At 40.8% G+C, this 72,089-nt stretch overlaps 1 protein-coding gene and 1 long non-coding RNA gene across 3 annotated transcripts; one reads left to right on the plus strand and one right to left on the minus strand.

The window, feature by feature from the left end:
- Positions 1–4,202: 4,202 nt before the first annotated feature.
- Positions 4,203–17,808, minus strand: LOC119907461. The gene is made up of 3 exons (XR_005445109.1): positions 16,651–17,808; positions 14,813–14,883; positions 4,203–4,541 (listed from the first exon to the last, which is right to left on the minus strand). It is a non-coding gene; the product is annotated as an uncharacterized LOC119907461 (long non-coding RNA).
- Positions 17,809–18,075: 267 nt separating this feature from the next.
- tshz1 (teashirt zinc finger homeobox 1) lies at positions 18,076–47,597 on the plus strand. 2 transcript variants are annotated; one of them, XM_038725228.1, is made up of 3 exons: positions 18,076–18,237; positions 18,394–19,052; positions 43,053–47,597. In XM_038725228.1, the coding sequence occupies exons 2-3, from the start codon at positions 19,013–19,015 to the stop codon at positions 46,382–46,384; spliced, it is 3,372 nt and encodes a 1,123-aa protein (XP_038581156.1). In that variant the 5' UTR covers positions 18,076–18,237; positions 18,394–19,012; the 3' UTR covers positions 46,385–47,597. The 2 variants fall into 2 exon arrangements, with proteins under 2 accessions (XP_038581156.1, XP_038581157.1); XM_038725229.1 differs by having other exon boundaries at positions 18,076–18,233.
- Positions 47,598–72,089: the final 24,492 nt, after the last annotated feature.

The following is a 72,089-nucleotide window of genomic DNA, read 5'->3' on the forward strand; positions in this document are numbered from 1 at the left end:
TCTAGTATTACACACTGTGACTCAAATGAAAATCACAACAGGGTGTCACTGCTTAGAGAACAAAAGCCTTTGGTCTGTTGGTATGCTGTACACTTTCAGCCATACTATTCTGGATGGTTTTGGCAGATGGAAAAATGCTCCTGTGTGTGTATATAGAGCATGGTGCTTGATTTGATTTGATTGGGTCTGCCCAAGTTTAAAATGTGTAATGTGTAAATGTGCACATACACATGTGTGTGTGTGAGTGTGTTTATATATGTATGTGTGTATGTATATATATATATATATATATATATATATATATATATAAAAATATTAGGGATGCACCAAAATGAAAATTCTTGGCCAAAGCAGAAACCGAATATAATGAATTAAGTACATTCACATTTTTTCCATTTATTTTGCCAATTTGTTTTTTTTTAACCATTGCATAAATTAATTAGTCAAAATGTGCTTTTTTACTCAGTGTTTTCCATAAGATTTGGAGAAACTAGAGAGGATCTGATGAAGTAAACTACTTCTGTGAACATAATCCAATTAATCTTATTTCCTGTATAGACACCTTACTTTGAAAACCAGACATTGTCACATGTGTATCCTCGCGCTAATTTTATCAAGTCCAACCCAATTTTAAAAATAATGTTGTTGCTATGTGGTTCTAGTGTCGCGCAACATGAAGACTTCACAGCCTCTCTTCAATTTGGACTCTCATACTGCAACACTTGTCTTTGTAAAGAGAGAAAATGACAGGATAAAGTCACTAACCTGCCTGTCAGCTCACACTGGTCCTTTCTGTGAATTTACCATAAAGGCCTGAATACATGTGCACTCCAAATGTAGGTGCGGCTAGCTTAATCCCCTTCTCATAAACGAGTGATAGAAACACTCAAAGCGGGTCAGACCATTTGTTGCCTTTTCTAAGAAGTCAGCCACAGATCGAGTGGATGTACTGGGAAACAATTCAGCAGAACAGTGTCTGCAAACTGTGACTTTTGCATCTTTCTCGGACAGACTCTACACTGCCGACGTGTCAGCGTAATTGTTTGGTAAAATTTATTCGGTCTGACTTATTAGGCCGAACACCGAAAGTGCTTTTTTGAGCAGATTAATTTTGGTGGCCAAACATTCATTGCATCCCTAATATATATAAACTGATAAAGATGCCCAAATCAGATTTCAGTAATCATAATCACTTTGTGGGATGTTAACTCAAACGAGTCTTGAGCCTGAAATCATGTCCTTCCTCACATAAAATTGTTGTAAGAAAAATGATGAGACAAAGCAAAGTGAGGTTAAGATATGACAAAGTGCCCCAGAAACCAATTATCACAAGAAATGGACCAAAATGATTGCACATTCTTATGCATGCAGAGGATGCCATGCAGGTTTAAATTAACTCCATCAGTAAACCAGATGATTACATTCAGTAAACCACCACAATGTGAAGAGGGCTTTGAGCAAATAGGCAGCTTCTCTGTGCACTCACATTTTGTATTCTACATTTGAATGCAAATAAATTAAATCTGCAGGTACAGATTTGTAAGACTGGCGAGTGAGGTATGTCTGCTTCATGCACTGAATAGATTTTTCACAATGACCTTCTTTTAAACAGTTTTTGTATTATTTAAATGTTCTCATATTGGTCCCACTGGGAAAATAATAAACGCTTGACCTGAAAACTTCAACCCTGATGACAAAAACAAGGGAAAGAATCAACTGCTAATACTGTTGTTCACTAATACTGTTACCCCTGGTAAACTTTTAGATGCCATTCATAACAGATGAATAGCTGTTGATAAGATATGACAACATTTGCATCATTTGCTTCTCGTAATTTTCTGAAATATTTCCTTAGAATGTGGTTTACCTCCTCCTGTATCTGTCATTTAATCTGTTTTGGAGTCAAAGTTGAACTTTGAACCTTATTGCACGATGATATTGGTGATTCCCTCAGTTTTACATTCTCCAAGACCAAAGGACTATCACCATTTAAGAATGAGGAAAATGTTGAGGATATATGGCTCAGGGATCTCTGCAGAAATTAATTATATAACCTATCGTAGCATACCTCAAAAGTTCACGGTGCATGAAAAACTTAATATGCATGGCCTTCACCTTTACAGGCTCATAAAATTGTAGCGTTGTGCTTCATTTTTTTTACAATATGACAGAGATAATTTATTAAGACCGGCATATGTTAATAGCACTCTACATGGGTGAGACTTTTAAAAAGTTGGGTTTGATGTCCACTCACACAACCACGGAAAGGTCAACAATATTTTTAATATGGCTCTAATGATATTCATGCCACTTTTAAATTGGACTTTGTGGAGAGCAGTGGAATAAGTACTACTGTATTTAGAAAAATCCAGGGGTGAAGATGTAGCTAGTAACCCATTCACTAATCTATTTCTTGGCATTCTAATAAAGCTACAAGTCTGTTAGTACAGTAGCGGACTTTGCCAATGTAAGTGTCATATTGATTTGGGCAAGATACTTGTTTTGTTGTAATTTATAAATGTTAGCCAAAATGCCAACACAATATCAAAGTATTACTCCGTGTTTTGTGTGACCTAGAAGCAAGTTAAACATTTCATTAGACATACTGTATATTTAAATGTATGATTTTATTTTCAATTAGTATATTTGTTCAGAGTAAACAAGATCTCTCCTACCTCCCTTTTCTATTCGACCTGTCTGTGTGAAAAACAACCTAAACTGAATATGGAAGAAAGGTGAGATGGTCGCTTTTAACAACCCTCTTTATACACACGTATCAGCTGGACTGATGAAGTCAGGGCTGTGCATGTTCTCAGACCAGGGCAGGTCTGGCAGCCCCGCCTATGACTTGATTACGGCACTCTGACAACCCAGCAGCCTGGTAAGGTCAGGCCCTACAGAGTGTCAAAGAGGTGGTATGATGATGTATCTCTCTGATGCCTCTGTTCTTCACCTCTTGACTTTGTTGTTTTTCTCCTTTGCGTCAGTGTCAACTTTTTGCCCATCTGCTGGGGACCTGTCTCCCATTAGAGCTGGACAGTCAAACTGTTAACCGTTTGTGTACTTGGAACATGACAGTAAAAACATTTTACTATTTGTCCAAACATTTGTTAGGGATTGTTGAATTCTTCTTTCATTAGATGTCATGTTAGCATGAAATCACTCACATTAATTTTAGCGGCAGTCATTTGTTAGGACAAACATTTATCTGTATTATGGAGAAGAAAAAATTTCTTAACTTTTTGAAATATTTCCACAAACTGCCCTCATCACTCCATGTTCTTTCCTCGCTAAGTGTTGTCTGGGGTCCATAACACTCCATGCCATCTGCTGACCTATAAGCATCATTTAGAAACATGAGACATTGTCCTTTGTGCATAGTTTTCATGAGGTAATCCATAGAATGAATCGTGGTACTTACAGTGATCTTCCAAAGTAGTTAAATGGGATGTTACTTGTCTGACAATCGCACTGAATTGCCATTTCATTTCATTTTAGTTATTATAACCTATTCATTATTTATGAAATGATTCAAAGGAAACAAAGATTTGGACTCTGCTGAAATATAAACAATCACAGTATACCTTTTCTAACCTGGTATACCCATCCCTTTCTGATCTTTTTTTGTCATGCTTGAGGTTCTCTTTACTCAAATCCCAGGAGAATTGGAGAGTAGAGTTGGATAATTTTGGGACTTCGGAGATGCACAAAATTAAGATTTTCTCTTCAGAGAAATTGATCATAACTTTGTTTCCTGTTAATGACAGAATTCCATTGGATGTGCACTATGGAGGCGAAGCGTATTGGGGGTCAAAGTTCAATTTACTTGAACTTTGGCTGCAAAACCGGGTGAAAAATAAGGAAAGTGCAGGCCACTATGGCTAAGGCAGCTGCTCTCTCCTTTGGAAATAATGGGCTTGCTCTGCGCAATGTCACACTTGTTCGTTTATTGTGAAAGCCCTGTTATTGTGATGTATCACAGATGCTCATGTGTACGCTATCTTAACCATGTAAAATTAACAGTTCTGTCCAAAAGGAAAAACTGCATCTTTTGTTTCACAGTATTTACCATACATCGTCAAGAAACTGTTTGTACTGCACTTCTATTCATTTGTTCATCGTGGCATATACATATAACGGCATCATGTTCATCTCAAGATGGTTATATCATTTTAGAATGGAACAACACACAAACACAAAGCTTTATATTCAGCTGATTTTATGGCTGCACATTGTTAACATTTTACATACACAGTGTATTTATTAACTCACACGCGCTGCATTTTTTATCACAAAAACAAAGCAACGTTTTCTTCTCCAGGATGATTGTAAGTGGCTTGTATGTGACAACAGCCGCTGCGATCCAGATGCCTTTCCCTGAGCCAGTTGTCCTGTGTGCCGTTGCCTCTGTAGACTCGTCTCTTGTCGTTAGCATGTAATAGTGGATATTTCACCTTATAATGTTGCAGACATCGCTGGAGAAGCTGAGGTCAGGGAATCGGCTATTCTTAGTGTGACCTCAGCTGTATTTTCCATCATGTCTGAAAACAAATGGGTATAAATGAACTCAGATCACACAATCAGAGTCTAAACTGGATGGTAAAACTCACATTGGTCAATATCTGTATTTGTTAGATAATTTGATGACACAATAGCATGCAGCTCTGCCGGATTTCTCTCTTTTCCCCCTTGGTGTTGGTGTGTGTCTGCGTCAGCTCCTCTGTATGAACAACAGGGAGAGAGGGAAAGAGGCTTGCGTTGTGTGTGTATGTCATGTTGGGTGTGTGTGTGGGGAGCAGTGCATGTGTCTGTGCTCAGGTGGCAGATACCCTAGGTAAATCATTTCAGATCCATTTATTCAGAAGCCTGTGTGCGGACGACACCTGCACAATGCTGCCAAAGAAGTGCCACAATGTCAGCGACTTCGCTTGCAGCTCTGACCCCAACCCCCCACCCACCCCAGCTGGCGTGTGTGTGAACGTACATGTGTTTGTGTGTAAGCACAAACACACACATATATATGCAGTGTTTTTATGTTTTATAGCTCAGTCAAGTGTCTTATTCAGGGGGAGAAAGAACAGCAGAAGAAGCCTTTCTGTCATGTGAACGGCTATGTTATTGCTGTGTTGCTTTCAATAACTCCTGCTTTAAATCTAGCTTCGTTCCGAGGATGAGAGGCTCATTTAATTACTCTAATGAACAAACTGATGCTAAAAAGGAGGATTCTTTGGTTCTTAGATAGCAAATTAAATTTTAAAACGCCTGGGATAGAATTAATGGTATTTTTAGTCTAGATGAATTTCAATTTTTTGATATGACAGCTGTCTTAATCTGTGTTCAAAATGAGCTTGTTTGCGTGTGTCCTTTGCGCGCTGACAGTCAGTTGTGACAGTTGTAAAGTGTTCTTGAAAAAGCGCCCGGCGTGGACACTCAAGGCAGCCAGACGAAAGATTTGCAGGCTGTGATGTCTGTGTGTCAAATTACTTATCTCACTAAGCATATGCTGGCACTTCAGAATCATATACTTCAAACCCGCAGCCTTCAAAAGCGTCAAAACGGACTTTTCTTATTCAACACATCAGTCATGTAGCCACCAGCAAAATGAGCGAGATGTCATTTGCACTCAACAAAAAGCTTCCGGAGACATTTAAAGACACTCTTGATGACTGTTTCAATTTGGAGAGGCCGTTAATGATATCGTCTCAGCTGCCTTTTGCAGGGTTTTTTTCGAAAGATACAAGTGAACGACAAAGAGTACTTAGATGTGCACTTCAGCTAAAGCTTTGCCAATTATTAATTTGAATCCTGAAGACAATTAGTAAATCACTACAGCACCCATTATCGAGCTGTTGCCCTGGATTTTGGAAGAGCAAGCCAATCTTAGGGTCAATTTAGTCTGCCACTAATGACAAAACATAACTGATGATTCTCTCTATTACACTTTCACTCATGTTCTGTGCCAACAGCAAAGCCTTCTTTTCTGTGATGAGCCTGAAATAAAATTATACAAATAATTGTGACCTAATAATAGAGAAAAACAAGAAACATGTCTTTAACAAACACCCTACAACATATGTGAATATTTCCTCATTCACAGTTTTCTTTTGTTTCAACCCCTCTTTATCTCACATACACAGACACACACATACACTGGCATGTGGATGCCAGTACTTTTGCTTCGAGCACATATCCCACTTGGTTTGTACTGTTCCAAGTGTTAGAGAGGGTTAAAATATTTCATTGCACTAATTGGCCAGTGTCATTCCTGACTTTTGGATAAACAGCAGAAACGAGGGAAAGCTGAGACAAATGATGGCTAATTAAACGTGCGTGTGTGTGTGTTGCAAAGACAGAAACCAGCTGACAAAAAAAATGGAGTGACGAAACACCCAGCTTGACAAAAGCAACAACTACTTCTTGCAATGGAAAACTTACCACAAAGAGGGGAAAATTTCTACTTTATGCTTTCTTTGAAATCCTGAACTTCTCTAATTGGGTTTCATTCAGCGCTGACTGAGAGGGGAAGGGAAACAATGATTGGACACGTATTACTTAGACTATTTTGGCAGAAGCAAGCAGTTTTAAGCTTGAACTAGAGGTGTTTTATCTAGGTTAGGAGTTTTCTTTTTTGTAATTTCCTATATTGACTGAGAATTTTCATTAAAAAGGAGGCAAAGGTTTATAAATAAATCTTTCTCCCCAGTTATCCCTGGCCCTCACTACTGCAAGTGATCTGATAAAACAAAACTCAGATAAGGAAAAACTCATCTTAAAGGAACAAGAAAAAGGAAGATAGAGAGAAAGTAAGGGAAGCAAACTCTTAAAATGAGCTGAGGCATGTCTGAACTCCGACCCACAGGGGACATTTGTTTTCAGAGGTAGCGTGTTGGCCCACCGCATCATCCCCAGGGAGATATCTTCCTCACCATTTCTCTGCAACTCTGCAGCATCGTTTCACCTCGTGTTACAGCCTCTCTCGCAGTCTGACTGACTCATACATGTGGACATGCACACACACAAACCCGCACACACACACACACATGCTCACATACAATCCTTCAGACCCTCGCCCAACCCCCACCTCGCCTTTCCCACATTTGACCACTTGTCAAGGGATGTTTATGGGCCATTGTTTGCAGTGCTGATGATCATTGTCACCGGTTGATTCCATTACCCATAGCCCTCTGATGGATGGGGCCTACCCTGACGTCCACTGATATGGGTGTCCTTGACCACTGGGGCAGACGCAATGAACAAAGGGGACAGTGGGGTGGAAAGTTGGATCTTCTATTTTTTATTGTTTATCATTCAGTAGAAACAATGAATCGTACTCTTCAAATCATTTTAAGGTGCTCGATTTGTAGGAGGGAAATGTGGGCAAAATAAAATGTGAATTGGTGTGTATGTTTTTCCAACAATTAGGTGACTAATTTATATATTTGATTGATTTATTACTAGTTAAAAAGGAACATTGGTTTACAGTGTGGGCATGAAATCAACAACATACACAGGAAAAACAATCAAAGACATCATCCACACAAGTCCTCCAAATGAAATGACAAAACGCGCCTTTAGAAGCTTTGACTGATCTGATGCACCTATGAGCAGGACGACATAATTTGTTTGTGCCTTCCATTGCCATTATAAGTCACCGTGGAAAAGTAAATCAGTTTTATGATGTGACAACACTATGTTTACGGTTTGGTTAGGTTAAGGAACAATAACAACTTGGTTAGGGATCTTGTTAGGGAACCCACATTAGGTTTCAGTAATAACCACGTGGGTAAGGCAATGATCATAGTCATGCTTAAAAGAAACCAACGTTGACTGGCAGTAGGAAAAGGTATTAAAGTCTGACTTAATCTTGCTTAATAATAACGTCACCTGACATCCTTCTTTGCTTCCAATGTGATCATCAACATGTTGTTTTGGGGAACTTGCTAAAACAACAACGATTTTGTGTTTTTTCTTGCAAGGACAGTTTCCACTGGCAGACACCCAACACCAGTGACAGTTTATATATTATCATACCATACAGGCAGAAGGAAAACAGTACAGTCAACAGTACAAGATACTGCCCAGCATTCATCTGCAGTGTTTCGTCAAGTAACAGAGTTCAACATAAGATAACTAATGTTAGCATAAGTGCTAAAGGTGCAATACAGCAAGAACAATACACATTATAATGGAGCACCAAAACTTCTGATATATCATGGTGCTTAATTCATTCCCATTTCCTAAATTAAATGGCATTTTTGTTGGGGTGTATTTGTATACCTGTGGTGGGGTTTTTTTTTTATCATCCCCTATGATCTAAGAAGTGGGGTGGCCTACAAAAGGGCTCCTAATCTCAACTGAAGCTAAAGAAGTTGCAATTACGTACCCTCCCGACACTAACGATGCTCTTTTTAGTCTTTTGCTTATGTAATCTTGAAGCAACATCAAAGTGTATTTGAGAAGTTGTTTCCATCAGCTTTTATTGTAGAAAGTAAAAATGTGCATAAAATACAATACATTTGTACATACATACACGTAACCCAATTAACACGAATACCCAGACTGATGTTTAAGACAACACTAGCTTATATTAGTTGTTTGATAGTTAATGTACAGGATGTGAGGTAGCCTACAAGATTAACAAGAAAATCTAATCGGAAAAGCAGTGAGTTTAAAGAACTCTCTAATGCAATGTATTAATTGATGCTTTTCCTTCAAACACATCACTTCAGACACACCACTTTGCATTCACTCTATTGATAAGAGAGACGAGTAATTTCAGAGTGGGATGTGTAATCATGCTCTGTTAATTGATTTTTACATATTTTGATTATGACCTTGATTCATAAGATGTAACTTAAAGAGTTAACATGATAGCTGCAACAGTTTGTGTTCCTCTGGTCCTTAATCACATTATTACAGTGCATGTAAACACACCTAGGGGATGTCTATAGTCCGGCCTCCTGCAGTGCTCATGTGTCACAACATTATAGAACATTTCTCCACCACCTTATTGAATTAGTGCTCCCACCTAACTAATACAGATGAGCTTGAAGTGAAGGAACCATTTGGAAGTCACACATCACAAGCAGACATCTGCAATTACTGATGGGAGAAGATGGGCTTGGATTTAACCAGGCCGAGGCCATGATGTAGAGTCATTGAAGGATTGGCCGTGGTGTTGGGTGACGGGGGAGGAAGCAGTGTTGATAGCTAAAACATTTACAGCGGCTCTAGCCATCATCATTTTTCACAGAGCCGGGTTGTCATTGATCAGGATGGTATCTGACTGAAGGGAACGTGTAGTTAAAGGCACATGTTTAACAAGCTTCTCCAGCATTTCCCAAAAATGGTCACATAAAGACTTTCCATTATTATTCTGAACAAAGATGGAGTTGTTTTCTATCCCTCAGATCTGTCTTTTGTCAACCCATCCTCACCGGGCCGATTACTTTTCTTATAGATATTTCCCTGGATCAGACAAAATATTCTTTTCAGATCGAAATGAGGCAAGATGCTGCTCTTTGTGCTAGAAATTAGCCCCATTTTGCTAAAGTGTCTAAATTAAAGTTGAGCTAAATCATTTCTATAACTATCAAATGGACAGTTTTGCCTTCGTTCCTTTTAAAGACAACGCCAACATGCAAAAAAAGCAGGAAAACCTCGCCTCCAATAAAACTAACATTAATGGAATTGCAATATGCAAAGCTATGCTAATTTTATGCATACTGTCAACCTACATAGTGGCCGTTCTTCGTTCATTTCAAAAGATATGACTGCAATTAGACGACAATTGATTGAAATCATTTGCGTTTTATGATTCTCTTACTTTTGAGAGCTGACAGGGTGTTGTACATTTCAGTGACAGTATATTTTCACTGCACGGGGAGATTAACTGATTTTATTGACCCTGATGCAAACCAACGGGTGTTACATTTCAAACAAACTACTCACTACCTAGGTGATTTGCATGTGGTGTGTCATTTACCATATTCCCTGATTACCTAATGATTTATACTTTAATAGAATGCACAGGGGCCTATCAAAGCAATATGCGTACCATACCTTTACAGTGACTTAACATGCCGGAGACAGAGAAAAATTGAAATGATAGTTTAAGGACGACGGGGAAAAGAGAAGTCTTATCAGTTAAGACTTGCTTTGTATGTAGGATTTTTTTCTCCCTGCTCTCCTTGGAAGGCAGGGGTGCAGTTGATGAATTCTTAAGTAGATCTCGCTGATAATTGTATTTCATAACTGTCATACGGAGAGGGACTGTCCGCTGAGAAGCTATTTGTGTCACTGCATCTCTCTCCCTCTCTGCCTCTCCCTCTCTCTCTGCAGCCTCTTCAATAAAACTCAAATCACGACAGAGATTGTTAAGTCTACCTCCAAGATTATTAAATCCAAATGGAGAATTTATGGGTGACACTTCATAACAATTAATCTGAGATGCTTGATTAATAAAGTTCGCTCACCCCCCTTCCCCCTCTCTCTCGTTCATTCTCTTCACCCTCCCCATCACTAAAGTTGTCCTGTTTGAGTGGGATGAAGGAGGAAGGGAACAGACATACGAGTGGCAGGATGGTTGTCAGGGACGACATGAGTGTCATTCTTTTTGATTAATGGAGCATTGTGACCCCGCCCCTAACCCTCCTTCTTTCCCAGCATGCCCACTCTCACCTCTGCATTCCCCCACCCCCCTATAACAGGTAAAAATAGAAGTGGGCCAAGTTATGCTCTCCAGTTAACTAGACATCATCTGAGTATAGATGTGAGGAAAGAATGGAATGATGAAAAGGAAGAAAGAAATGTGGAACAAATGAAGCAGACAAATTGGAAGAAAGGAATAGAAAGAAAGATGGAAAGAAGATAAGCAAAAGGTGAAGAAAGAGCAAGCGAAAGAAAAGAGAGGATATATTATTGAAAGGGAAAAGTAAAAAGACGAAGCAGAAAGACAGATTTTTCGAGAATGTCACCTACCTAACCTTGTCACCATGTTAAGTCAGCTGTGATTAATTAGTTGAGTGAGACTGAGCAATTAGGTCAGGAGTTTGGGTGTGTATGGGTACAAATGTATGTTTGCGTGTGTCTGTGTGTGTTCATGCAAAATAATTTTTTTTTTATCAAGATCCATTTCATTAACAAAAAACAGCATATACAACATATGAAACAAATATGTTTAAATGTTTTGCTTCCCATCCTTACAAGAACAATATCAATTCTGCCAGACAAGAATATTTTCAGAATTTGAAATTAAAAAATAGGTGAGGCACTGGGTAAAACATGAAAAAGGGACACTAAATGAAGACAGAATATCAACAAAAATTAAACAGATAAATAAAGATGAATGGTACGTTACGAGTCCAGTTTTTCTATTTACAAAAAGGTACAAAATGGCAGAATAGCATTTCAGGAACAAGCCCTTAATGGAATACTGAATCTTTTCTAATTAAATGTAACTCATGACCCCCTTGACCCAATGTCTGTATGCTGGTGGCAGTGGCTCCTTCCACTTAAAACAGAATCATCATTCTCCTAGTAGTGAACATCATATTGGCCTGAGACTCACACATGTGAAACAACCCACGGGGCAACTGCAAACGAGGTAAAATGATTGGTGATTGTTCCAATCATTTTGTTAAAAGTGTTAAAGATGGATTTCCAAACATTGTGTAGCTGGTGTCTGTCTGCATTGGTCACATGTAGGTCCCATATGAGTCTGCTCTAATCTTACACAAGGAAGCCGATGTACATGTCAAATCTAAATTTACAACATAATGCAAATTTATAAAACTGGCATATATTCACAGTTTGTGCTTGGTTTGCAATATAGAAAACCAAGAGGGGTGAAGAGAAGTGTTTTTTTAAAAAGGGCCCTGTGGTGTATTATCGCAGAAATGTGGCTCTAGATTCCTTTTGAAAGAGTTTGAGGATAAGAAACCCTTAGACAAATCCTTGAACCAGTAAAGGCTTACAAAAGATCATATTTAACAATGATGGCTATATATTTTCCTCTTTGCAATTAAAGAGTCCCTCTGTGTAATTTAATGCTTCTTTTCAAGTGTCGGGTCCCCTGAGACTTGGCCTGTAGCTATGCCATCGCTCTTGGTGATTATCATTAATGAATGTCGGCGAGGACCATCCCTCAATGTGACTAGGGAGGAAACACAAGCCCTAATTAAAGGTTCCTATTCATAAATATATGCCTCGAACTGCACGGATCAACATGCGCTGTGCACACAAGTCATTTTAATGTCAGAAAAGCACCTTTTTAAGAGCGTTTTCTCCCTTAATGTACAGCACACCAGCAGCAATGACAGATTTTTCCTGCCAAAGCCCGCAGCAAGGGATCTGTGCAATTTGAGATTCGCAGATTTAAATTTAGGAATAAAGCTGAAGATTAGAAACCACTAATTTGACAAGAGGGCTGATAAGAAAACAGCTCGACTGCTAACTGTAGTCTTACTGTGTAACTAAACATTGTGATACAGTTTTTGCATGTAATCCTCAAGAGACTGTTGTGTGTTTTATCGTGAAAAGGTTATAGGAAGCTCCTTGAGTTGAGAAGCCATATGGTGCATGGAAACGTAGTCCTCCATCTGAGAGATGGAAATATTTACAAAATGAAAATGTTACAGGATGTCACAAAGGCAGAAAATAATCCTCATTGCTTGTGTTCTCTCATAAAAAGTAATTTTAATAATTTTAATTGCTCCAAATGTAGACTGACAACGGCTCTCATACACGCTAGTGGTTGCACTGTCACATCAGTTTCCCAGACAAAGCTATTGGTAATTGTTATGTGAAGAAGATCATGTTAACATTGAGGATAATATTGAGTCTGTCTGAATGTTTTTTTTTTTGTTGTTAGTTTTTTGTTTTTTTACTAAGGCTCAAAGAGTCTTGACGGAAAAAAGAAGCTCGGTGAGACAAACATTTGGCTCCTTCTCTCTCCTCCTTAATGGCTGGAAAATGCTAATTGGAGTGCACGTGTCAAAGAAAACAAAAGGCAAGGGTGGAGGAGAGGGAAGGAGTGTGCATGTCAGAGAGGCTGGTATTTTGAAACGTGAAATATGCCACTTTATTTAGCCGAGTTGGATTTTTTAGCAAGGTTGTTCCAAGATGCAGGAAATCTCAGATAAAGCTTTGCCTGTGGTGGCATGTAATGTAGCTCATGTTTAAAAGGAAAAAAAATCCTGAAGAAATGCTTTCGGATACTGCTGGTGTATATTCTGCTGAACAATTATTTCACAGTTCATGTAAACAAGCTGAAGTTGCTTCCTCTCCTCTTTCGTGTTGGTATGAAATACCACCTTGAATCCCCTGCGAGACTTGAATCCTTTAATAAACTTGCATCTGTCACCACTGCGCAGCGTTTCATCACATTCTTCGTCCAAACTGACAGAATCAAAAAAGCTCAGGTGGGGATTACAAACCTTTAATTGCATTGTCAAAACTACAGCAACACATTAATTTTTTTAAGTCTACACATTAAACAAGTCGCGGAAAAGTAAATCTCTATAAAATATCAACCCCCACCACCTCCTCCATACTCATACTTGGCATTTTAATTATGCAGACTTATCTGATAGATGTGGAGATATAGCTCATGTCAAAGTTAGAGCCTCTTCTTTATTAATTTTTATTATATATTCTTATATTCAGCCTGTCAATGAGTGTCTGGAATCTGATAGGACCCATCATTGATTGAAGATTACTCAAGATTATGAAGAGAGGCATTATCATAAGCTGTAAGCCTTCATCATTCCAAATGTTAACTTGTTTGAATGACACAAAGGGAAAAGATTACGCTCTATTTCAGTCCACAAGGGATAAGTTTTGAAGTCCGGCGCTGTGGCAGATCTCGACAAAATAGCTGTAAAATAGCTCAGGTGGTTAGCCACTGGCCAAAATCTCCAACACAGCATTCATTATTTATGAATAATAAGAGGTCGGAACTAAGATCTTGGTTATGCCGCTGTGATTTTGGTCAGTATACTTTGCCATAAAAGCATGGTAATACAGAATATATCCTTAAAAGAAACAGAAATGCCTCAATTGTACCAAATTAATGCATTATAATTATATAGTAATCAGAATCAGAAGGAGCTATATTGCCAAGTAGTGTTTTACACATACGAGGAATTTGCTGTGGTGATAAGGTGCTACACGTAGACAATCATACAGTCGACATAAATAAATAATCTGTATACTTTGTCATACTTCTCTTTACTGTTTTCTTTTAGCTTGTCTACTGATGTCAAAAGAAAATGGCAAATGAATTATATCATGCTACAGTGTGTGGCTGCGACACGCGTTTTATATAATTAGCAGTGTAGAATCAGTTCTGTATCAGAAAGGGGATCATGTGATGCTCTCTGAGGCAGTGATGATAATGATAAAGAGAGAAGAAGGAGAAAGAAACGAGACTAAGGTAACACTAATAGTCGTTCTGGACATTTTCAAAGCTGCATATTTTTTGTGTTGCATGTTTGACTGGTAACACACCCTGACCTATGTAAGGACTTCAACACACAAACCTCAAGGCATGACTTTGGTTTTATTTATTTATTTATTTATTTATTTGTTAACTGCTCATTAGATTTTAAGAATTGTTAGATGGCATAAAAGGTCAGAATGAAAATACAGCCTATTAAGAATTGTAATGCGGTTCATGTGAAAATGTGTTTTACAACTGATAAACATACATGTTAAGTTTATCAGCTGTTATATGCTATTACTAAATGTAAATTTGTCTGTTTTTGTTATGATTTGGTCATGTGAGATTGAGAGTATGAACAAGAGCCCTCACCTGATTTGACACCCTGCAGTACGATCCAGTGGATAGTTTAAACAGCTTCACTTTAGATGGTCATGTCAGACCTAGAAAGAAAAAAAAAAGAAAGAGACAAAGGAAAGAAGAGAGTAATGTATGTAAATAAACGTGACGACTACATGGATGTTCTCACCCGCGCTGAGGGAGTGTCATCATGCAGAAGAGAAGGAAACAGGACGACATGTCATCACACTGTCACTGTGCCACAGTTTGTGGAAGAGCAGCTTCATATATACAAGTTGGGGGTGGTGGGGAAACAACTGTTTGTGTGTTCGGCTTTTGTCATACATGCACATGGACACAGGCGGCTGCGTCGTGGGTAGTGTAACTACTGTAGCTAGCAATTTATATCATAATGTCCTGATCAAATGTGGCTGGCAGTTGGAAAAATACATACATATTTGAAGTCACTGTACATTAAACACACCGTATATATATTTACAAAATAAGAGCCCACTTGTTAGGGTTAGGGTCATGCCATCTTAAGAGATGAGGGACAAAGAAGAAAAGAGGAAAGAAAGGCAGTGAATGAACATAAGCAAGATGCTGCAGAAGAAAGAGAAAGACGTTAAAGAAATGTACTATAAAGACAGAAAATAGTTTCAAACGTTGTTATTTTAAAATGAAAATGTGAGCGTGCTCTCATTCTTAATAATCCTGTGCAGATATTTCAAAGCAGAGTTGGTTACTACCCCTGCCTTTTGAACCACATGTCCCCCCCTGCTGGCCCAGGATCAGATCCTGTACAAGCTTCCCTGCCCCCTAAAAACCTACAACCTTTAGACCAATAGAGGATGCTTTCCTCACTAAATGCCCAAAAAATAAAGGTGACTTCATATAGTCTAGTTTATGTTTTCATGGATTCATTTTATTCTTGATTTTTAGTCACTGACCTTACATTTTCATGAGCACTAAAAGTTGAAAAAAGTTTAAAAGCTAAAAAGTATGATGTAATTTGGATGAATGATCAGATAAGTATCCCTTGATTTTTTCTTATTTTTACATGGTTAATATTGTTCAGTGACACAAAAAAATACCACAAATAAATTGTGTTATAAAAAATGTTAACTTCACTCAGAAGCTGTGAAGCAGTTTACATCTTCATCCATGGTATAATTACAGCCATTTTATGTTTTGGTTTTGTGAATAAGGGTGCTGCAGTAATGATTACCTTTCTAAACACAGTTCTGCACTGTACACAGTCACACTGGATTTACCTCACAGAAAAGCAAATCCAAGCAGTTTACTTAACATTCAACAACAGTATTAACAATTATTGTAAGGGAGCCAGCATTGGCAGGCGTTAAAGCTTAAACCGTGGTTTGCATGAGACAAGTAGTCTGCTGTTTATTAAATAACATATAAAACGCAAACATGATCAGACTGGATAATAAATATACATACGTTTTAAATTTGTACAAAGTATCTCAAAGATAAGGAACATTTTTTGAGAGCTGCAGCAGCTCACCTGTCTGTCCGTCCGTCCGTCCGCAGACTTTGGGATGGAAACATTAATGACGTAAGTCTGCTCCATCAATCAGCGCGCAGGCCGCTTTGACAGACAGGGATAGACAGATGTTTTAGGGCGGTACTTGGTATTTATTTTACTACATAATAGGCGACCTCGGGCACCTTCTCTACGCACATTATCGGTTGTTGCAGACAGGCAGTGGCTCAAAAATACCGAGCGAAAAAACTAGATGGCAGACATCTTCTGAGGAGCTGAGCGTGACGAGGAGGAGACAGCGGGGTTTTTTTTTTTATTACCTGTTCACTGTGGAAACGTGAGGTGAGGGGTAAATTCAGAAACTCACCAGAATCCGTTAAACCAGGACTGACTGGACGGTTTGCAGAAAGTTTGTAATCCAGTTCCTTGTAAATGATCCGGTCGTAGCCAGAGCTGGAGCCGGTGTAGAGCTGGGTGGATATTGTCCTAAAGTCCTGGCTGGCCGCAGAAGGAAGAAGAGCGCAGTCTGAAGTGAGCCAGTTCTCATGTCATCCAAGTTCTGTTGTGATTATCACCGCACACTCTATCACCAAGTAGTAAAAACAAACTTCAGACCTTTTCCCCCCACTCTCTCCTTCACTATCCTCTCCTGAAGATGCTGCAGTAAACGGGTGTATTATGCGGTCTCACTTCAGAAAACATTAGCCTAGTTGTGTGCCCTTTATAAACACTTTATGTTGGATAATAGTTAGGACGGAGTGTATGCTATTAATGGAGCCTCTTGTGGATTCAGAGCCCCTCCCCTTCACCAGAAGCCTCACTAAAAAGGTGTAACGAATCGATCCGCAGCCTCCTTTGTCCCAGTAAAGAGGTCACAGAAAATACCCACATTTTTAGCAAACTTTGAAACAGAGCAAAGAGCTGATCTGCCCTGCACACTTAAGACTGTTTGAACAAGTGAAACTCCTTATTTTTCTTAAATGTTGCGCAGGAGTGAGAACACAATCAGCAGGGAGTTTAAAAAAAAGCCAGATTTATTCAAGAAAAAAAACTTATTAACTTTATGTAATTTTAAGCCCCACTGTTTATATGAATCATTAGTGATTGATGTTTCAGGGTATAATCCCAATAATCAGTCAAGCCTGATTTTGCTGTGCTTGTACTAAGATTATCCTCCTGGCATAAGGATCAACAAAGTCTATTTTTACAATTTTATATGGAGATCTCTCTTTTTTATGCATTTCTTTCTATATTTTGTTTGCAAATTAAATGGAAGGATTAGATCGTTTTATTGCCGATGAAAAATATGATTGCAATCCTCACCTAATAGGCTACGACACTTTTACTGACTTGACTGTGAAATTGTGCTGCAGCAACTATTAAACCCAATCTCATTTAGATTTTTAAAAATCTCCCTCACATACGCGTAGGCGGCGCGTGAACTTTTTGAGGCACCTCTCATTCTGCTGTTATAGTGCAAGTTTACAAATCGGCCACTCGTACACGCGAATCTCCTGTGTGTGTGTGTGTGTGTGTGTGTGTGTGTGTGTGTGTGTGTGTGTGTGTGTGTGTGTGCGGGGACGGAAAGGCGTTGAAATGAAAGCCATCCCAGTGAACAATTAGAGCAGCAGATTGACAGGTGGGCTTTGACTGTCAGGGTGACGCTTGTGGAGGGGTGGAGTAAAGGAGAGGCCGGAAAGGCAGCTGGATGTGTCTGTCTATCAGTGGGAGCTGTCTGAACGCACCGCGCATCACCAATGTGCGCACATTTCACTGCGGAGAATATCCGGGGACGCTCGTTGCGCTCTTTAGAATAAATGATAATAAACAAAAAGCAGGGAGCACTAACCCACGATCTGTGGCTCAGAGGGCGGACCGGCTCGTTGTGTTTTGTGATGAGTTTCTGACAAATTCGTCAAGTGCCCATGTTGCCAATCGGACGGACAGCGTGTATGTGAGTATTTCATTATCCAGTGGGTGTTTTCAGAGAGACGGGGTGTGAGCGAGTTGCTGCGGGGTTTTCTCCGTGCGCATACTTGACTGATTGACACACACCCAGCCCGGCTAACGTGTCACTCTTTCCTCTCTTTCTCCCGATTTCCTCCCAAAGACCGTAGCGGAGGTTGGAGACGCGGAGCTTGCACCTGGACGGACGGACGGACGGACGGAGGGAGAGAGACACTACAGCGCAGTTTGGACTCATCTCCAGCGCCGAGCGAGTTAAAACATAAGACGAGGAGCTCCATTTTCTTTACTTTTCCTGTGAATAGAGGTATGAAATAGTCCAGAGAGGGGGTGTAAACCTATTTTGATGGAAACGCGGAGAGGGGTTCCGGCAGCTGTCCATATCCCTACTCGATAGACTGATATCCGCACGGAGCTTTCCGCCAGTTTTTCACCCACCCAGACTGCGATGAGTTTCTCTGATCGGCAGAAGTTCACGGACGAGCCCCCTTTTGCGTTAAATTATTTGTAATCTACATTTTTCTCGCCGGACATACCGATTATAAAATGATCAGAGACGCATAGAGATTAAAACCCCACTTGCATCGATTTAAAAAAAGACTTCCTGACCCTGCGAGGGATCTACAGTGTAATTCTGTCACCCAGCTGAAGAACTGAGGAAACGCTGCTGGCTTTGATTTCCTCCCGTTGCACCGGTTTCCTCTCCAGCTTGTCCGCTATTTTGATCTCTGCATGAAAAGTCAAGCGGAAAGTCTTGCAGCAGCATGCCGAGGAGAAAGCAGCAAGCACCGCGGCGGTCAGCAGGTAAGCCCCGGCTCTTTAAACAAACAACCCCCCCCCACCCCCCCATCAGAAACGCACACACTCTTTAGACTATTCTCCGCACAGTCACGACAAACAGCCAGGATTCAGACTCGGTGCACAGACAAGTTTACAGAGCAGCACACAGGCCTGGCGCAGGACACAATACAAGGACAACAGGACCTCTTACAGACAGCAGACTTCTCTCACTCCCCTCGAGTCACTATGTGCATTCAGTGTGGAGCAAAGCTAATGTCAGGTTAATTCTGCCTTTATGCACGCTTTTACATCTCAACAGCCCATAATAAGTTTATTTCTGCTAATCTAAGGCATGTTGGGCTGGCAACAGTAGGCTGTGTTTCGTTTACGCAGCCATGCTTCGGTGCCAAATCTGTCTCAGCTGCACTTCAGTTTCAACGCTTTAAAAGCAGATCCTCCACTAGGTTGCCAGCACCCAAGTTCTCCAAACAAAGCTCATCTTATCTCATTTTTACAGGCTAGCGTGTTTGATGTGTTGCTGCCAGTAACAAAAAAAGAAAGCAGAGAGAGAGAAAGAAAAGTGTCATATTTTCGGCTTTTTTCCAGTTCTGGGATTGCCATCCTTGATTTGATGCTTGATTGATCGCCTGTCGTGCGACTGCCTTTGATCTATTCATTCCTGATAAACATCAGTAAATCATTTACCATAGAGACACGCATGCGCCGGCAGCTGGACTCGCTCAAAGGATAACTTTTGCCCCCGCCGAGGAGCAAAGAAAAGACAAATTGAAAGAAAAGTTCTCAAGCGGGATAAATACTTTGCGATTAATACCCACAGGGGGAGGGAGCGGGGGAGGAGGGGTGCTGGGGCGTAGCGAGATTACAGAGAAGCATCTCATACAGGGAAGAGGGAAGTGTTGTACGTCCTAAAGGCTGCCCCAAATCCAACACCAAATGTATAGAGGAGTCATATATGAGGAGAGAAAGTTTGTAGAATCACTTTTAGGAGCACAAAATTGCTCTGTAAATCACCATAGAAATAATGACACCACATGATAATAAAAATCCAGAACTTGCTAATAACTAACTTCCTGTTAACCTATTAATTAGTAACCTTTTAAATGAAAAATGTAAAGGATGTAAATTAAAGTACTTATGTGTGTTTCAGTTGAGTGGCATACATGTTAAAAGTTGATGTTTTTGATTAGTTTTTGTCATAGAAAGGACCTCAGCAAAAGTAAAAAATTACATATTTTCATAGAAATTCAATGCCTCAATTTCCACTTCAGCACTGGACATATTGCCTTTTGACAGTCGTGCCTACATGTTGTCATTAAGTTGACCAGACATGAACTGTTCTGAGAGAGAATCGCATGTTTGCCTGAATCCATTTGATGTCCCTGGTAGATGTGTGTGTGTGTGTGTGTGTGTGTGATTGACATGCATTTTCAAATGATGGGGTGGGGTGGGGGGGGCAGAGGAGTCTTTGAAGTTGGTGCAGTAATGACCAAAGCCGAATAAAACAGCTGTAGAATGTTAAGCAGGCGGTGGAAATGTGAGGTTAAGCAGACTTAATCAAGGTTGTGACAGAAAGACTTTGAACTCGGTGGGGCTGTAATTTCTAATTGACGCAAGGCTTTAGTGATGGATAGAGAGAAATGTGTTTGAAGAGTGAGCCTGCTCAGTGAAAATGAATAGTGTCGGTTTATGCCGCTGCCACAAATAGTGGTGAAATCCACAAAAGAGGGCACAAAGAAGGTGTTGGTTTTCCTGTTTTCCAGCCTCTTCTGTTCAGTCAGCTAGCTCTGAAGTGGCCCCATTCCGGCTCAGCTTTTGAATATTGATTTAATTGTCTGTTTTTGTGACAGACACATACATCACAGGCAGTAATGGTCAATCCCAACTTGGCAGGCTTTGTCTCTGCATTATTTCCAGTGTGTGACATATGGTCAATCAAAAAACTTCTCTACTAATGTGTGTGTGTGTGTGTGTGGGACTGCTTCTTCTATGAAATGGTGTACACACCTATAAACGGAGGCTATTTTTACAATGCATTAGCAAATATTTCCACAACCTCGAGTTGTCACTTTGGAGTTGCACTAAAACAAAATGTTGCATACGCTCCTCAGAGAGAGAGAGAGAGAGACAGGCTTCAATGCCTCTTTGTATGCCATTTCAAATGGGCTCTGTTTCATCAGTCACAGTGATGATTTTAGACCCTGTAATGGCGCTGTACCCTATCTAGTTTATGGCCAGTGACAATACATCAGTGTTCTTTCATTTGGAACCGCATTACTGCATCTGTTAGTTTTGGCAGTTGAGTTCAGTGCAGTGCAATTTGAGCAGCACAGACTTGCTGCAGTCATTTGTCGTCATTTTTAGGGAGTTTTTTTTGTCTTTTCTCACTGAAGTGCAGTTGTGTAGAGGCATTTCTCAAAGGACCTCAAGTAATTAATGAAAGGCAAACAATGCAGTAATATAAATTAATTATTATGAGAATGGAAATGTAGGAGGGGACTGGTACTCTGAACTTGTTTTGTTTCTCTCTTTTGGTTTTTGAATTTTATGTTTAACTAGACAACAGCAAAGTGCAACGCTAATGTTATTGTGCTAGTGTTGCTTTTGATTATGTGCAGTCAAGGTCGGTGCTGAAACAATTAGTCAATTGACACAACATTAATCACCAACCATTTTGATTATCAATTCATCATTTGCATCATTTATTATGTAGAAAATGCACAACATTTTAGTTTTAGTTTATAACTATCTGTTGTAATATCATTATAAATGTTGTATTTTTTGTTTGTTAACAAGGAGTCACCTTGGGATGTGGGAAAGTTTTATACAGTAGTCGATTAATCAAAGGGAATCGTTGGTTGCATTTGAAGTGCTGGTATAAGTGGACTTTATATCTAGAGAAAAGGACACAATAAAGAGTTTGATAGTAACTGCGCTAATCAACATCTTATAAAACTGCATGATATCAGTACCATGATATTTTTTATATATGGCACATATTATACACATTACAGCTAGATAACTAGTGATTAGTTTAATTAGTAGATGTGAGATATTGTATATAAGATATACAAAGCAGCCATTATTCTGTATTTGCCTTATTACGGGGTCATAGTTTTGATTGCTGTTGGAAAATTAATGGTATTGCTCAACGTCTAGTCTTGCTTTTAGTTTGCCAGCAACAATATCTTAAATCAAACACTGTCACTCTAAATAATGAATCTGTCAGCTAATCATTCAACATGTTAGTGTGACACTGTGTTAAATTTATTCCGCAGGAGTTAAAAAGGTCAAGCTGCAAAAATAATATTTTTTCTTTTTACCTGTCCTGACAAAAAACATTTAGTTTTACTGACTGAGACAGAGGAAGAGGCGGAGCAAAGTGTGGATGACCAATCCACAGTGGGATGGACCAGGATACAAGTGTATGGGACTAACATCTTTATACTGTTCTTAGGTTGAATTAGGAAGGGAATCTGAAATCCATGCAGTTTCCCTTTCACTCTTAGATGTTAAAGTTTTAGAAATATTTGATCCTGTGCTGGATTCTCATCTCCACTGACAGCAGGGAGAGCAGTTTCTGGACTGACAGAATTAGTGCAGGATCATGAAGGGAGAAAAAGTGACATGCTGTGATACTGTCAAACATGACCATGTGGAAATGTGTTCCTTCATAGCCGAAGACGGTAATTAGTTTGCCTTTGTCTGCTCTCTTTATAGAAATGTTAGGCAACTGGCTGGGTTTGGCCACTCTCACACTGACGCCACTAATTAAAAAGTTTAGCGCTCTAAACATAAAGTATTCAGATTACAGTGAGAGGCTGTGGATGCTGTTAATTTCTTTAATATGTGTGATTCAGTGTCTCCAATAAACGAACTTCAGTGCTACGTTTTAATGATCTCTCTGTATAGCTGAGCTCAGCACATGTTTAATTAAAGCACTCTGCAACACATCCAGATTGAAGCCACAATGAGGTACACACTGATTGAACAGGATGCACAGAGAGCGGCTCGCCTTGTGAGCTTCTCCACTGACATCAGTTTCTCTTAAACACATGCCCCTTTACTGCCGCCATCGCCACCTCAATGCAAAAGGAGTCTCTTAATTATGACTTGAGGGTGGGCGGGTGGGGAGAAGTTGAGTTTCCCTTCTTCCCGACGGCATCGTTAGCCGTGGTTCCTAATTATCCAGGTAGCTGACGGATCAGTGACAGGGCCCCACCGATTAATGCTTACAAATTCAGCAAGGTGTCAAGTCTGCAAGCTGCCTTGATATAATCAACTCAGTGTTAGCCACTTCCCATATACCCATCCCTAGTTGTTCCAGTGTAAACTCATCAGCAGAGGTTGCAAACAGTGTGAGGTGTGAAAATGTGATGGCAGCACCATGCTGGACACAACTGAAACCTAAGAACAAGGTTATGAATGGTTGCAGTCTCAAGCTTGAATGTACACTTATGCTTAGTACATGAACTGTAAATAGTCATACAGTATTTGCAATTCAGGTAGTTTTTAATAGTTAAAGAATAGGTGTAGCTGAATATATATTCCACTGAATGTGAAAGATTTTCTTAATACCTTTCCTTTATACTTTATACCTCTGATCTTTCTGCTAACAGCTTTTGGTTTGTTTGACAGAACAGGAACAAAATTCTAAGCCGAGCGACATTAATATATTTTGTTGTTGTTACTTTGCATTGTATTTCCTCTGCAGAAATTTAGCTCACGGCGCCTGTCAACTAAGAAGCCAACACCTTGGAAACTTGTGTTGGTTTTATCGGGATGCTTCTGATAAAGTATTTAATGACATTTGTCAGAAGTTGAAGCTTCGCTGTGAGGGAAAAAAATTATGCTATTTGAAGTGAAAAGTCTGTAGATGAGAACAGAGCACGCCGTTGTGTGTGTGTGTGTGTGTGAGTCTGAATCACTGAGCAAGACGAGAGGTTGGTGCAACTCGGCGTGCGCATGCGTGCGCGTGTGTGTGTGAATGTGAAATATTCCGATCCTGTGATAAGGCAGTATATGTAAAGTGTCATTAACAGGTGACATTGACTGAAGGAGTCGGTGGATATATTTGCTATCCCACACTCCGCTACACCCGCAGTTTCATTTGCATGTGGTGTCAGAGTCAGTAGGCCTCCAGGAAATCAAAGACACACTAATACGCACACTCGCACCACTACACTCTCCGTCCTCATCTGCGTGGAGGTTAAGTGACAAATGAAGATCGATGACTGCTCTTATGGAAAAGAGAGGATTGAAATGAAAATATGTGGGAATTAAGCTCGCCAGCAGGGTGACAATGTAAAGGCATTCAGGGCTGCGGCCGTGAGGTAAAACTATCCCAGAGCTTAATGAGGTTCAGAGGAAGCAGGAAAACCTGGATTTTCACTCAAGCACAACAAAAGGAGCCTTGACAAAGAAGTAAAGAAAACAAGGTCTGTTTTTTATTGTTTTTTTTTTTTTTACAAGAATAAGACTCACTAGCATCCTCACTCTTAAATACATCCTGCGTGTATTTATTGTGTCTGATTTTCAGTGCGTCTGTTTCCCATTCACAAAGATATCTTGGCTTTGATTCAAAACAGCTGCACAACAAAAAGCCACAATGTACATTGGGGATGTATAATAATAACAGGAATATAACAAGAATGAAATCATCCACATGAATGCCCTTGAGAGGTTTAGACCACCGGTTGCTGATTATTGTGGAGCATACACACTATGTTGGCAAAGTTTTCCTGCTGATTGAGGGAAATAGCCAGTTGGGTGAAAGGAGGCGAGGGGGAAATTACGGGCAGGGTTTCTAATATAAATTCTATTGATTGCTTTATACGTATACACTCGCTGAAAACCTTATTTAACATAGCAAATTCTTTATTTTCCACATGTTAAGAAACAGACATCCAGTTATTTGACTCAACGTTATGCAACCAAAACTATTGTTGGAATATCCTCCTAGTTTATATAGGCTCTGGCAAAGCAGCAAAGAATTGTGGGCAATCAGACACCCAAAGTGGGCCAACTGCATTTGCTTCTTCACACAAACATTGGACTGTCCGTTTCCTAAAAATTCAAGCAGTTTAATAATCAGACATTGAAGCACAAAGGAAATTAGGTGTGAAGAAAGGAATGACAGATGTATAAAAGAAAGAGAAGAAAAATGGCAAGTCATGATTTAAGGCCAGAAGATGGTCTAGGGTACACTTGGAGGTCAGTGTGTGCTCAGGGGAGTCCATATCTCGACTGTCTCCAGTCTAGAGTGTGTCTTCTGTGTATGTTTTGTTGTTTTCCCATATTTTATTCCATTTATATGCAGTCTTGTATGTCTGCAAGTATGTTAGCATAAATACACTTTAAGTTTTTATCTTTCAGTTCCAGTGTAATGTCACATCTGCGTATCTGTATGAATCGTGTGTGTCCATGCATGATTGGTGCACTGCCAGACAGACGCCGTTATTGGAGAGACAAAGTTATCACTGTTGGCTGCTGTGATTGAATTTGTCCAAAGCCTGAAAGACTCTACTCTGATTCAGATATTTTGTTTCTGTATTTTGCTCAGGTGATCTCATAAATTACTCAGCATCCTTATTTTTTTTTGTGCTATCCCTGATATTAGAAATTACCACTGAGGCGGCTACTCTTGCAGTAATCATGGTGGTGATGCTAGAGATAAGGCTGGAGGTACATGGCCACCAGAGCAGGCACAGTTTAGATCGTTCTCAGTACTTCTTCGTATTGAATCTCTTGCTCCCTCAAATTGCTGATACTTGAGTCAAGAGCTCAGTCAGTTAAGCTAAGACTGAAATACTGCCTTTGATCCACAAAGTAAACAGCGCTGAGTGCCCTGTACTACCCAGCCCTGAAGTTGTGTTGCTTCTGTTAACCAGCCTTGAACATCTGGGTTGAAGGAGGGTGGGTGAGGGGAGGAAGACAACAGAGGGAGAGAAAGAGGGGCTGTGAAGAAAAGGTATTAAAAGTGACAGATGAACAGGACTTGGGCAGACGTTCTCCTGCAGCTGTGACTGCTGCCATTGCTCTGACAGGTGTCAATTAAGAATTACTGCCGAGACCCTGTAGTCATTTTTTCCCTGCCCAGCTGTCTGTCTGTGTGCCTTTTTGAGAAATAACACTTTACCCTTGTCAGTGCTTTAGCGCTTAGCCGCGGTCGCCCCACAAAATGAGTGCATAGCGGGCACGCTAATCGATAACCAGTGTATTAGCAATTATTTTGCCAATTGATTTATGGTGGGGCAGCGACTCCCACCGTGTTGTTATTAGCTGCTGATTATATGTGCCTGTGCTCTACTGCAGACACCCACACCAACACATTCACTTGCTTTTGCTGCTGCTAGATAAATACATTTTATCCTTTAGAGCTGCAGACACAAGAAGGGACAAAAATAAACACATATGTCCTTTTTGATTGTCAGTTTAGTCCTTGAACTTGTCTCATGAGTTCCTCAGATAATGTAGAACAGTTTCATGTTACCATCATTTCATTCTCTTTTGTGTTTTAAATGATACCAAGTATATTAAATACTTACACCACTATGTAGTATCTCAAAACTAAACTCTCTGGCTGGACAAAAGTATGTGTGTAATTCATATGTCTAGTATGAAATTATTTGAAACATGTTGCTTTTGTACGCCAGGCACCCTGTTCGCTTCCCATAATTCCAACAAAAGGAACCGGCCCGCAGTTTTTTTAAATTTTAGAAACCACCTTCTTGTCACCTTGTAGGTTAAAGATAACTTCATAGGCTGTTCAAGAAAAGAGAAGATGGATTGTTAAGCTAATCCGATCCATATTTGGCCCATGTTGACCTAATTAAGCGGATCAGGTATCGGCCAGATGTGACAGATCCACATTAAATACAGATTCTTCCTCAATGTCATTAAAATAATTTAAGTGTTTCTGCTATCAGTTACATTCATTAAGTCAAGGCAGCAATCCGCAGCAATTCTGTGGCCTCATGTTATTTTACATAAAATGATCCAAATGAATTCTACATATTTTAAATTTAAGGAAGTAAAGAAGCATGGTAGATACACTGAGTTTAGGTAGTGGAATTGGTATTAGGGAAGAAAAGGTTGTATTGGTGCATCCCTAGATTTAGTTTTTTCTAGCAATGTAAACTTTCCATTTACTCTTCAATTATTTCAGTAAAACAAATTAATTGAAAAGTTATTATTGATTTCAAAAGGGAATGCTGACATGTAGGGTTGGGCTGATGGCGATGACTGAGAGACATGACGTTGAGCCAGCATCGTGATTGTAAATCCCCCCCCCCCCCAAAAAAAACTCTCAAATTTTGACATTATACCACCCTGTGAAAGCAGGTTTTAATAACAACGAACTTATTCTTATTGTTTTTAAGTATGCTTTGCATCTGCCTCGGAAGTCTCTCTACCCACACTCTGACACACTCACACACACCTACACCTCAGGTGAATACCCCGACTTGCCCCGCCTCTGTCTGTCTCAGGCTCCATTTTCTCCATCAGCAGTATGTTTTATAAAGTCGCATAAAAGACTGATCGTCTTTTTTCCGTATATTTCCACCAGCGATCCGTTATCACGGAGGCAGGTGAGCCAAGCATCGGCTTATTAATGACGCAGCCTATCAAACAACGAAAGTTAATACCGAGTGAAGTCTGTGCCAGAACACATGCACATAAGACGACTCCTGCCCCCCCCCCCCCCCCCCCCCCCCGTGCACCTGATGACATCATCCATCCCAATGTTTCATTGTAGACATCGTCCGATGGACATTTTGTAGACATCGCCCAACCTTACTGACATGCTAACAATATCTACGACTAGCAGGATGGCTTGAAACACTCAGAAACTATCTAGCGGAGACAAGTAAGAGACATTCAAAGCACTAACTACTGCCGTACTTTTTGGCTGAATGTTGTATCTCAGCAGAAATTCCATTAAAGTTCCGAACAGGAAAATTAAAAGTAGAGTTGCATCAATTCTTCACACCAAACTATAAAGCAACCCATAAAAGGCTTGAGGCTTACAAATAGAATTAGTGCATTCTGTTTGTTTTGTTATGGTTGCAGAGGGCTGGATATGTACACATGATAACTGTACACTGTTGCTTTTTTGAATATAATCCCCCTGTAAACATCAGGAGAACATTAACATTAATTAAACATATGCAAACTAAGCAGCAGCTTGGGGTAAAAGTTTCTTTTTCCCTCCACAGCTCAAAAGAGAGCCTTGGTTGCGCTGTATGTAGAGCATGTTTTGCAAAAAACAGCAAAGGACCGGTACTGTAAATCATGAGAAGAAAGGTACTTGTTTTTATTACATGGAGACTGATAAAAGCTGGCCTCAGCATATCCAGCAATTGGTGCAAGTGGACGAAAGTCAGGGGGCGGAAATTTCTATCCCCAAGGGAGTGTTTATTTAACCGATAAGGTGGGTTGAGAAGCAATGAATATCATTTTTTTTGGACACTAGTTTACTGCAGATAAGCCATCTGGGAACGGATACAGTTAACAGATGACACTCTGTCCTTGAGAGCGGACGCTGGGGAAGGTCATGCTGCAGCCTGGTGTAGTGCCACTGCCATCTCTCTTTCCTCCCCCCCCCTAATCTTTATCTCAGCCTACCCCCCCCCCCCCTCTCTCTCTCTCCATGTTTTTGGGATAACTGGCCTCCTCTCTCTCTCTCCCTGTAAGCCTTTTCTCATCTTCCTATCTGTCATCAATCTCTATCTTACTGACTCAATTCTCCTCAACCCTGCTCATATTTTCTTTCATCTTTCTCCCTGTCTCTCGCCCTCATCTATCGCTTTCTCACCGGATGCTCAAGAAGCAGTGAACTGGTTACAAGAACATGAACTCCACGTCTGAAAAGGAGAGCGTAATACCCTTTCAGGCCCACTGGCCATGTTCTCATATTTCAGGAACCTCTTTTTCTTTTCTTTTTTTTCAGTAGTCTGATTTCAGCGACATCCTGAAGTCACACTTCTGAGTTGTAAAAATATCCGAAAGGTCACAGGGTAGTTAAGTTTTGTGTCGTCTTCTTTGGAGTCTAAACACATGACTGTCTGTCACAATTTTTCCAAGAGCCATTTCCATTCCCATTAAGCAGACAGTTATCCATAAAGCTTGTTGCACAGGAAAAGAATCAAAGCATATTTTATTGGTGTCTATTCAGTTTGGTTTGAGGCTTTCGTTAAAAAGAAACCCATTGACCACAATTCGCTCAGGGTTACACAAAGTAATCACTTAACAGTTGTCGGCTTGATGGGCAGTTGAAAGGGGATATAATGTCTCAGGATTCCAGTCAATTCAACAACACCACATGTCCCCCCCCCCCCCTCTTAAAAAATATATTCCTCCCAAATCTTCCCTTAGCCGCCGTTCTGTCTCAGACAGTGACAATCACAGGGGGGGTATAAGCTCAGCTCTGTCCCTCTAAGTCGTCTGTCTCAGAGAGAACAGTGGGAGTTCTCTTGTACACCCAAATGTCTCCTTGGTCAGTGCGTCTCTCTCATGTCACTCAGTCCCTCATACAACAAACCGACTCTGTCTGTCTAACTCGCTGTCCGCCTGAGCATCTGTTTCTGATCACCTGTGTCTCTTTCTGTCTGTCTGGCTCTGGTCTCTCTCATCCTGATGGTACGTGATAACAGGACTGCCACTACATCAAACCAACTACCTTGAAAACATTTTGACATTGAATAATGTTTGTGTGATACTCTGCATCAACATTGAACTCGGACGTAAAAACAAGAATGAATGATGTGATGTACATTTACTCAAGTACTGTAATTAAGTACAATTTTGAGGTAGTTAACTCGAGTATTTCCACTTTACTCCGCTACATTTATCTGACAGCTGGAGTTACACATTACATAAGTGTATTTCTCAAAATGTTGAACTATTCCTTTTAAGATTTTCATATTAAAAATACGATCAGTTCATGAAATACGAGCTGTTGTTGTAGACTGAACAACCGCTTATAAAGTAGTTCAGATGAGTGCCATCTCAACCAGCTACACCATTGAAATGCTGCTTACACATCAGTGATAATCGATAAAATAATCCATAATAATGTCTAGTAATATACCACTGTCATGATATGTACTTTACTTTTTGATACTTTGAGTACAATTATTTGTTTTGTACTTTTTTCCTTGTTGTTGATGACTTCCTCCTGCAAAATACTGTTCACAAAAGGTTTCTGGATCTTGTCTAACTGGTCCATTTATGTCGATTTATTAGTATTGTACTTTGTATCTTACCTAATACTTTGGGTGCCGTTTGCTGTTTCACCTTTGTGAAGGTCTGTGTAATATATCTGTCATCTTGCTGAATACTCAACAGTATATTTGGAATCTGTCTGGCCTTACATTAAAAGTCCAAGAATGGCCACATTCCCAGTGTGTATGACTCATTTCTAGGTGAGTGTGACATACTTTTTTTTTTACTTGACTAATCGGTCAAGGTTTGTCACTTCATTCCTTTTTCTGCCTTGCCTCATAGTTGGAGCTTCCTTCTTTAACTTGGCTTAACAAATACTGCTATCAGATTTTAGCGACCAGAAAATAAGCCTAGAGAAAGTCATGCCTTACACATTGAACTGGGAATGACTCTGTAACAATATTTACATCTAACTGGACAGCAACCCTCAGCTAAAAATATACATGGCATTTATCAAAAACATACTATGCTTTGATTTGTGTGCTACAGTTTGTTTTAGGGCTGCAATTTAATATTATTTGAATGACCAACGGTTATTTTCTTGAATATTCAATTATTCAGTTGGTCTATAAAAAGTTGGAAATAGTAAAAAAAAAATGGCCATTAATATTTACAATTTGATGTCATCAAATTGCCTGTTTTGTCAGGACCCACCCAAATATATTCAGTTTTGGCATTTTTTCTTTTTAAAAGAAAGGTTCGATACATTTGCTTGATATGTTTTCTTACTGTATGGAACACATAAAAAGGGTCAGTTGCATTCACTACCCAACATCATTTATTAACTCAACAGAAGTATACAAACTGATGAGTTAAAGTTAAGTTTACATGTCATCTTGATTTCAATCATTCTTCTACCCAACATGAGAAAGAAATGTGTGCAGCTTTGAACTTGCCTGTTGTTGGGGCTGCCAGAGAAACTCTCATATCAACTTATCAGTGTGAGAAACAGGAGACACAGCCTCGGTGTTTGTGATTAGAGCCCACTGTGTGAGAGACCAGGACTCAGGATGTGCTTTGTATGCCTGGGGAGGTTTGGACTGACTCCTTGATGTATCTAGTTACTTTATTTCATAAGAAGAGCCAGACAATATCCATAACCTTAAGTTCCTTTTGTGCGGACAGGGCGAAGCTTTTGTCAGTAGAGAGAATGCGCATGTCAGGATTGTTCTATTAAAGTTGGTCAAAGTAAAGTTCAGGGCCCAGAATGGCTTGTGCTGATTAAAATCAAGTTCAGTCATTTACCTTGTGACACTCTCAGCTACAGTGACTTCACCACGCTATAACAGTAGCCAGCCAGAGAGAGGCCAGAATACTCTCAAAAGGACTTTTTTTGTTCAAGATAAAATCACTTTGTATCTAAGAATTGCTTTTTTTTCTTTCACCTTTGTATTGCACTGATCTGCTATAATACAAAAAAAAATATGTGAGTGACTAGACATTAATACGAGGTAATACAAGACCGCATTATTGCCGATCCAGGACATTTAACATCTAAAGCAGTTTTGGAAAAGAGGTTTTGGAAAAGAACTTTTGGAGCACCCATGGTTGTTGGCAAATCTATCATTCTATTTACAAAAAGACAAGATATGACATTGTGCTGTGAGGCTTAATTAAAAGTTGAGAATATCTAAAAGCTTGAAAATTGCTAAGCTAAAAGTTAACCACATTACTGGGCCATCTGAATAGAAGCTGGTTAACAAGACATTTTCATATATTTATAGGAAGCCATAAAACTATTTTAAAACCACAGTTGGACATTTTTAGTCTTGCAGTGGCAGACAGTGGCGCTACTGTGGACGCAGTGCTGATGGCACAATCCTGAACGGATGAAAATGTGCCCCCCTCCTCTCGATATTTGGGATCTATTATGTATGGAGGAGCTGAGTGTCTACATGACCGGGGCCAGAGAACTAGACAGGACTGAGTGAGGCACTATTGTTCGTGTGTGTGTGTGTGTGTGTGTGTGTGTGTGTGAGGAGGGGCATAAAGGGGTGAGAAAAAGAGAGTGACAGCAGACAAAAAAGAACCAGGGAGGGGTGGGGGTGGATGAGGAGGGAGTGGAAAAAGAGGAGGCAAAGCAACAGAGGAGTGAAAGAGAAATGACTTGAGGGGTTGAGGGATGGAGAGAGAGGTGGATAAAGCAAGAGAGAAAAAAGTATCAAGGCAATGGAGAAGAAAAAAAGAGAGAGGGAGAGAGACAGTGAAAGCAGTTGGATCGTGGAGGAGAGAGAAAGGGAGAGAGGGGAGGATGTCACCCATGGCTGCCACTCATCACTCACAGCTTAATGACGCTGTTTTTTTTCTCCCTTCTCCCGCTTCTTTTCTGTGGGAGAGGGGGGTGGGGAGTTCGGCCGGCGCCCAATCAAACAGGGTCAAGCAGAGTTCACCACCTCCAGGTGGGACTGTCCTACACCAGGGAAATGTTTGTGGAAGTGTGTGTGTGCATGTGTAGCTGGAAGGACCAGAAATAGTTTAGCAAGGACGATTTTTAGAAATTCTTGCAAACAAATCTGGCGAGGCTTAGTGTTAGGATTACGGTAAAGTTCTAGCATGCTCACGTGGCGGACGGAAAAAGGCGGACAGGGGATGCAGGTTCTTTAATGTCTGACAGTTCTGTAAACATGTTTAAGGTTTTTGTTTTGCCTGCCTGTCAGGCTTTTAATTTCGGTTAAAGGTGCAAATGCCTTGCCCAAAGTTTGTGTTCATGTGTTTACATATGTGTATGTCACAAGCATGTGTGTTTATGTGTGTGTGTGTTTGTGTGCGCGCTTGTTTGTTTTCAAGAAAACCACTCATGCTGTCTGTTGCTTCCTTCTGCGATTGGCCTGATTCCTGTTCCAGCATTGGAGTTGTGATTCAGTATGTGTGTGTGTGTGTGTGTGTGTGTGCACTCAGTTCCACTTGTCCTCTCACTCATTCCCGTTTCTGGGAAGCATCAACCGTTTTAAACTCAAACGGCAGGATTTTTTTCCCCCTCGCTTTCCTCCTCGCACCAAATTTGGGGAACAGCTGGGGCGGCCATGACGATGATTTGTCTCTCTCTGCCCGTCCGCCTGACAGGTTGAGAACATGCGCACACACAAACGTGCACACACTCACTCGGGGGAGACACAGACATTCACTAATAGCACATACACACATAATTAAACATGCGCTCAGTATCACAGACAAGACAGGCACAAACGCACATACACACACATAGACACATACCCCTTATAAGAGGCCACGTTCTCAGGGTGCTGCCAAAACACTCCGATTTCCTTTAGCCTGGGCGGCCATACATCAGCTTGGGGCCTCCCAGCCCGGATGGCAGGGGCTGACAGAATGACATGTGTCATTTATCAAACGAGGGGCGCCAGGCCTCAGGAAAAGAACAGACCGCCGCGTGACAAAGCCCCCCGAGAGCTCTCCTCCACTCGCAACGAGGGGAGTGTGTCATGGGATAGACACTGACAAATCTGCGGAGATAGAATACACATGGATGCACGCTGACACCAACACACAAGCAGAGGAAACACACACTCAGAGGCACAGACCAAACCAAGTGATAACACATATCCAAGCTGCATTGGGGCTTTAAGCTGTTTTTTTGCCTGTGTTTAAAGAAAGAAAAGTCCTGTAAAGCACTCAGCTGAAGCAAAAAAAAAAAAGAATTGCTGGATTTTTAACATGCTGGCACCAGACCCACAAACACACATACCCACACATACACCCACATATATGTTTCCCTCGCAGCCAGGGAAGACGCAGCCAAAGCTACTCCTGTTGCCAGCAGCAAGCCTGTCTGTGTGCCCGTCCTTCTTAATGAACGGTCACTGGCTGCCGAAAGGAACTCACTTAGTTGGCAACGCCGCTCCATCTCCTTCCTTTCATATCCATGCCACCGCATACTCACAATATCCCTCTTTTCTCCTTCATTATGTCTCCCTCCCTCTTCATTCCTATTCCTTTCCCCCTTCCCTCTCACCGCCGTGATCCCCTGCCACCCCCGTTTACTCTTTCCAAAGCCTGTTCATTTGTCTTCATAAGTCTAATTTATTTTCTCTGCCAGATGCAAGCTGACAGCCATCAGTCTCTCTCCCACACACACCTGACCTACCGACATGAAGACAAATACACTAACGCACATAGCTCTTTTCTCACTTTTTATTCATTTACTCTGTCTCTTTTACACACACACACAGCCTGTATTACCTCACACTGCTCTGAGGTCAGCTCTGTAGTCACATACCCTCTGTTTTACCCCTGTCGTCCACCCCCTCCCACCCCCAAAACCCGCCCATTAACATTACTGAAGATGGATGTGTCTTCATAGCGGAGATTGATTGCGGATATGGAGTTATGGTGCCATTTATGTGTGTGCGAGTGTGTGCGTGTTAGTGTTAGATGGAGGGCACTTTGGGAGGCGGCGTTTGGAGCTGAAATGTGAGGGAGGCAGGCTTTTCTCTCGTTTCCAGAACCTTCCAGCCGTTAGTTGTCTGTCCACAGTCTGATATTGTGCTCTGTTGAAGGATTGCTTCCTCTCTTCCTGCCTCTCTCTCTGACTGTGAAGCTGTTCATAGCCATTGTATGCTCACACACACACAAACACACACACACACACACATGCATGCATAGTCGCACACAGACGCAATTAGGCTGAGATGGCAACTGATACTAGTCCACTTTGAGAACCCAGTACATAATTTACTGACTTACTCCAGGGACCCTTTTCTAGCCCCTAATCCCTCCTCCCTCCTATCATTTCTTCTTTTGTCACTTTATTGCCATGGTCATCAGGAAAGGAGAAAAAAAGTCCACACACACACACTCCAAACTGCTGTGTGGTTAAGCTTATGCTTTTGTTATATTTTTTTGTTACGCCCCTATGCTTTTCATCACGCTTTAAATCCTAAACTAGAGTTGAAATGAAACAGTAGAACTTTGTTTAATGGCGCGCCAGACTTCAGCACTAACTCGTCACTTGAGGGGGCAGAATGCAAAAGAAAATGTGGCGATGCATAAAGGATAACGGTTTTGATGGTGCACAATTGCTGGAATTTCCCTGGTGACACATGCAGTTAAAAGCACTAAAATGTTTGGGGACGTTTGGATGTCCTGAGCAGCCTCCTGCCCTGAGGGTTTGCGCTTCTAATTAATTTCCCTGAAGTGACTTTATGTTTTTTAAAGTTATGATTTCTCTTTGTTTATGTTGGGAAATGGGATGTGAGTCAGGACTCTGAGGTCCTGTTCTCACAAAGTCCTCTGCATTCTTGTGTTCAGGCTTGTGTTGCATATCTGGTGTGTTTGGTGTCTTTTTGAATGTCCTGCAAATAAGTAAATGATGGTAAAGAGAAGCTGATGACATGTTTGATCCAGAAAGATGAAAATGACTAGTGTGTGCCACCCCTCTGTCTTTAATCAGACTTTTTTTAAACTTTTGCAAAATCAGTGTATTTGTGTCAAGTTTGTGAATTTGCGGCATTGACGAATAGCAAGCCGACTTCACACTGCATAACTTTAAGCTTAGGAAGCTAACACAGAAATAAAGACTGCTCCACAAAAGATGAGTGGTTTTTAGACAGTTTTGAGACAGGAGTTGATGATACAAATACTTGTTTTGAAGAAACTGTGTGAACTTATTGTCCCATTTGTGACTAAGCTAACAAGCTCGCTAGCTCAGAGAGCTTTTTCCCCTCTTCAGCGAAGGTCGATAGTATATGAAATGATATAACATCTTGGGACTAAACGGCCCATTGTAGAGTAGAAAGAATCCCTGAGAGTTATTGTAAAGGACTAGCTCTGCCATGTTCCCGACTGGCTAGCTTGTAAGCAGTTATCTCACCAGCAACAGTAGATGACCAACTAACCCTGCCAGATTCAGCTAGTCACCGGGCTCACAAGAACCAAATAGTTTGCAAAGACGCATGGATGAATTTCACTGTGCCGTTTTCTGGTGTGAGTGAGTGTTTAAGGTGCTTCCTTCCCACAGAGAGTAAAGGATCAGATTCGTGGAACTGTGTGTGTGGTTGTGTGTGCCTCCGTGTGTGTGTATTTTTTTTTTCTCTCCCTCTGTCTCTCTTTTCCTTCTGAATGTTTTGTTCCTCAGCAGTGTACAAAGTGGATGGCCTCTGTGAATTGAGGGGAGGTCTGACAGCGTGGAGAAGGTTGATTGATGGCTTATTGTGCAACCAGACTCAACTAGACTGAACTGGTTAGGTTGTGACCCTGTTTTATGCTACATTCACATGGATTGAGGCGGACAGTAGACGGCGAACCGGATATCATTTTAGTGCTGTCCAAAGTTAAAACATTTTAACTTTTTGCCGTCCTTTACGATTAAATTTACAATGTCACATAGAGAAAATACAGGCGATCTGGACAAAGAGAAGCTAATAATTTTGATGCCACAACAAGCGGGATTATATGAGCAGAGTTTGATCAGAGTTTGAAATTAATTCACATTTAATTAAAAAGAGAAAAGCTGACATAGGGCAGGCAGTCAGCACAGAACTGGGTGGAATACCAGCTAGGTAATATGGAACGTGTGTTATGCTATATTAGCTCAGCCAGCTATCTGGCTATTAACTTTGTGTAGCTGATATCACCATAGCAACATATCATCATGCCTGTTTCATTTTGCTGCCCTGTCATCCCGTCTGACTGTTTGTTTGTTTTCCCGTGCCGTCCAGAAGGTGTTGTCTTTCTGCCGTCTACCGTCTGCCTGAATCCATGTGAATGCAGCATTAGCCCTGCGCCCTCTCATTTTCTTCTTTTTTTTACTCTCCCCTTTCTCTCTCCCTCTCCCAGTATCTCACCGCACAACTCACCACACAACTGTCACTTTTACAGACGCTCACTCAGACAGACACACAGTGCATAAAGATACATGTATGTTCAGACTCCTCCTACCCCCTTCGTCTTATTTGCTGTACTAAACTCATCATTGTTGCCGTCATTCATTCTCTGCTGTTTCCTTTCTTCCTTCCTCAGCCCACTTTGTTTTCTTTGTTACTGCTCCTTCAGGACAGATTTTGTCCCATGAGTCAGTTCATCAGGTTTCATTTTACAGCCCCTATTCATTCAACACTGGCTACTCTGAAGAAACGCCCCAAAAAACAACCCAAATAGACAAATTCAATGCCACTTTTGATTTTGCTGAATTTAGGGGTCACAAACCAGTTCTTGCCAGCCGGAAAATCTACTGACGACTACAATTTAACAAATTCATGAGAGACAAAGTTAGCCCAAACACCAGGCACACTAGTATAATCTGTGGTTAAACAGCTTGTTTTTTTCCCTACAGTGATTTTCTGCTTCTATTCTCCACACAACCATAGTGATTTATGGTAATTATCCATCTTTGGGGTCATCCATCAACTGGTTGTTGCTAGGCGATGGGAGCAGCTGTTGTTTAGTCGGAGGAAGCTCCACTTCAAGGGGCAAAGCAGGTGAATTCAAAAGACGGCATCTTTGAAGAAAGGGTGTTATTTTGTTAGCTTATTAGTTTTGAGATCCATTCTTTCTTGATTTAAAAAGAACCCCTTTCTGCCAAGTAACGGCCACCCTTGATTGATCCAAAATAGAACAACTTAAATAACTTCCATTTTAAATAAAGATGTGTAGGCCTAAAGTCCAGCCAACGTTTAAAACTATAATAGAAGGTAGGACTAACTTTCAACTCGAAAAGGTAACTGCAGCAAATCCATGACAAAAATCATATGAATGGTAAAGAAAGTGACAATATTTGCTTCAAAAGAATCTGTTTGACAAATGACATCCGTCTGAGGCAGCCTACATTGAATCGGTGCTTGGCATTGGTTGAGTAAATCTCACTCATCATCTTTAATTAGCATTAGAAATGCTTTATCTGTACTTTGCCTGAAAATAAACCAGATGGTTTAAAATGTCTGTGCAGCACCAGCGCAATGTTCAAATGTTGGGTGTGCGGGGTTTGGCTGTAGAGTCCAGGAGAAAGGGCTGGAATCTGCTGTGCCGATGATCTAATAATGGCTGTTGTTTCATCTCAGAACAAGCAGGCAGTGACAGTTCAGGGAAAAGGTGATTTATAGACCACAGTCACTGTCATGGCGTGTCAAAACTGGCTCACGGGAGATCTGAACGAACAGGCAGAAAACAAAAGAAAGAAAGAGAAAAAAAGAAGAGGAGAAACTTGCAAAGCAAATTCAAGAAAGACCTTGAAATTCTTTTCTGTAGAAAAAAACACATAGCTGCTGCTCTCAAGATTTGCTTCTTTCTTTCATTACTGATTTATTCTGCTAGCAACTATCATTTGCCCTCCCTGATTCGCACATACTGTACTCGTAGTGGCCTAATGAAGCTGAGCCAGAGGTAAAATGTACTGTCTGTGTGACCCATTTAAAAAGGCTATTAACATAATATGAGTTCAAGTAATTGCAAATTACTTGGAACATATGTGAAAGCCCTCAGGACTGTCAAAAAGTTTAGGAAAAGGTCATTTATCTTAATTTATCATTTCTAAAGAATCCAAAGCAATGACACAAACTCTTTGCAGTAACAAAAGAGGAAGAAAAAAAAGTAAAATAAAAACGTTGTCTGCTAATGTAGCTACCAGCATGAAGAGCAGACTGTACTGGCCGTTTTGTTTTCCCCGACTGGAAGAGTCGTGGAAGCTGAGAAGGTGGATTTGTACAACACACGAGCTATTAGAAGCCCTGGAGCTATTGCGCCATATGGTGGACTATTCCATGTGGGTTAGGAGCAGGTGGGGCTGGGCTGGGGGGGGGGCTGTTAGGTAGGCTTTTACATGTCTGGTCAAGCAAGCTGCAGGTTAAATTATTACTAGCCCACTGTATCCGTGGTACACTTGTGGAACTCTTTACACTTGTGGAACTTTGTATTTTGTTGTGAGGTGGTGGTGATATAAAACACGAACTCTGAAGAGTTTACCATTTCTCAAACTAACTTAATTTTTTTGTACTTTGGACAAAGTAGGTCTCAAGTTATTTCTCTTTGTGCAGAATTATATGAAAAGCTCTACTAGTTTGGTAGTTATCTTGAGGCTGAGAAGGGACTGTTGGTCTGTGCCAGTTTGCCTCAGTGTGCACCGTCCACAGAGTAGTCCAGAGAGAGTGTCAGGTCGTATGAAACCACAGCCACGGCTATCCCAGAGAGAGAAAAAAAGACCAAGAATGAAGAGGACGGGGGAGAGCGGAGAGAGACAGAGATTGCCTGACATACTAAGCATTACCATAATTGGCTTTTCTACATGATAGGACAGAGGAAATAATAATGTCATTTTATTTACAGCCTTCTCTCTGCTGAAACACACACACACTCATGTACGCCGTACAGGTCAATGACACACACTGATCAGGCCTGTCCAAAGCCATCAGAGGTGAGTGGCAGGGAATGGAGGGGCCGGTGACAAAGCGAAACGGGAGAGAGAAATAAGACTGCCACGCCAGAGCTCCCATTTTGAAGGGCCGCTAAACTGTGTGAGGGAGCCTCGGCAGCCGCCCCGCTCCGAATGCAGAGCTCGGCCACGCAGGGTAAATCAGGCGGGTGAAAGCTGGCGAAATTGGACATTAGCACTGCAAATGAGAGCCAGGATTGCCCTCTTCTCCGAGACAACAAGAAAAAATGAAGAAGATTTAGTGAGGAAAGTGTGTGTGTGTGTGTGTGTGTGTGTGTGTGTGTGTCGGGGGGGGGGGGGTTGTTTTGATTTTTCCATGTCATACTTGACACCAAGTGTTGCTGGATTTGACATTATAATATAAATATACTGTAATATTTTGTAGTCAAACACAAACTTAAAGTGAAAATAAAAATCAGAAGTCTCAAGTCTCAAAGTCAATTTTTTCCCCACTGTTTTGCACGCTGAGGCACAGTTGTAATGGGTCAGCTGTTGTTTGAATATTTAGACATCAGTGCTGATAAAATACCTCAATTTTGTTACCAATACCAAAACAATACTTTTCTTAATGCCTTTCTTTGAGGAATATAAACTTTTTTTTTTACGAAAAATTATGTATTTGCATGTGTAGACCTCACAAAGCTTCCTGCCTTGGGGGAGGGATGTAGTTTGGGGGAGAGGTGTGTATGTGTGAGAAAGTGGGTGAGAGAGAGAGAGACTGGGGGGGGGGGGATATCCTACTGTGGTGTCACCTGTCTGTAGCAGGAAATCCTGGACTCTGGGCACAACAATAGTGACAGGCTCCTCTCCAGACGCAGATGGCTTTGCTCCCCCCCCCCTTCCCCAAGCCACATTGCATCCCTGCATGCACCTGACACACGGTGACACTTGACACATACACACACAAGTGATCAGCCACACCTATCTTACACACACACCTACAAACACGCACACATGGCAGAAATTTCACTGCGTTCTCTTTCCTTCTTAGTTTGTTGGATGCTGTTTAACTTGTTTCCCTGTCATGTTTTTTCTGTGATGCGCACACACACACACACACACACACACACACACACACACACACACACACACACAAAAGCGTGCATACACACGCGGACACACACACCTCTTGTTCGCTGGCCTAAACACATCTTTTCTCCTGTCTTTTCAAAACTTCCCCTCTTTTCCCTATCCTCCCTGACAGCACAAAGTGGGCTTACGTTTTTGACTGACAACCACAACAGACACCTCTCTCCCCACTGCTCCCCTCCATCCCCGTTTTAATCCCCTCCCTATCCCTTTCTCCCTCCCTCTCCTCTTCCTCTTTTGTTCTGAGTGACGCTCGAAAGCTGCCGTGTCAGCATCTTTTCCATCTCTGATTGCCTTATTAGCCGGCGGTGGCACCCGCAGCTTTTCTGACACAGATGGTGAAGGAGGAGGCTCGAGCGGTGGGTGGGTGGGGGGGGGGTGACTGACTTGTGTTTGTTGTTGTTACTTTCCCCTCCTACCTCTTCTCGGGCTTGTTTGCGTGGACACTGACACCTCGGGCTGACACTGACACACTCCTGACACTGATGCCTGTCAAGGCAACATACGGAGGATGGCAGGGAAAGACTAGAATTTAGTGTCAGGGTGCTTTCTGTGTGTGAATGTGTGTGTGTTTGTACTGCTGTCAGGTTTCTCTCACTTTGTCAGCTAAGCTGCTTTGTCTTTAACTACTCTTACCACATTGACTTTGAATAGGTTCGGTTTTGCATTTATCTAAATACAGTGGGCTGCATCTTGATAGAGAGGACGAGACAGGTTGAAAGAAAGCTGTGCAGCTGCGTTGGCAAAAGGTGATTTCACTATAGCCTGTGTATAATTAATGCCGTACAGTTAAAAGCACAACTAGCACAGGAATAGTTTAATTAAGAAGAGGGAGGTTGTACATTCTCTCTCACACACACTTTGACACACATACAAGGCAGAGAGTTGCAGCTGTTGGACCTCCAGCTTTTCCCAGGCAGCAGTAACTGGCACCTCACAAACATCAGGTATTATGTCCATTCCGATTATGGGATAGAGAGCTACATGCTGTTTGAAGCTGACAGCACATCTGCTTCCTCACTGGAGACTGATTCTGGCACCTCAGACAAGCATCTTACGAGGAATGGATTGGGGGAGCTGCCTTAGCACATTTAACCCTCTACTTTTCCCTCTCATTGCCTCTCTGTAATATTTCTCTCTTAATCTGCTTCCAGGATCATGTGTAAACCTTTTCATCTTTCTACTATTGTCAGGAATTATGCTTTTAAACTTTATACATTACATTATCTCTGTCATGTGGAGATTAAAAGGAATTGTAATGAAGATTTTTTTAGTTTCTCAAACAAATGATTTGTGAAAATTGTAGAGAGTTACAGGGAATGGGCATCCATTTTCCGTTGATACTATAAATCTCTCTCTGTTCTTTTAAAATGGCACACTTGAAGCTGGGAGTACTCAGGGAGCATAGGCAGTAACAACACAGCTTGTCATGTCCACTGGCCGTTTCCTAGCATCACGCTGTGAGGACTTCCACAGCCGATGCCAAGTTGACTCCAGCCAACCATGGCTTGGCAAGGCTGATGGAGCTGGCATTTTCCTCCACTATCTCTTACTTGTGAATCCATAGTATGTGTGGCATGTTGGACGAGTAGAGCAAATCAAAGTCAGGAACAGATCTGTGGACACTATACAGCAGCAAAATAGACAATGAAATAATCTGCATAGACTATATGGCTGTAAGCTACTCTGGCATTTTAATTTTCTGATAAGGAAAGTGTTTTATATTTATATATACTGAAATGATGCGCATATGCAGTAAATTCATTTTATTAATTCATTGTTATCATTCAGTATGTGTTGAGGAAACATCAAAGTTAGTCTTTAATAGATTAATCAATGGGGCAATTTTTGCAAAAAGTAATTGTTATATTTTTCAATTGTGAGGAGACAAAATGTCTTTCTATTGTGAAGTAATAGATCTCACAACATGAATAATACATATTATCTACTCTGTGAATTTGTTCTCTATAATTTGAGATTTTGCTTGTTTTTTAACATTTTTTAACTAAGCAGAAACATTTCTGGAGCTCATCTCCGCTCTCTGCCCCTGCTAAGCTGTAGTGTTCAATAGCTTCATTAGGCAGTGCAGTGAAGAGGACTATCTGTCATTGTCAAGATATGGATGTTTGCCACTTTGTTATTGCAAACCTGTGTCCTCTGCTGGGACTATTGACAAAAATCTATTTAGGTATATTGTATACACCACCTTCACATAGTAAGGGTGGTATATGCATAGGTGGTGTCATTCTGTTGCATCAAAATATGTATAAAATTTGTCTAATATCACTTTCCCCCTCTTTTTTGTTTTCCAGCTTATGGGCCTGAGGACGAATTGAAAGTGGATAAGATTGATGAAGAGGAACATTTGCAAGATGACGGCCTTTCCTTGGATGGTCAAGATGCAGACTATCTTTTCAATGATGACGAGGATGCAAGAGATCATTATAGCTGCCAAAACTCTCCCCTCAGCAATGGCACTAACCCAGACGCTGGGTACGCCTCTCCACTCAGCACCACCAGTGATCAACTGGTGGACCTTAAGACCACGTCCTCTTTCAATTGTCAGGACAAGGTAAAGGAGAAACTAGGGGAGAACACAGAGCCCATCAATGGTCTCTCACTACAGGACAGTCTATCACAAATGAAAGCAGTCTATGCAAACCTGATCTCTGATGCCTCCTGGTCCAGCATTGCTCTGGACATGCTTAAAAGTAAACAAGGGAACAATTATGCAGTTAGCAACGGCAATGGGAGCAATCACAAAGGGAGCAATGGGTTCTTGAACAGTCACAGCCCCAGCAACATCCATTTGAAGAGCAGATGTAGCACTAGCAACGCCTCAGCCACTACTAATATTACCACCAGCAGTGCTAGCACCAGAACAGTGTCAAGCAACAGTGGCACTAGTGTAAGCTCTGGTAGCACAGGAGGATTAGCCTATGACTGGCACCAGGCAGCGTTAGCCAAAACCCTACAGCATACCCCATATCAACTCCTTCCTGAGCCGAGCCTTTTCAGCACCGTGCAGCTTTACAGGCAAAATAGTAAGCTCTATGGCCCTGTGTTTACGGGTGCTAGTAAGTTCAGGTGCAAGGACTGTAGTGCAGCCTATGACACTTTGGTTGGCCTGACGGTGCATATGAATGAAACGGGCCACTACCGTGATGACAATAAGGACACCGAGGATGATCGAAGCAAGAAGTGGTCCAAGCCACGTAAGCGTTCTCTGATGGAGATGGAGGGCAAAGAAGATGCCCAGAAAGTTCTTAAATGCATGTACTGTGGCCACTCTTTCGAATCCTTGCAAGATCTCAGTGTTCACATGATCAAAACAAAACACTATCAGAAAGTGCCTCTAAAAGAACCAATGCCAGCCCTCACCTCAAAGCTGGTACCCCCAACCAAAAAAAGAGCATTTCAAGACTTGATGTCCCCAAGCTCACCGGAGTCTGTTTCATCTGGTGTACTCCTGGGGGAGTCTCCCAAAGACCAAAAAGTGGCCAATCCTTATGTCACTCCAAACAATCGATATGGTTACCAAAACGGTGCCAGTTATACTTGGCAGTTTGAGGCACGCAAGGCACAAATTCTCAAATGCATGGAATGTGGCAGTTCACATGACACCTTGCAACAACTGACAGCCCATATGATGGTCACAGGGCACTTTCTCAAAGTAACCAATTCAGCCTCAAAAAAGGGCAAACAGTTAGTCTTTGATCCAGTCATTGAGGAGAAAATTCAGTCAATTCCTCTGCCACCGACTAGTACACGACTTCCTGCACCCAATGGGAAGTCACAGCCTGACTCCCCGTTGCAGCCCACTAGCCCTGAGGAGGAAAATGGAGAAAAGAGAGATGAAGATGCAGAGGAAGAGAAAATGGAAGCTAAGGAACCAGAGAAAAAAATAAAAGAGGAAAAAGAAGATACCCCTGAAAAAGCCGATCAATTTGGAAAGGTCAGATCTTACCAATATCTGAGAGAAGAAGACTTGGAAGAGGCACCTAAAGGTGGCTTGGACATCCTAAAGTCTTTAGAGAATACTGTTTCAAGTGCAATCAGCAAGGCCCAAACAGGTACACCAACTTGGGGTGGATACCCCAGCATTCATGCGGCCTATCAGCTCCAAGGATCCTTGAAGTCTACCTTGCCTTCATCTGCACAGGTTCAACCTTTCTTCAGCAGCAACAGTTTGAAGGTACTGTCGTCTGATTTAGGCACTCTAATCCATTCACCAAATAGCCCCTCTCCACCTCCAAGTCATAAGAGCAATGTGCTGGCCATGGAGGAGCTAGTTGAGAAAGTGACAGGGAAAACATCAGTAAAGAATGAAAAAGAGGAAAAACCTGTTGAGAATAGGTGCAGGTCTGCAAAGTCTCCATTGCCCAATCCTAAGGATAAACACGCTTCACCCAATCCAGACCTCTCAAAGGCAGTGAAAAATACTGCAGCAGAGGACCAGACTAAGTTAAGAGGCAAAGGAGAGCAGACAGACAGTAAAGTAGAGACACAGATAAAGAGTGAAGTTGATTCTCCAAAAAGGCCTGCAAGCAATGGCTGCAATAACCTGAGCATCATCACAGATCACTCGCCTGAACAACCACTTGTCAACCCTCTCAGTGCTTTGCAGTCTATCATGAACAACCACTTGGGGAAAGCTGCAAAAGTGGCCAGCCCCTTCATAGATCCCTTTGCAATGCTTTATAAGATCAACTCTGCTCCGATTAAGTCAGCAGAGGCTGTGAGTCAGTACCACGATGATGATGAGCAGCCCATGGACTTGACAAAATCCAAAAACACCAATGGAAAAACACCTAAGGGTACTTCTACATCTAACAACAATGGCAGCGTAAACAGCAGCAAGCCAGTTTTCAAAAACTTCTCAGAGTCTTCATCTCCGCCTCTACGGGAGAATGCTTTGATGGATATTTCAGACATGGTAAAAAATCTGACGGGCCATTTGACACCAAAGTCTACGACCCCTTCCTCCATCTCTGAAAAATCTGACATTGATGGCTGTACTTTTGAGGACAGCCTGGAGGAGCTGTCTCCCATTCAAAGACGGAAAGGTCGCCAGTCAAACTGGAATCCCCAGCACCTCCTGATTCTGCAGGCCCAGTTTGCATCTAGTCTTAGGGAGACTCCTGAGGGAAAGATTGTGATTAGTGACTTGGGACCCCAGGAACGGGTCCACATCTGTAAATTCACTGGTCTCTCCATGACTACTATCTCACATTGGCTGGCCAATGTAAAATACCAGTTAAAGCGGACAGGGAGCACAAAGTTCCTAAAAAATATTGACTCTGGCCAACCTCTGTTTTTGTGCAGTGACTGTGCTTCCCAGTTCAGGACTCCCTCCTCCTACATTCACCATTTGGAGTCCCACCTTGGTTTTACCCTGAAGGACCTCTCAAAGCTTTCCATAGATTTAATACAGCAGCAAGCAGTCAGCAGAATAGAGGACAAGACTTTTAGTTCCTCTGGTCTTACAGAAGAAGACAGTGGCTCAATATATCAGTGCAAACTGTGCAATCGGACATTTGTGAGCAAACATGCAATCAAATTGCACCTTTGCAAAACACATGGAAAGTCACCAGAGGACCATCTTATCTTTGTGAAAGAGTTGGAAAAGTTTGACAAACAATGAAGATAAAGCTGATAGCAGATTAATGTTGCACTATAACTCTCAGCTACAATCTGTCATAACAGATAGTGCCACAACTGTATTGAGCATTGTTACGACACATATTGTAATGAAGACATGGTAGCTTTAATACCACATACTGTAATTATTCAGTTATCCATAAATAGCAGGGCCTTGTATTGCAGAGGCTATGTTGTAATTTTGAATTTTTGGTGACATAAACATACCAAATTGGTGCAGCAGCCATGGCATTATGTAGTCACTGACTGGTTGTTGCTTTCCTAATGCACTGCATCTTATCTGAGCCTTTGGAAATCTCTATCTGTTGTTTAAAAACTGGACCATGCTCTTATTTTGATCACTGTTTTTGAATGATTTTTTCAAGATAAATATATTTCAACACAACTTGCATATTATTTATGAGCCAGTTTGTGCATGTTTTTATGTGAAACAGTGAGCATATTATGTCTAATGAAATTTCAACCATGATGACAAAAAGGATATCCCTGTTTTTAACAAATTTCGGATATAGATGTTTATATGAAGGATAAATGGTAAAAGTAGCCATGTGAAAGATGATCTAAAATGTTAAGATGATTTCAGCACTTTAAGGAAGTGTAAATTGATGAACAAATGAATGGGTAATGATGACAAAACCCTTTTGATTTTAATTCCCTTGATCTGCAATTTGGGCGGCTAACTATGATATCGTTTTGTATTTGCCATTCATTCACCGAAATTTTTACAAAATGTTTAGAATATAATTTCCTGGTTGTTTCAACATGTACAGTATTTGCATTAGTAGGCTATCAATTTTATTATTGTGAAGCTACAGTTGTAAAATTAATGAAGTTTAAAACTTATTGTATGAATAATCAGCAAGGATGTATACATGTATGTCAGCATATCTTGCTCTTTACAGTTCAACATTATTTGTACTGTGTGCATTTTTATAATGTTATTTTCTAGACACCTATGGGGGGAAATGTTTAAAACTACAGAATATTATCTGACCACATTGTCCTTTTTCAGTGAAAAGTAGGTCCTTCAATGTGGTTTACATAAAATGACAGAATTTTACTGGCATGATACTGTACATAACATTAAAAAATGAATTCTCACCCAATGATAGATTTCCAGGTTTTATCATGAACCCAATTATTCAGAATGACATTCTTTTATCCTCAGTTGTAAAATAAACATGTCCTGGATTAAACTGATGTTGTTTGAGTGATTCTGGAAGAGCGTGAAATCCAGTCCGATGCAATAACTGAATACTGCAAACTATTGTCAATATGTTTCAATAATCTTTGTTCTGTTTTCTTTCTTTAAAATGTTTATAAAGGTTTTATGAACATTTGTTTGTATAATATGGATGAATGGATCATCTTCTGGAGCTTCTTAGATTCTTTCAACTGACTAAGCTCTGATTTGAGTGCCAGCTGCTGGGACTGAATCCCAGTTACCCCACTTCAAGGGAGAAGTAAGTGATTGTAATCCGATACCCTTTTTGTTAAATTCAGCGAATACATCAGTGTTTGCTAGCTCTCTGTTTTGTGTGTGCTGTGAAAAAAAAAATCAGGTTTTCCTGCACAGCCCTGGCTCTTTAAACAGATAAGAAAGAAAGTGGTGTGGACCTTACCACACAACATTGTTACAGCCAATCAGCATCAGATGGCATTAATGCTCATGCACAGGGGCAGTGGGAGAGAGAGTTCTATACACCGGCATATTCGAATGTGCTCAGCTAAAGGCAAGATGGCAAGCGGCCAAAGAGTAAAATGTCTGAAGAGTATAAACAGAGAAGAAAGTTAAGCAAAGGCGTTTCAATGCTGGAGAAACCTCAGAGATTTGGGGGGGGGGCTTCTGGGGGAGCACTGAAGGGAGGGGCGTATTTGTTTGGCAATCCTGCATGTAGAGATCTTATTCCTGATTGCACTGAAATGTCCATCCAAACACCTACTGTACTGTCAGAATCATAAATACCATCCAGCGTGGCGTTTAATCACCACAGTTGTGGTGCTCTCGCTTTAAGGAGACAAACAGCTGGTCTGACTTTTTCTAGAGTTTTGTATAAATTAACATTTTGTCCTTCCTGGGGGATTGGGGGCTCAGAGGGGGTCGGGTTTGAACAGAGCACATTTGGGGAGAAATGCTAGGTTCAAATCCGGCATTTACCCCCTCACATTTTTCAGGCAGGATTAATTATAATGCACCAACAGAGCCACCTTCTTGGCTGGCTTTAATGGGACAAACACAATGACAGCCCCGTCAAATCCCCTTAAATTATTTGTCATTGAAGGGGGCTTGGAAACACTGGACCATTTCCAGGTCCCGCTGAGGGAGCAGTAGCTTTCCCTCTGTGAGCCCCAGCTCTTCTTTATCTTAGAAACTTCCATTAGAACTCAATTGTGTTTGAAACAGTGTCCCCTGCAACAGGTTTCAAAGTTCCTCAGGTGCCCGACAGAGCTTTAGTTCATTGGTTGAGGATGATAGCAGCTCCTTGCAGACTGGACTCCTTCATTGCTTTGTATGGGAAAGCAGGAGGCAGAACAGGGGAAGCAAACTGCAGGTTTTGAGTCATTTGATGTGCCACTGATTTAAAGCTGAGGAGGGATGTGAGCCAGCTCAGAGCCCGAAAGAATGATACATGTCCTTAGACAGATGCAATTAACAACATTACCTAACTAGTAGAAACCTTATCCATGAATATGGACAATTTAAACTCTTTACCACAATTGGAGATAAATCAATTTATTTCAGTGCTATAGATTTTAACATAATGTAAAATTATCTTCCGGTTAAATTTCCAACTAATTTTTAAGACCAACAACTTTATAGTATGGACAGATTATGCTGGATAATAAGAAAAATAAGTTGCAGTTTTAAAGGAGGTTATTTGCTACACTATTTCTCGTCAACACGCACTGGAGTCCTGTTGTCACAATGAGGTTGCCACATAGCCCCCCATGAAACCACAACTTTACACCTCCAGGTTTTTGTACTGATAAACCTGACAAGATACTAAGTGTTAATTAGTGAGCTTTAGAGGTGCTGGTAGGTGGATTACCTTTGGGCACAGCTAGGCCCACTTTTCCAGTCTTTATGCTAAGCTAAGCTAACCGGCAGCTTGTTGTAGCTTCATACAAGAGAATGGTATTGATTTTCTCATCTAACTCTCATAAAGAATGCTAATAAGTGTATTTCCCCAAATGTCTAGTTTTTTTTTGGTCCAATCTCTTTGGTAGCAGGTTTCCATCTATTATGTTGATTCCATCCAGTTACAGTTATGTACCAACAGCTGCTACAAGAAGAAAGCCAACTTTGCGTTGTGAAATCTTCTAATGCAGCCCCCGGTAGCTTGTGAGCACAATTATTATCATCTTTTTTGCGTATCTCTTTTACTACATGGCACCTTGTTAGTATGACATGTTTTCATATACAATTCAATTCCATCTAATCCATCGTCAACCGCTTATCCTGTGTACAGGAGCCAATCCCAGCTGACATTGGGCGCAAGGCGGGGTACGCCCTGGACAGGTCGCCAGTCCATCGCAGGGCATCACACACAGACAAACAACCACTCACGCTTACACTCGAGGACAATTTAGGGTCACCAATCAACCTAGTCCGCATGTCTTTGGATGGTGGGAGGCACGCAGACACGGGGAGAACATGCAAACTCCACACAGAAAGGCCGGGGAAACCAGGGTTTGAACCCACAACCTTCTTGCTGTGCGGCGACAGTGCTAACCACTGCACCACCGTGCTGCCCAATTTGCACCCCATGATGAGTAAATGTGTATAAGCAATTTCAAATAGAGACATAATCCCTTTTAGGGGAAAAAAGTGAATAAAATGTCATAAAAAAACAGGATTTGACTTTATGGTTTAACATAGAGCTAAGCTTTACAGTTCAGCCAGTCAGACACCTGATAAAAGAGGCCATGGTATGTCTCTACTGAAGGTATTTAAGTCGACACCCCACGCAGCTCTTGAACACTAGCCTGAGGCATTTTTCCCAAGAAACAATAGAGTTCCAGTGCCTCGCAGCGCGCTCTGTGTGGCAGGGAAACACGAGAAGCAGCAGTGAGATATACAGAGGAGTGTCACATACAATAGAAGTCACATATAGCATGATAGATGGCAACATGCAAGAGTATAATGTACAGAAGGTTAACTAATGTCCGCAATAAGGATGACTGATTCAACAGAAACACATAATAAACAGACAATTTGGAAGGATCTTCAACTTCTCTTTCATTAATAATTGTCTAAAATGCCTTTTCATTTTAGTAATCAGTCTAGTTCAAAATAGCAAATATAGGACATCTCCAAACCTGACCATTGGGGCTTGTCTGACACCTGTCTTTTGCCTATGATGAGGCAAAAGAAATGTTTTGTGAAGTTTGAATACATACAAGAGCATTACATACAGGAGCAACACCAAGATGTCCCATTTAGGATCATTTAGTCATTACATGTATTATGACGTTGTGAATGTGCAGCCACAGACGTGTTTCATACATGGTTTCTAAAACAAGCCATCTTTGTCTTGTCACAAAAGATACACAAGCTCAACATATGACTTTGTCAGGCAGTCAATGTTTTGTTTGTTCTCTTGTGACTCTTGTTTGCTTTAAAGCAAACACAAAATAAATTGGCTCTATGTCATCACCATTACCAGGTGAGCAGCCGCTCACGAGACAGCAGCACAAATCTGATGTTAAACAAAAGGGTGTTCATGACAAGAGGCGTCGTGATGCAGCCTGTCATCCATTTATAATAATCAAAATGGAAAGCTGCGAGTCGTAGTAAGCTGTTCTGCTACATCTGTACATCCATGAAGTATTACGTGTCAGCGAGATGCACATGATGGTGCAGGCAGTGTTTCAATCCTTGTGACATGCATATCGGGTGTATTCATGCCTGCAGTAAGGATTCAGTGAATTAACCTCGTGCTCTCTTTACCCCCCTCACTGCTTTCTGGGCAACCTTCTGCTGATCACAACTCTGTACAACAAGACCTCGCTTTCAAAACACATGTGCTGTCTAGAAGGAAGAATTTGTTGAATTCTCTCCTCTCCTCTACAGTAATAAGACTGAACTGGAGAACTTGCCGCTGCACAAAGTGCTTACAGTGACTTATTTTGTGTTATTTTCAATAGCGATTTATTATTTGACAAAATCGGTCATCATGCTTTCCATAACAATGGTTATTCTACAATAAAACAGAAATTTAATGTAAAGTTAATATTCTCATAAGAATATTAACTTTTAATCAAAACATATTCATACAGTATTTATAATTTCAAAAAACAGATCTTCCTCTCCAGTTGCCAATGGCCCCAAAGAGCTCTACCAATCAAAAACTTAGAGCAGCAGCCTGTGTTTAACCTGAGAGGGGAACACAGGGCAAAACAAGTAATTGCTGCGAATGCACGGTAAAACTTGAAGGATGGCTAATTAACATTTCCGAGCTTCACTCACATTAACTATGATCATATGTGTCATTTATGCTGGGGACATGTCCCCATCACTTTTTGAAAGGATTTGTTAAAAATGTTTTGAAAAGTAGTTTGCAGCTAGAGATGTTAACTAACAAAAGTTTATTTGCACAATAAGAAAACATGCAATGCAATTTAAATATAGAAGAAACAAATGTGCACTGTCCAAAAAAGTAACTTTTAAAAGTAAAAAACAAGCAGCTGATTACAACATTATATTCTTTTATGTTTTTATAGTTATGAATTGCTTCCTGCCAGCTGACTTTTGTTTCCCTTTATATATGTAATGCCATTTCTAGCATAAATTGGAGCAGAAAATATCTCCTGAATGCAGAAATTAAGTGTTTAATACTCCAATTTTGTGTGTGAGGATCCCCCAGACCCCTCTCATATATTTTAGCATTTCATATTTCACATCTTGTGACCCAAGTGTATCATCACTCCCCTAATCTGAGCCCTTATGTCCCCACCACTTTTCAACACAATGTGACGCCCTTGACTATGACATCTGGACACTAAGAGGATACTGTTTAGAGAGACTTCAGTGCGTAAATCAATGCGAAACAGTAAAAATGGCTGAAGGGGCACTTAGGACATAGGATTGGTGCCACTTTATAAAGTGTTTATAAGTTGTAATTAATGGCTTTATTAATGGGTAATTGTCTATGCTTAATGCTTTAAATTAGCCAGTTTTCCATTAATAAGGAAATAATTTGGTATATTCAATTTACAAGCATATAAAACAGGGAAAAGTAGCCATTTTCTTGATAAATGACTTAATTAGGCAGTTATCAAAACTGTTTTAGAATAAATTTCTGTGAACTAACTGATTAATTATTCAACCAGTCATCCGCACTAGTTATTTTTTCAAATGCAGATCAGATATGAAACAAAATGCAAAGGAAATTGCCTAATTCCACTTGCTAAAAGCTTTAACCTGGATTAGTCCGTTCAGCTATCAAAGTAGTTTACGCAATACACTTAATAATTACAATTAAATGATTTTTTTGCCCATTGTTCTTACTCGTGCCTGTTGCTTCCCTGAAAATGGTCTGTTAAACCATTCACAACCTTAATTTTTAGTGTCCCAAATGATGACTATACTTGATGGTGTCACAGGTTGTACGCCATCAATCAGAAGTGAACCCACTTGTTTCTCACATAACAAATAAATATACCCGAGGTGGCAGACTCATTTCTTTCTGCTGCAGCCACTCTAGTAGCAAAACAATATAGCACCTTACATTTTTGTAAAAAACATTATGCCTCAATACAGGGTTTGAAGAGAAGTTGAAGGTTTAAAATCACCCGAGACATCTCATCATGGACAGAGAGTTCAATCCGATTGCTTGTTGACACGTTTGTCCCTGGTGAGATCTGCAGGCAGTCAAAACCATCTTGTAAAGTGTTGTGTACCTGTCAGGAATGAGCCTTGTTTTGGAAGATACAGACGACATAATTCATCAGGCCGAGGGAGAGGCTCTTGAAGAATGGAGAAGTGACAACATCGATTCTTTTGAGAATAATGACGGCTGCCAGAGTGCTGAATGGATAGAGTGTCTTTTAGGATCTATCAAAGCCTTTTTCCATTGCTGGAAAGCCCACAGGTGTGATGTGAGGCACCATCACTGCTTTGTCAAAGTATCTGAATTATTGAGACTTTTATATATGTTTATATATGTCATTTTTTTGTGTGTGGATACTTTACTTTCACCATTATTTTGTTTATTTAAGTGATGGAGTGGACCTACCCCAAAAAGTGAGCACATAATAAGAAAGCACTTCAGAAAAGAGACATTTCTATAGTATGGTTTCCACTATAGGGACAAACAGATTTACTCAAAGGACTTCTTCATCAAAAGTAAAAAGATGCAATTCAATCGTCTTTCAGATGCTTTTTATTTCATGTAATTAAATATTTGATTCTGATTCAACTCTTGTGAATAAATCTCTAAAAAAATTTCACAGGAAACCTTGGGGCAGCAGTGTGTATGTGTGTGTGAATGTATTTATTAACTGCATGTCCCTACTGGAGTTTGGATATGTGCTATTTAGGACCTAAGAAAAGGTAAATAGGTTACACTTGTGGTGCTGTGGTTCCTCTCGCAAATTCCTCATTATTTTGAACTATTCCTGGTATTGGTTGCCAGGTTTGAATGTCAAATGTCGTATTTATTTCATCTTGAGCTGCGCGAGAAACCACTGTCATGTGGTTAGGTTTAGACCCTTGGACAGTGTGACGAGTCTCATTCACATTCTGTCTAAACCTGACATCATTTGCATGAGAATAAGCCCAAACTCTGCAAACGTGACACGTCCCAGACGAGGGATCACAACTTGGCTGTCATATTAGGCCGGTAAATTCAGGTGACACGGATCCTGTGTCCTCATCTGGGCCAACCTGACAGTGGTTCATGTTCCCTGCTGTCTTTTTCTGAGCTTTGTGGGAGAGGGGGGGTTGCTTTTAATCAGCATGACGAACCCTGCCACCCCCTGCGCTCACACACACACACACACACACACACACACACACAGACACACACACACACACACACACGAGAGTGGGCATATGCTGAGGGGCAGTGGGCTGGCCGTTGTGCCATCATTAGTCCAAGCCTACACGGCAAGCTTCTGACACATGTCGAAGGAGCTTCATTCGACCTACGGAAGGTGCATCCGCATTATGCAAAGGTAGCAGTGTCTTTATGTGCAGCACTACTGTCACAGGCTTGAAGGAGGAACTGAGGAAGGAAGTGCAGGAGCCTGGGGGGAGGGGAACTGACATGTAGAGAGAGAGAGAAGCTAAAAATCAATAAGAGAAGTGAAGGAAACTGTTTTAAGTAATATTACTCTGTTGCATATTCATGTTTTTTAAATTAAAAATTGGATGAGATTAGTTTACTTGTTTCTGATTCAGATAAAAAAATATCCTAGGATCCAGTGAAACACCTTATTTGAAGGTAATTATTTCAAGATAATTCTCAAAAGAAATGACAACTGCGTGGGAAATTACCTAGCCTCATTGTCTCAAACATATTTTAGAGAAACCAAGATTTTTTGAGTCAATATCAGACTGAGCTTCGTAGTTTGAGTGAGGTTGCAGTGAGAGGCGTGCAGTGAGGTGGTCTTTCTCACCTGTGCCCTCTGGCATTTTGATGAATCACTCTGAATTGGATTGTGCTCAAGTTAAAGGCACAGTAGGACAGGTGTCAGTAATGATCAAGTGCTGCAGTGCAGCAAAGTTGGTGTCATGAACTACACGACACCTGCTTGCTCAGACCAGTGAAAAAAAAAGTCCAGTGTTGTTTTTAGTAGGTGTTTTTGTGGCCTTACTGAATTTCTTCAAGAATCTTATTGTCAGTTAACTTTGATACACGTATATATGTATGTATACAGCATCTCTAGTTGAAAAAAAGAAATTTTAAATGTAATTTCATTTGGCTGTGACGTTAATATATACCACTGTCAGTGTAGGATTTTTATTGAACAATTTCTTGTGTGATTTTCTACGTCTAAATATTGTTTTGGTCCAATGTTGGTCCAATGCAACACATGGTACTTTCATTTAAGGTGCCATTCTCTTCTTCACCTTGAGTGTCTTGAACTTCAGACTGCACCTTGTACTGCTCCCAACTAATTCACAAATGAAGAATAATTGTTTTTTATCGTTTGTTTGCAAATGTCACTGCACAACTTTAAAAGCAACAACTACATCTGGTTATTTTTCTACTGCTCTGTTTACTTTGTACGAATGAATTATTAGCTCACAAAGAACATTGCTCAGTGTTACAGACGTGAAGCTGCCTTTGTTGCAGTAGACACTGATAATTACAAAGCCCCTTTAATTTTGCTGTATTTTTTAAATTATTGGCTGGCTTAAAGGTTACCTGCCATGCCATCTGACACATGCAAACTCTGCTCTCAGGCCAAAATGCTTTTGTCTTGTACAGACACGGAGGTAAAAGTTTGACAGAGTAGTGATACAAGAGAGTCGTAAATGATCACGTCATCTGTGTTCCTCTTCTCACACATCTTTAAGAGATGTGTTAATACAAAAACCAACAATCCACTTAATGCCTAAAGTGAAGGGTAGAGTCATTTTTACAAGTCCAGAGATGAGATTCTGCTTTCATTGCCCACGTCAGTACAATGATTTAGTACCGGGCCCTGCCAGTCCTTTGACACTTGGGCACTGCAATCTTTCTCTGTCAGTTGCCAGAGGGAGGGCTGAGGTTCCTTTTTTCCAATAACTCTAAATGCATCACCAACAGCGCATGGCCCAATAGCTCATGAATATGAATATACATATAAATAGACAAGTTGAGGAGGCGGATGGATGTTGGCCTGTCACTTTTGCCTTGCCTAACATGTGCACTGAGGGGAAGTTGTGTCCTGGATCCATAACAGAAGCAGCTTCCTTCAAAGTCAGTCCCTTTTGCACTGAGTTAAAAACACTGCATACATTGCTGTTTTATTTTCTAGCCCCAAATGAACTCGCTGTCATTAGCACGAGTCTGACATCTCTTTAATTACCAGTTATCCAACAAGCATGATCACAGTCGGAGAAGAATAACAGAAAAATTACATGAGGGCGGTGAAGGAGTGGCAGCATGGTGACAAGTGTGGACTTTGCACTAAATGGTGCTAATATGATGAGTTATTTTGATGATCCAAACACGCCCAAACAGCTGTTTTCACACAGCATCTAGCTAGATCTAATCTGAGACCATTACAACTCATTTATTTATCTTGTGACTTGAAAGAGTAACTCTGCTTTGTAACAGCTTGGCTCTTTACATATGTTTGGCCTTCTTTGTTTTAGTCATAATAAAGAACTTACTTTGCTCCTAAAATGTGTGAAGTTTGCATTCATTAAGTGCAATTTGTTTTTTGGCTTTAGCAGGTTTCAGTATTAGACAATCTATAAAGGCTTAACTTTATTTGACTGGGATGCTACAGTGTCATTGCAATAAAAAAAAGTCAAATGGAGCAAGAAACTCGAGCAGTCAGACGGTAAAACACATTTTAACCCCCAGGTTAGCTAAACGTATTTGGAGGAGAAAAAAAATACAAAATGTTATCCAAACTGTCACACAGCAACACAGTTTGCTGATCAACTTGCTGGTTCATATTTGACCTACCATACTTGCTGTAGTTGTGCACACAGTGTACTTGTGAAATGAGGGAGTATTACAGTCAGTTCGAGTGGCTAAAACTTTCTGTTTTACCTCCAATGAAAGTGGTTTAGATAATCTAAATAAACTGTTGGGTTATTGAGATACTGTTTTTTTGTCAATGCACGTGCTTTTTTCCCTGTTGGACGACTTTTCAGCAATGACTTCCTGTTCGTTGGTCTCAGAAATTGCTTTGGTGAGTAAAATAATATTCTGCCATCAGCAGTTAGTTTAATTTAAACATGCTGTCTCTAGTAGCAATAGTGGCAAATTTCCATAGTAGCTGAAGTTTAACTGACCTTGTTTGTCAGCTCTGAAACCAAGTAAATATTGACAGACATCTTTATCTTCTCAATAAATTAATTGTTGGAGCATTATCTGTAGGCACTCTTTTTATTATAGCTGTTTTGTGATTTCTGATTTGTTAGTTTAGTTTTTTTGCTAACCAAGCCAGCCATTATACTAGCTGGCTAATGTGTTGCTATTACAACATTCTAGTAAGTAACTAATTTATGTTGGGCAAAACATTATGTATTTTATGATTGTACTTTAACTGTTGTGGACCTGTCATTAGTAATACTTCCTCCCATAAGAGACAATGTTACTGAATTGACAATTTATTTTGAATCACTATGACTGAATTCGTCGTCATCATTGTTTTTACAGTTTCACATTTGCTTCCAGAAAATACTTAAAAGGCCTTTTTATCTTCATTGGTACATGAAGAACTCAACCATCATTGGAGGTATATTTAGCTCACTTCATAGCTTAGCTTGGGCAAAGCTGCAATGGGTGTTTCCAGCCAACAGTTTTTACACACTTTCTATATTTCCTCATTAAAAAAACTGAGTGGAAATGCTGAAAATTCTGAAAAAACTTGAAATTTCACAATAATGTTTTTATGCTTGGCTATGGTGGAAAAGTTGGGGTATCGATGAAAAAATACAACAAAGTGCAATGGAAACACAGTGCAATGTAGCGAATAAATAATGACATACATTAAGCTTGATGTGCTCAACTACTAATAGTCGCATTACAGCAGTGGATGGAAACATTCAATAGCATTTTCTTTTGCTGTTTCTGGAAATTCGGGTAAAATTTGTGCTGCATTACGATGTAAACCTGGCTATTGTGACAGCCAAGTTTGAACAAAACATAACTTTGTTAGAACTCAATAACATTCATTCAGTTGCTTAAATCATGACACCTGCCCAACCCTATGCATCCCCTAAAATTGCAGCAGTATGTCACTTGAATGATGAATGAAAGGAGAAGTCCTTTGAAGGTTCTATAAAGAGGTAAATCTTTCTCTATTTCTAACAGCCATCTGTATTAGATGGACTATAAAGGCTTTATTTGAAGCTCTTCAAACTACTTTGTTCAGTGTAATGTAATACATTCAAATCCACACCCACACTCTTAAATTCCAAATTCATCTTCTCAAAACCTGATGAATTCCTGGCAGTTGACCTTCGGCCCTCCAGAAAGCTCTTGTGTACACATGTGCACATACTTTGTTTAAAATCTATGCTGGAAGACAGGATAGTACACAGCAAATTGAGAAGAGTTACATTTTTAGAGCTAGGGAAAATTGAGTAAAAGTACAGTTAATTATACTCTGGATAGAGTCAAATCCATTATTAAAATCCTGTTACCAAGTGTAAAAACAAAGTGTCACTAAATCAAACCAGAAAATGTAATTTTATAAATATTAAGTCAAAGCTTCTTAACTCTGATCCTGACTTTTACAACTAAAGTGTTCATTCACCCTGCCCCCACTGAGTAGGCCTACACACACCGAGAGTCTTCATAAAAAGCGCTCCACTCACTGCTGCATAACAAGAGACCGTGTTTTTGACCTTCGTCCAAACTTTAACACTGTTTGATAAATAATTAAAGTAGTATCGGTTAATGTTGTTAATGTTTTATATTGATATTACTCTACTGGCACCTGGAACTTAAACCTATGTCACCACACTGTTACTAGCTATCCTAACACCTGTTTAATGAGCTAGTGGCACGCATCCCTAATCTGTTTCTCTGTTTTCTGGTACATTTGTTAATGTAATGTAATCAAATTGTTTGAGGTCCAATTGCTAGAATAAATGTTTTAAAACACCTAAAATGACCATCTTTATTGTCCAATTATTCTTTTTAGGAATATGGAAGAGCTGTATTTGCACCTTTACAGTGCTATGGGGCTAACACTTGTGTAGTTAACAAATAATCCTCTGAGATTAAAACTACATAAAAATGTTAAGAAAAATTAAAACTGGTCGGTGTTAAGATAAAAAAAGTACACGGAAGGTGATACCCATGGGATGTGTGTCTCATGCCTGGGGATGTCGCACGCCCAGGCAGCTCAAGGGGGCTGATGCGCTTAGCATGGAGAATGACTTCGGGGAAACAGAACGTCATCAGCCCTCGCCAGGATACGAGGAGTGGTTAGAAGTGGTGACGCGGGCTGTAGCCAAGCTGCACATTGATTGGCCACAGGCGGTGCAGCAGCCGTCGGTGGGCAGCAAAATAGACGAGCGGTTTCTGCAAGACCGAGCGCCACCCCCGCGAGTAGGAGGACCCTCTTGGTTCCTGTCCCAAGGTCCCATGTTGGGAGCGATCTGTCGCCGAACAATTATTTCAACAGACGCCTCACTTATGGGATGGGGCGCGGTCATGGACGGCCGCTTCACGAGAGGCTCCTGGGAGGAGCATAATTTCTCTTGGCACATAAATTGCCTGGAAATGTTGTCGGTTTTCAGAGTTCTGAGGAGTTTTCTGCCCGCCCTCCGCAGTCGCCACCTGGTGCAGAGAACAGGCGGTGGACCCAGTTACCTGCTCGGTAATTATGATACTGGAGTTCCGCTGGCCTTTCCCCGTCCACGCTCAAAGTGTATGTGGCTGCCATTGCAGCATTCCATGCCCCTCTGAGTGATGGGCCCTTGGAGAGGCTTCCACTGGTCGTGCGCTTCCTCCGTGGAGCCAGGAGGATGAGACCCGTGACTCGTTCCATTGTTCCCACCTGGGACCTGGCAGTGGTTCTCGAAGCGCTGGTTGAGGCCCCCTTCAAACCCCTGGAGTCGGCTGCGGCCAAGCACCTGACCCTTAAGATGACCTTTCTCACCTCTCTGAGGAGGGTGGGTAGCTCCCCGCTTAGGAAGCTCCCAGCTTCTAAACACACTATCAGCAACTGGATCGTTCAGACTATTTCCCTGGCCTATCAGGTGCGCGGTTTGCCTTCACCTATGGCCGTAAGGGCGCACTCTACTCGAGGCATGGCGGCTTCTAGGGCCCTCCTCGCAGGGGCGTCACTCCAGGATTTGTGTGACACGGCTGGCTGGGCCACCCCTCACACTTTTATCCGGTTTTACAGTCTGGACCTTCCTTCTGCACCCGGCACCCGTGCGCTCTCCTCCTAGTCGTGCCGTCACGTTCTGCACACTGGGGGCAGGCGGGGTTTCGGCGCGGCCTAAGTGGGTATCTCGTTCCCATAGTGTCGTCACCGACGCAGTTCGAGTTCCCTCGAAGGGGAATGTCTCGGGTTACGTATGTAACCCTTGTTCCCCGAGAAGGGAAACGAGACACTGCGTCGGTCCGCCACACCTCACCCCGCCTGGAGTGCCTTGCTTCATAGAAAGGGCTAATGTGTCCTGTGTGCCGGCGTGCTTATATACCCCTCCGGTTATGCCGTCACACACTACCGTTCTGGTAACACCAATGGGATTGGAGTAGTTTCATTCATAGTTCAGCCCTGCCACTCCCAGAGGCGTTGCCATAGTGTCGTCACCGACGCAGCGTCTCGTTCCCCTTCTCGGGGAACAAGGATTACATACGTCACCCGAGACGTATTTTGGTGCCAACACTCCAAAAACATTAACACTCTTTGGTGTGGACCCATATAGACACTTTGAAAGTGTTGAAATCCACTCTGACAGTGTTAATTTGGGTATGCTGATTATGCTGTGTAGTTGACAAAAATTTAATACTAACCAAAATACATTGCAAATTGCAAAAAAAAAGACACCAGTTTCTCTAAAGACCAAAGACAATTTAATTGAATTGGAGGGGATCTTCTAGTCTTAAATCCACTAAATCACCTAAATGAAAGAGGAACTTTATTCTGAAATGTATCTGTTGGTGCACCATTCGCAGCTGTTAGTTTGAGCATTCTTCCAGTGAAACTGCACATATTGCTCTTGTCATACCTGTCCAGCACACAATGCAAGGAGCAGCTCTGCTTTGTTTGTCAAGACACTCACCAAACTCAGCTCTCCAACTCCTGGTTTAACTCCCACACTGTCATCTGGCTCGCTTCTCCACCGTCGTGGGAGTATTAACGTATGACATCTACAACGGCCTTAACACAACACGCCGAGATTGAGTTCCCCATGTTGCCTATACGAGTGTCTTCTTACCTTCACTCTGAGTTAAGCCAACACCACTGCTGGGAGAGAGATGTGACAAAACCAGGGGGAAGGGAAGTGGAAAATAAGGCAGAGCCAAAGCTGAGCTGCCACTCACTGACAGGCGTTTTGACAATCATAGGCTGTCATCACTTTCTGATCAGACCTGTCAGCAAGAAATGCAGCAACAAGACAGCGTTACAGAAAGATGGCTCCCTCCTTACTGTACACACACACACACACACAGATATTCAGAGTTGTGTTATTGATGTACACATGCATCACACTGAGACGTGCAAACACATCAAACATGTCAGAAAGTGCTACGTACCGACCCTAAGAATAAAACAGGTTTGGTTGCACAGTACACAGTGAATTGGTTGCGCTTTCTGCCATTGGGGCAGGGATATTCCCCCCCAAAAAACCCAAAAGGCAGCTTGCAGCGGCTTGGCAAACTGACAGTTGATAGAAGAGAACTATTTTTGATGCACCTGGAAAAACTAATGTCAGCAGTGAACTTTGATTTATGCGCCACTATGACCAGCAATCAACTCCCGCGAATGCTTTAGGTGCAGCTTTCTCGCTGAAGAAATTTTGAATTGAGAGTGAGTCACACTTAGTGTTCCCTGCCTTAGCCTTAGAGTGTTCAATCCTAAAGAAACCAAAAAGCTGCTGCAGTTTCAAAACAAAATAGAGCTAAAACAGACTATGTGGAAGACTGAGAGTCATATAAAATTACATTCAATAGATCCAGTTATTATTCTCTGTCCAAACAGGGGAAAACAAGAAACAGAGAAATGAAATAACATCTGTCGTGTCATCAGAGTCTAACTGCCAGTCAGAGGAGCCTGGCTGCCATCTGTGTGAATAATGGAAATAAAAGGGGATCTCTAAAGCATTATTTAGTTAATTATTTAAAGACACAATGTGTTGGGAGGACATTGTCTTACTTGCTTCAACATGTTTGAAGACATATCAATTGCAAATAGCTGCTTTTAAGCTTTAATCTGAGTTTGTTTTATCTAATATTACCCAGCTACGTTGAGTAAAGTGACCTACATTTTCTGTTTCAAGTTGACAGATTTAATCATTTTGTTCTACACAAAATTAAGCAATGGTATTTAATACAAATCCACCCAATACCAGGGTAAAAAAATACAGAGTCAGCTGTGACAGAAATTCAAACTGAAATTGTTAGATTGATTGGGTGTAAGACAAAATGTTGTTTAACTTTAAGTTTAAATGCATGTTTTAGTACTAGTAACAACAGGAAGCCCCTTAAAAACTTCCTTTACAGTTAATGTTCAGCTACACTTACTTAATCCTCTTCATCCTCTGTGGGATATAAATTACATAAAGCTAGACGAACAGTTGATGTTTAGCTGGAAGAAAGTGTATCTAGCTTTCTATAATTTGCTGTCTTTGTCTGTTTAGCTGTGGGTATAAACATGTGAAGAGTCCATCATCACACCACAGTGATTTTAGTGAAACATGACATCAAGAGAGACTCCAGTATGTTGCATGTTCTATATTTATTTGTGGGCTGCCTCTGTTTCCATCCGACCGCTCTGTTCATTAGCTGTACATCTGTCACAGCTGATGATCATTATAACACTAACTGCTAGAGCCTGGGGAATTACTCTGCGGCACTGAAACACATCAGAGAGGCTTGAGTGGCAGCCGTCAACTCACGACATCTGAAATTAAACAACACACTAGTCATATCATTCTAAAGTGGTTTAGTCAATGAATAAAACACTGAAAGTATCAAAAGTTTTATCTTTCATCTCAGCCTTATTTTTTTATGATTGAAATGGCCAAAATTTTCAATCATCAAAATTTTACATATGCCTATACTGCATTATAAAATCAGTGTAACTTGTAACAAAAACAGATTGTTGGGCTTGTTTTCTTTTTTTTATGTAACATTTGTTAAGTCGACACCAATAAATCTAGCTGCTATTTCTTCAGTGTGAATGTGATTTAAAAATGTTCTTTGATCATGGAACCCTAATGTTACTTAGACTGTGTGTATGACCTATTAGATGTGTAGAAGAACAAAAAATTAGATCCTGACCGCTCCTATGTGTCCTGTAAGTAGCAGCATGTACTGCACCATTGACTTTAGTCCAGGTTTTTGTTGGTCAATTGCACAATCGCTTTCTGCTTCCTCAAGATAGCAATGTGCCAACAATGCACCCGACGACACCTCATTTTAAGATCAACACTGCATGGGCGCAAGAACATTTGCCACTTACACAACGTGGGCACTAGCGTAAAAATGACAACTACGCCAGTCGGAAACTAGCAATGACAGTTACAGCTGTGCTGTGTGCTGCTTTACGTCACATGAAATATGGGACCTTTTTAATAGAGATTAAATAGGGAGCAAATTTCACACTAGCAATTAACAGTTAAATTTAACTGAGAGAAAATGAAAGCATGTAATGATAATGATCTTTACTGGCCATCATACAATTTTGGACACAGTACAATGCATGCGGAATTTGTTCCCTGCATTTAACCCATCCTAATTAGGAGCAGTGCGCAGCCATTGTGCATCGCCCGGGGAGCAGTTAGGGCTTCAGGGCCTTGCTCAAGGGCACCTTCGGCAGTGGTCCATGCCGTGGATTGTACTGTACCTGCTGGTGGCTGTAGTTGAGAAGCCAAAGTGAATTAGAGATTGCAGATTGCGCAGGAGAGATTGCATGTGTTAATTGTAGTTAAATAAAAGAAAATTATAGTAAAGGTAGTATCTTGGTCAGAATTCCTGTGTTGTTTTTGCAGCTGGTCTATGTCAGATTGAGTCCAGACCAGTGTTGTTGCACGCTCAGGTGTACATCTTTTCATTAAAAAATGTCTTCTTTTGAGACACACGAGACCATCATGCCTATTGCACTTACGATTATATGTAGGTTTACAGTGTTTACTCTTACATATATTTTCTTATTTGTTGTCCTCTTCAAGCTGCTGGAGCTGCTAGAAAATGTATTTTTCTCTTGAAATCAAGGTGGTGGAAGAAAAACAAGTTCTTCCTGCCAACTTCACATAATTACAAACATCTTTTCCTGTGGGGAGCCACGAGTCTCCCTCAGCCCGAAGCTCCACACGCGAACAGCGGTGTCCTGAATCACATGTTTTGATCCACCCGTCCCACAAAGTTTACTGACTGCCATTGTCCTCCAGGATAATTATGACAAGAGAAACAAGGAAACAAGAAGGGACGGTCCAGTGCTGTGGCAGGCGGGCCGAGGACCAATAAGGAAGTCTTCCCTGTCACCCTCTGAAGCCACTAGTAGAATAGAAACAACAAACAAAACAACACACCAGGATGATCTAAATCAGGGCTCTTGCAACTGCTTCCTGTCCTGAAGCATTTGTCTCGTACTTGTTCCTAACACTGACAACTAAACAAACAAACAAACAAACAGCTCCCACAGCCTTGTGAGTGACTGTTAGCCTTCATCATGTTTCTTTTTGTTTTTTTCCCCCAGCTCTTTCCTCTCCCACTCAGGCATCAGTCTGCCACACATCAGTGTTGTGAAACTTCCCCGCTGTTTGATGAACCCCGTGTTAAGTGCACGGCAGCTGAGGACATGTTTGTGGCGGCTCTCGGTGTCAAGGTGTTTGCAGATATTAAGTGATTGTTACACACGGACTAATTAAAAAGGTGAATTTCAAAAGCAGTAAATGAATATGTAAATGGTCTGTGTCTGCGCCTCGTTTTCTGAAGCGGTGATAACAATGTGGCTCTAAGCTCTTCTCTTAACTGTAATTTTCTTGATCCACCGTGACAAACAAACAGAAACGATAATCCTATTATATTTTTAATGGCACAGTTTTGTTTTCTCGAGGCAGTCTGTGAGAGATGTTTTTTTGTGTGCGGTGGTTTCCTTCACCGTCACTGACAGAACTTGAAATCAATTTTCAGCCACTTCTGTTTCAGTCTGCACATTTTTCAGCTCATTCCTGATCCTTTTTGTCTGCATTGTTGTGATGTATGTATGTCCTTGTGCCGGTCAACTAAAGAGAGCGCAATTTTCTTCTCCAGGGCAGAATTTACATTAAGTAGCTTAGCATCACTCTGGTTTATTATATGCTGCCATTTTTCATTACTGTGGGGAAGATACATCCATTTGTTTTTGTAAGGTTTTCCAAACATTGACGTCTGGAATATTCTGTTGTCTCCCTCATTAAAGCATTTGAATTAATGTCTCTTAAGTGAAATGTTGTGGTGTTTTATCCACATGATGCATGTGCTGCTTTATTAACCTCAGACATAACAGGAATGTGTTGTGTACTTGGCTGACAAGAAAGTCAAACCAAATATAATTCAACTGCTTCCCATCGCTATACATTAGAGGCAGGAAAAAGCCATCTGTAATAGTGGTGGATTGATAATTTACATTTTTGAACCTGTACAACACATACATATAATACACACATATAATATAATGCATATAATACATTATGCACTTATACTCTCTGTCTCAAATGTGTATACTTTATATAAGAGGCATAACAGTTGAGTATGTGTGCAAATTATTCAAATTTAGTATGTGAAATGTATAAATGTGGATACTGTAGTGTAAACATGTAGTCAAAGCATCCCAACGTGGATGGCGTCATTCTGTCATGCAGTAATTGTTTCAGTAATATAACGGAGAACAAAGTCGGAGGCGAAATAAGAATGTTTGTTTTTTCTTTTTTAATTCCTGATCTGCTTTAAGCAAAGCAAATGATCTGCTGATCTAATACAAGTCAGACATTCAACAATCAGACATTCTTCATTATCTTGAGAATTGTCTTGAAAGAACCACCCTATTTCATCCCAAATAAATATTAATTCCTTATTCATTTTGTAATTGAAAACGTTATTCTTTATATATGTTGAATTGTATGTTTGTCTGTAGACTAACGTCACATTATCGTATGTTTAGTTGACCTGCAGTGCACTGACTTCTAAGGCTCTCTCGGTTATGTTAACACTTAATTATATTAATTGATTGTTAGTGTCTAATTAGTGTCTCTATTTTTCTCATAATTAGTACCAAATTGTATAGATTTTTGGCAGGACATGTCTTAAGAAATTAGTTAGAAATCATTAGGAAAATAGAGACCCCTAGAATAAAAGTGTAATCTAGAATTTTTATGTGAAAATTACATCTTTTTAAATTATTCTGACAATAAGGGGGGACCAAGGTCAGAAATGGTCAAATGCTACACGATATCACATACTGTTTTATGCTCAAATACTTTGGACCGCTAATGCTTGCAAAAGAGAGAAACCATGCAAAAGTTGAATGCAAGCAGCTCCATACTGGAAGATTCTGCACCTCATTGATTTATGACCCATGCCAATATTAGTGCCGGTGCAGGAAGTAGTACCCAACATATATATACATATACATAGCGAGTAGTGGTAGAAGGTGGAAAGTCTGGGTGGGGAGGGTGGCGGACCCTGACTTTAACATTATTGTTTTTATAAACTGTCTTTTCCTAACCTTTACCATACAAGTTTCACAGAGTATGTTTGTTATGAGAGAAATCTGCTGAAGGAAACAAACAAGCAAAAAAAAAGGTCCACTTACTGCATTAGCAAATTCTGGAGGCTTCAGCCACATTGTTCAGCGGACGGAGCTTGAAATATGGCTGACGTGGACTTCGAGTTGAGATTGTTTTGTCAGACTGCTGTTTCAAAAGTCAAGACACGGTCAAAACTACTATGAAATGCCGTCACTATTTGTCACTATTTTTCCCTGCGCTGGCACTAGGACAGGTACCTTATGTGCGCCTCTCTCTTTAAACCAAGTTTTGACAGTCACCTCTCAGCCTGCCAGGTTCATACAAATGGCCACTCATGTTTGCATTCAGCAGCACCGGTCACAGCTGCTTGGACGTCTGACAGGCCCGTCTAGAGTTCAGCCACCCTGTCTGTGTTGACAGCTTCTGCTGTTACGGACACCAGCAGTCCACGGCTTCCCACTGAGCTCCTGACGGCTTTAGAGAATACAGTGTGTGTGTGTTGTACTTCACAACTCCCTCTTGAACATCTGAAACATCCTAAACTTGAGTGCAGTAATAATGATGATTTGTTTTATTAATGATTAAGGGGTATTATTTTTAAGGGAAATTTTCTATCTGCAGCGAGGTCAGAGGTCAATGCTGAATGAAGGATTTTGTTTCATTACTAAAAGACACTACAGCAAGAAAAAGAAGAAGAAAGAGAAACACCGGCATGACAGCTCCTTCACATATGATGCAGCATAAGTAACTTTTTGTGCATTTGTGTGTGTATTAAGCCCTAAAAGAGCTAAAAACTGCAAACTGAGCACAAAACGTCAACGCTGTAAGCAGGATACCTTCAAGAAACAACTTTCACATGGCTGCCTATTTCTTGATGACAACCAATGGCACATTAATTTCCTAACTAATACCTGAGCTAAATACCTTATTCCTCTTGAACTCCAAAGGCTTGTAAATGTGCTAGCATTATGTTTTCTATGCCATGTGTCCTAATCAGTGAATAATAGTCTCAAGAAAATTCTACTTGAATAAACAGCACAGGGTACTTACGCTGACAATGTAGGAGTTTCATTTGAAAATGTTTTACCTTCTCCTCTAGCAATGAAGAAAAGTCAACTTGTAATTATTGTGGAAGTGTTTGTTTGAATCTTAGTCGACAGAGGTATTTAAGAGTCTGAGCCAAATCCTCATGCAGTCTCCCTTGAACCCGACAGAAGACACCGAGACCCCTTTAATCTTGGCGGTAATGCACTGACAAGCTCTTCTGACGCACCTTTCATTTGAAATGTTTTAATGTCTCTTCACATTCTGCTCCTGTCGTCTCCCTCGCCTTTGCTTCTTCAGTCTCCTCACCCCTCTTTCTGGAGGTAGGCGTTGTCAAACATATTAAAAAAAGGGAGCTTGAACTAACTTCTGAGGAACATCAGTCCAGCTTTAATCAGAATTTTAGTGCAGCTTTTTGGAGGAGTTCATTTATTAAAATGATGGCATTTGTAACATCCTGCACCTGCACCTGTTCTTTCGTATTCCCAAGGGAGGACAAACCCAATCATTCCCAGCGCTCATCCGCGAGATGCCGGCTTGTACACTATTGTGTGCATCCCACTAACATCCATACTGCCAGGCATGGGGTTGAGCATGGACAGATTGTGAGACAATGGGCCTCTTGGCACAGACATGTAAAAGGCCCCATCGTCTCTCCAACATAGGCGCAAGACTCACAGACTGTGTAGTTGTCTTACCTCTTTTGGTAGTCGTTTCGTATCTCTTTGTGGTTGTGTTTTATCCCTTCATGATGCTGTTGTGTCTCTTTATACTTTGTCTCTGTTGTGGTTTTGTATCTCTTTGTGGTCTTTTTGTGTTTCTTAGTGATTGTTTTGTGTCTCTGTGTTCTTATTGTGTCTCTGTTTTTTATGTCTCTTTATGGTAATTTTGTGTCTCTTGGTAGTTGTTTTGTCTCTCTTTGTGATTTTTCTGTGTCTTTCTGATCATTTTGCATCGCTCTGTGGTCATTTTGTGTCTCTTTGTGATTGTTTTGTGTCTCTTTGCTGTCAGTGTGCCTCTCTTTGGTATGTCTCCCTTTGTAGTCAGTACATTATTTGTTTTCAGTGACATTTTGCATGTGAAGCCCAGACCCTTTGGGCTCCTGGGCCTGTGCCTGGTAGGCCTGTTCAGTAATCCATCCATGGGGCTGACGGTCAGGAGACTGGAGGTTTTTGTGATGTACAACCTCATTTCTAGATGAAGGCCTGGCATTGCTTTGATGCAACGCAGCCAAAGATTTATCACAATTTCCATTTTCACCATGTATCTATCCAAGAGGCTTATCATGTAGGGGTGTGATAATGGCTTTTGTTTGGCCGGTACAATCTTCTGTCTGTTTCCAGTTATACTTCTGTGAAGGACTGAGTAAGCAGTAAGAAGCCTTGAAGAGGATTAGATTTTTCTATGATGAAACTTCGAGCAAAAGAAAAGTTTCAAGGTTGTACTAATAAAGTTATAAAATTGACTTATTTACCTGTCTCTGTTTCCTCCCTGAGGCTAAACAGTGATCCTTAATCCCATGCACTTTGTTAATTGGAGCTTCTTAATTTCTTTTCAGACATCAGACTTGTGTAAGAGGATTGAGATGCTTCACATACTGTACTTTTGTAACTGATTTGCCTTAATACCAAACTAGACAGCAGGAAGATTTTGAGGGCTGTTTAGCTGAAGGTATGAGGGGTTATGGGGCTGAAAATGTCCAGCGTCCCACTGTGTCCACCACAGGGGAGCACAACTTACCATATGGAGAGGAATTCAGATGTTTCAACATGAGACATTTGGATGCTGCTGTAATCCAAAGCACATCACAGTATTATAGTGTTATATGGAATGTATTAAGAGTTGCATAGCTGCAATGAGACCTGATGTGGAGGTGTGCACCCTGTAGCTCAAACATCCTGGGTTTATTCACCCTTTACCCTCATATTAAGCCATTCTTGTAAACCTCTGATCTTGTAAGTCTCAGTAATGCCTTATTTTAAGGGTCCTCAATTTCTGAATCCTAATTTCCAAGAAGTTTCCTGTATAGAAAGTAATAAATATATATTTGAGTGGAGTTATTCTTTCAGGGGGGTTGCTGTTTTCTTTTTTATTAGTGCCAGTTCTTTCCAAGAAACTACCCAGAAAAGTATGCTACCCTATGAATTACGTTTATATATTACTAAATTGTTGCAATGAAAAACATAATTGCTGCTTTTATTTTATTCCAAGGCAACCTTCTTTTGAGTGAATAAAACGCTACATTTATAAACCGCCCCATAGTTGCAGAGAGGTGGTTCTGGTGCACCAGAGTCCCTTCTCTAGTTAGGTTTAGGCAACAAAAGCACTTTGGTTAAAGTTAGGGAAATATCATGGTTTCAGTTCAATGTTTTCTACTGTTTTCAAGTGTTGATGTATACTGAAATAACAGCCATGCTGATAGTTTTGCAAAGTTACCAAAACAAAACATGATTTAAAGTCCATACATCTGAAACATCCAGTATAGTTAGCTGTCATACATATATACTACTCTACATGAATATATAGTAATATAATACTCTTTATGAATATGATGTTTAAACTGCTGTATGTAACATACAAACTATATGGAGTAAGTTTATTGCACAGTGATCTGATAAACTAGGTGACCTGTATGGTATCAATATCTCAATACCAGATAAATACCTAAAGAACAAAAAAAACAAAACGAGAAATGGAATCGTCAAACAGAAAAATGTTTATAGTTGATCTAACCATTTACAGTGCATGAAAGTATTTTCTGAAGATACTTTGATCTATGAGCGTTTATATTCACAATAGTTTATGTTTAAAGTGTGTCTTTACTTGTAGAAAGCTGATTTGAGGGTTTTAATATTGTATGATAAAACTTGTTCAAACAGCGTTTTTACAACACTCCCTGCCTTGAGAAAAAAAGAAGAAATTTCATAACCTGAAGACAAATAATGATTGTAGTGCTGATATAATTTAGTGACCATTTCAGGCCATAACCTCTTGCCCTATGCTGCAAATACACACACACACAGATGCACAAAAGCAGACACACACTCACACACGTCATTAATGTATTTCACTTCAAAGTCTTGGCAATTTTCTGATGACATTCACACTCCTCCAGGGTCAAACAACATCTCACTGCCTCTGTATCAATTATTAAATATTTTAAGCAGCATCCCGCCGTCACCCCCTCGAGACCGATGCCGTTATCATTTTTGTCAGAGTCAGTTTCCATCTGCATTTTTCATCCCTGCACACATTTATGAGTTATCAATCGCTGTGTCAGGATGCAAAATAACTGATGTTCTTTGGGGCGGGATTGGATGGGACTATCTGGGGCTTTCAATCAATGCATATTCTCTCTCTCTCTCTCTCCTTTGCCACTACTCCCTTATAAATCTCAAAGCATTGTGGGGCTGTAATGTATTTGTTGGGGGTGGAGGCTTGGATGTGGGGGCAGATGGGGTGGGGGGTCTTGGTGACAGAAGCAGTGGTTATATTATCAAACATTACACCTTAGGGCGAACACGGTATCAAGGGCTTTCAGACTGTGTAAGCTCGGTATGGTGGCAAAGGAGGAGGCACGACTACAGCACGCAGGACAAGAAGGGATTACTTTCTGTCGTCCATAAATCAACTCTCCAGCTAAACTAATCTTTCAGGCTGGATGGCAGAGTAAATACTCAGGGTATAGGGATGTAATGTGTTCTTGATGCATCTGGTTATGGCTGCCCGGCTGCACACAGGAAGGGTGAGAGGCACATCCGCTAGCACTTACAAGTTTGTTAATGTTTACTTTCCTGCCTGCCGTATCCTTCTCCATCTTGTTTCAGATGATTGTGGTGGGTCGGACAGCTGCACAGTAGTGATAGTGTGTGTGTGTGTGTGTGTGTGTGTGTGTGTGTGTGTGTGTGTACAGATGTGTGTGTGTGTCATCTCCTGTTACAGAATCCTGGGAATAGGTATAATAATAATAATTAATAGGGTCAAATAAAGCACTTAAGCTGCCTAATGACCACACTTGTCAGTCACTTGGCAAGGCCAGCAGATGACTGGATGAAAT

This window comes from Micropterus salmoides, unplaced genomic scaffold, assembly GCF_014851395.1.
Source record: "Micropterus salmoides isolate LMB-PRFRI ecotype aquatic unplaced genomic scaffold, ASM1485139v1 Ms_hic_scaffold_17, whole genome shotgun sequence".
Lineage (NCBI taxonomy): Eukaryota > Metazoa > Chordata > Actinopteri > Centrarchiformes > Centrarchidae > Micropterus > Micropterus salmoides.

Excerpts from the sequence above, each read along its gene's own strand:
- tshz1 (XM_038725228.1), top strand. The coding sequence starts at position 19,013 with ATGCCGAGGAGAAAGCAGCAAGCACCGCGGCGGTCAGCAG. Across the intron at positions 19,053-43,052 it reads AGCACCGCGGCGGTCAGCAG|CTTATGGGCCTGAGGACGAA; the intron begins GTAAGCCCCGGC and ends TTTGTTTTCCAG.